We start from the raw sequence: 72,089 nt of genomic DNA on the forward strand, positions 1-72,089 counted from the left end.
GGGTGTTGTAACCAAGTTCCGAGAGATACACCTGAGCTTTGAAGGCAACTTTTGAAACAAGTCCACTTTACGTATATGAGGAGGAAGAGTCATTATGCCAAACATGTCACTCCAATCAAGCTTCTGCTCCTCCGATACAACATTTAAGTGTCCGAAACCTTCAAAGCTGTCTTCCTGTTGCCATAGTTTCTTCTTTTCTTCCATTGGAAGTTTGAACAATTCTATAACTTCTCTCTTGAAATCCTCCAATAACAAAGGTGTCACTCCATGATTTATAACCTAACATTCAGCAATATGCTAGTTAATTTTTGCAAACCATCACTCAACTATCAGTCTTTTTCAAGATGTCACTCAATTGACAGTTGTTATCTCATAAAGTCACTCAACTTTGTTTTGTAACAGACAAAATCACCCAACTATTGTAATTTCACCAAAAAAGGTCACCGAACCAATACAAGCTATAACTGCGATAGATATTGCTGACCTGAAAACTTTTTTAAAAAATTGCTCATAACATAAATTAAATGACCACTCTAGATGGAACTATCCTAATCAAATTTGATCACTATATATAATTTTATATAAAATGAAGAAAATAAAACCTGGAGGAAACCCCATTGTTGGCAAGCAGAGTGAAGTTTTTGCAGCTCAGAATCCATGGAATCCCCTGATATCAACTTCTGAACATCGATAACTGGTACCGTGGATCCAGCAGATACAGGCAGAGATACCTTTCCTGGACGAACATACCTGTCCGGAATATTGGTGAGCTTCTGTTTGGCAAGCTCTTGAACACTTGGAACTAACATAGATTTTCCATTCAGTTTCGGAGGCGTTGATTCCATTCGCTCTTGTTGCAAATTAAATTGAAAATTGTTAATCTCTCAATGAAAACTCATAGACAAAACCAGACGTACATATATATTGAATCCTTTAAACTATAGATTCCATGTAGCTTTGGATTTATCAACTTCTTCCAAAACCATAGTACTTTTTTTCTTTTTATATAATATAGTAGTATATAGTTTTGTCTTTGCATCATCATCAGCTACCACATTTACATCCCCGCCAGCCGGAGGCCCAGAGCAGTACCTCAGCTCTAATCCAAGGTAACAAACAAAAACACCATGCAGGCCGATCGACAAACATAAATCCAGTTTCGAGTTCGGCATAGTTTGCACCAATCTGAATCCAAACTTTTTAGATATATACAATGAAACAAAGAGTGTGCTTGGTTAATTTCCATCCAAAACAAGTGCTCTTTAACTTGGTATCATATGAAGATTAATAATGTACCAGCAGGACATGCATCAAATTAATAGCATTCAAATTAAAATGAAACATTCAATTGCCCCCATCACCTCCATTTCTAATCGATCCTCGTAGTATCTGTATATGATTTTCCAACGATCTCTTGAGATAAAAATCCCTTAAGAGTAATCAGCCACTCCAATCCTACTATATTGTGCAGGGGTTTCAGCGTGGAAAACACTTTTCTTGCAATGTTTCGATATTAGCAATCAGAGAGTATCATGATGAAACTTTTTTTGTATTAAAAGAGATAAGACACTATTACCCCGGACTATAGCCAAAATTGCTTGGACACCCCTTAATTTCATGAGTGTCCACCTTTTGTGATTAGGTGGCCCAAAAAAACTTGTAATGAAGTTGTGTCATTAAAGGTGTCATGTAAGCACAAAGGTTGACAATAATACAAGAAATTGAGTTTAAGGTGTAATAGGATCCCGTGATATTAAAATGTGTCATAGCAACTTTGACTATAGTTTCGGGGGTAATAGCGACTTATCCCTATTAAAAATAATGTGCAAGTACTGTTCACAAGAGTATTTAATATGAAAAAAGTAAGATATAGTTGTCAGGAAAATAACCTCAATTCACAAGTGAGAAAAGTCTGTTTTCCCCTTTTTGGTAGAAAACTGCCTGGTAACCAAGTGCCAGAAATAACTTTCTCGTAGAGAATATGTTCTTGAAAGATATGTTTCGTTACACCAAACATGTATATACTAATTTCTAACCTCTATAATATTTCCAACGTTGACAACAAATGCATCAGGAACATATGGAACAAGAATCCAAGCTCCATCTTTCTTAATTTGAAGGCCTTCAGTTTCACTAACTTTGAAGGAGTATGGTTAGATCAACAGCATCAGTATGAGGGCATAAGCCCATCACAAGTTCTGGTTGAGGACAAAGAGCATTGGCGACCCCAGAAATTAAATATACAGTCATAATAGCTACATTTAACCTCTGTACACGTATAGTTTTCCGGTGGAGAGTGCACCAAACCACCCTTCGTCTAAGGTGGCTCCGCTGTAACAAGGAGGGTAATAATTCATTCTTTTCTTTGTGTCCCATCATCAAATAGTACATTCATATCCGCTGCTTTCATCCCTAATGCCATAGCCATTTTGTACATAATTTTCATGGCAAGTTCCTTTAGTTCTGCTCAGTATTGTACCAGCACATCCATTGATGGTCCAAGAATTTCAAAAATTGTATTGAACTCGGCAGCTTAAGTGGAGTGAGTAGAGCATTAGGTTGAAGGTATTTTTAGACCAAAAGGTAGAAGGAGGATATTTGCGAGCCATTTTTCAAACATTAGAGGGTATTTTTGGTCCTTTTCCGTTTTATAACTATGAGGAAACACTTGATATTATAAATATGTTTGATGATCATCTATGAGGAAACACTTGATATTATAAATATGTCTGATGATCATATATCAATATCTTACGTACCTACTTAATTAACATAATGTATCAATATCTTACGTACCTACTTAATTAACATAATGTAACTCAAATTCGAGTATTTCCTTCATACCAATATCAGTAAAATACTGTTACATCAGATGAATTGAAGAGTACTTTATTTTTCTTCTTTATAGTAATCAAACAGGGGAACACCAAATTACAACAGCAAGAGTACTAACTTATATGCAATCCCTCGCCTCTACCTTCATGAAATCAAGGTACGATTTTCCATCAAGTTTTCGTGAAAAAAAGTCCTGTAAATATTTTTTCACAGGAACTCTTCGGAAAATGGCAGTATTATGTGGTCCAATGAGACTCTGTGCAGGTCCTAATTCGGCTTCAACGTTGATGTTATAGAACGTCGCAACTGAGAGCCGTTCTCCGTTTGAGTTTACAATTGCTCTGTGCTCAATGCTTCTATACACACCATTGCTCACTATCTGCCAAGTCAAATAACGGATTTACGTGCACAGATATAAGTCTCAATTAAGCCCTTTCAAGAAAATTCGGAAGTCTTTTAAACGTGAAGCATGATGACGCTGTGAATAAGACCTACTTTAAGCACAAAGTTACAATTTTCACTACATTGCAACCCTTTGAGATCGAAATAAATTACTCAGGAAAAAGTTATTTACCTCCATCATATCGCCAATATTCACAATGAAAGCATTTGGGAGGGGTTTTATAGGCACCCACGCATCGTCTTTACGGACTTGGAGACCTTCAGTATCGTTCAGCTGGAGAAGGATGGTGAGGGCATCAGCATCAGAATGAGGGCTTAAGCCAATTGTCTTGTCTGGCTCAGGGCAAGGGGGATAATAATTCATTCTCATTGACTGCATACCATCACTGAATAGATCTCTTATTTCATTATCTTCCATCTTTAAAGCCTTCCCCAATTGACATAGGATGATCGTTGCTAGGCTCTTGATTTCTTTGCAATATGCTTCTATGATGTCCCTGCATTTCAAACACACGAACAAAATTAAGAGATGTGGAGGGGAAAGATCAAGGCACAGGGAAGAAATACAAATTTTAACAAAAAACACTGTTAACTAGTTTTGTTAGTCTCAAGAATATTATGGGTAAAGGTTGAAGGTTCATTATCATTCCTCCTCATTTTGTGTTTATAAATTATAAACCATAATAGTTCACCTATTTTCTTGTCTGTTGTACCTCAGGGAGAATAAAGTAAATGGAGCTTATTCCTGGTTAATGGTCCAAAGGACAAATTTGGATTACAAAAGAGAGAAGTGACTTAGTTCATCTATATCCACTAGTTCAGTGATCGTTTAAGCAATTAAACTCCATGTTCTGAGAGATAGTTAGGAGATAGGCACCTGAGCTTCGAGGGCAACTTTTGAAACAAGTCCACATTGCGGATAGGAGGAGGAAGAGTCCATAAGCCAAACATGTCGCTCCAATCAAGCTTTTGCTCCTCTGATACAACAAATATGTGCCCGAAACCTTCAAAGCTGTCTTCCTGTTGCCATAGTTTCTTCTTTTCTTCCATTGGAAGTCTGAACAATTCTACAACTTCTCTTTTGAAGTCCTCCAATAACCAAGGTGTCACTCCATGGTTTATAACCTAACATTCAACAATATGCTAGCAAATTCTACAACCTTTTTACAATCACGAAGCTAGCTCTACCACGAAAAAGTAATTTTTCTAAACTAATACTCATACAACCAATAAATGAGATGTAATATAATCCATTTTAGACTCCATTATTGTGATATATTGTGGTCTAAGTTTCAACATGTCCTTTAACATTAAGCATAATATCACAATAAAGGGGTCTAAAATGGTATAAATGTCAAGGACATCGTCTTAGAGGTTTCATTTGAACTAAATAGATGCAATCCTAAAGTCAAACCTGGAGGAAACCCCATTGTTGACAAGCAGAGTGAAGCTTTTGCAGCTCAGAATCCATGGAATCCCCTGATATCAACTTCTGGATATCGATAACTGGTACGGCGGATCCGGCAGATACAGCCGGAGATTCCTGTCCTTGACGGACGTACCTGGCCGGAATATTGGTAAGGTTCTGTTTGGCAAGCTCCTGAACACTTGGAACTAACACAGATTTTCCAAAGTACATTTTTGCTGGCGTTGATTCCATTTGGTCTCTATTGGTTTTTAACTTTGAAATTGGAGATAACAAAAAGAGTAGGAGAAAAATAAAATGTGTCAATAGTGTTATAAAGGAAATTATTTTATTAATAACTCAAAATATATATTTATAGCTAAATTTCTAACTATACTTTAATTAAATTAAGATAATTAGTCCTTATTAAAAAAAATAAAGGACAACTAATTTCTAAGTCTAGCCACATCTAATAATTTAAAATTACTAAAATTGTCTACTCCTACTTTATTTCTAATAATTTAAAACTACTAAAATTATCTACTCCTACTTTATTTCTGAGACATATCTTCAACACTCCTCCTTGAATCAGAAATTATAAATTATAGTCTCAACTTCAGATAAAAAATTATAGATTGTAGTCTCAGCTTTGGCTGAATTTGACCTCTTAAAAAAATCTGTTAATTTATCTTTGTTTTTGCAAGGCTTGTGTGTATCTTTTGTTAGATTAAATAAGAAATTTTTGTCTCTCATATCAACTTTGGCTGAATTAACCTCTTGAATAAATCTGCTAATTTATCTTTGTTCTTGCAAGACTTGTGTGCATTTTTTGTTGGATGAAATAAAAAACTTTTGCCTCTCCTATCAACTGAAATTGTTTTGATTGCAATGTTCCTTTTTACTGATACAGAAATATAATCACCATTCTCAATTTTAATTTCTTATTTTTTGAAGGCAGAAACTCTTTAAATAGAATCTTGTCATATGTCATGTGGTTTGTATAATCACTATCAATCATCCAAAAATCAGATTTCTTGATTAAAGAATATGTTGCCATAAATAAGTGATCTTGTCATGATCAAGTTGATTGCAAATCTTGCATTGTGCATCTGGTCTCTTCCAATATTTAAATGGAGGATGACCTATTTTGTCACAGTGCTGACAAAGTCGATAATTTTTCATTAAATTATTATCCTTGCTTTGAGTCTTATGATAGGCCACCAAAGCTTCTTCAACCATATCATCTTGTCTTATAAGCCTTCTTTACTCTTGCGTCTGCAACGTATTTAACAATTCTACCAAGGTGATATTGGATAGATCTTTTTCGTTTTCAAGGTAGTTATTGATACTTCGTATCTTTCAGGCACCGTAACAAGATTTTTTCAACAATTTTCGATTTTTTAAATTTTGTGTCAAGCAACCTTACCTTATTAACAATGCTAAGAAGACGGTCTGAGTACTCTTTGACGGTCTCAGATTCCTTCATTTTTTGCAATTCGAATTCTCTGATTAGATTTTACACCTTCATGCCTTGTATTTTTTCATCTTCGGTATATTCTTCATTCAAATAATTCCAAATTTTTAACTACACTCTAATTTAAATTGGAATAACTAATTTTTATTAAAAAATAAAAAGATAACTAATTCCTAAATCTAAGCCCGAATTCTAATAATTTAAAACTACTAAGATTATCTACTCCTACTTTATTTCTCAGAAATATCTTCAACAGTCTCTTGTTGTAATTTGGAAAACTATTAATGTTTGAATCTTGATGAAAACACATAGGCAAAACCATACTTATATATTGAATCCTTTAAACTATAGATCCAATTTAGATTTGGTTTTATCAATTTCTTCCAAAGCGATAGTAGTGATATTATTTATCAAGTTGTAAATTTTATATATTTTTGTATAATATAGTTTATATGATTTTGTCTTTATATTATCATCAGCTACGACATTTAGATCGCCGCCAGAGCAGTCCCACAGCTTTGTTCCAAACTACTAACAAACAAAACTACCATGTAAGACTGAGTTAGTTTGAAACTTAAATTTATCTCAGATTTTTGTTACAACTAGTCCAATATATATCCGGTTAATATCTAATTATTGAAAGTATTTCCAAAAGAAAAGAAATTTTAATCTACAAATACACATATATTAGACTTTAGATTTTATTAAGTTGTGTTCTCTTGATATGTTAAAAATAATAAATAAAAATAAAAATTTAATTGAGAAATTAATCACAAGTAAAATTGAATGAATGAAGTATATTTTATTATTAGGATAACTATGGAAACACTCTTATCCTATTTAGCATAAATTTTAATTAATTATAATTTATAATTTCTTACTAATTAAATATAATTTTTCTCTCCTTTATTTCCGTCCATTAATTTTCTCTTTCTTTGTCTTCTATTTCTCTTTCTTCTTTGTTTTTTTAATTTTTTAATTTTTTTTCCTTTTCTTTTTTGTTTTTTCTTTTCCTTTTTTTCCATTTCTTTTCATTTTTTCTATACAATGATTTTTTTTTTTTTACTTTAAATCGAAAAATGTTACATGAAATTTAAAATAGGGAGAAAACTACTAATTAAACAAACATCAGTGCCAAATCTACAAAACAACACCTAATTTAACAAAAAAAATTATAAAATAATGTGTTTCTTTAGATACACTCAGTATTATATGTTTTAACGTTACCTAATATAGCACACATTCATGAATCTAAAGATACACGTTATTTCTTTTTTATATAGAACATGCATGAACATATGTAAATACACGATCTCAATTAATATATCTGAGCTACACAATATATTGTAATTTTTTGAAACTTATATTACGCCTTACAATTATGGTCAATCTATGGTCTAAAGATTGATATCTTTATGATTTTTCAAAGATAATTCCATCCATTAATTTTTCTATATACCCTACCCACCCGACCAAGTTGAAACAGAAACCCCACCCACTTAATAAAAAAAAACCTAACTCATTTCTCCCTTCATTCAAATCACCCCACTGAAATTAGGGGAAAGAACCCAAAAACTCAGCTAGGGTTCCGGCGAGCTCCAATTGGTCTCGAAAATCTCAGGTAACTTTCAATTACTTTCTTCCCTTTTTTCTTTTAACCATCTTACTCATTTTGTCCTTGATGTTCTGTATATGGAGAAATCATAGGTCCATTTTGTAATCCACGTGACTCACACCAGAATCCTATATTTTACTTCACTACTTTCTCCGTTTCCAAAAGAATGATCCTTTCCTTTTTTGATATTACTTTTATTACTACTTTCCGCGTGACATGTTTAAGACAGCAAGTCTAAAGATATTTTGGTATATTTTACATAATTTTTAATTCAAGTTAAGTCAAAACTTTTTTTGTTTTTTGAAACTGAGGGAGTAAGTGATTTTTGTCTTTGTTGGTCCCCAAATGGTTGTTGTCTCTGTAGGATTTTAAAATGTGATCATATGATTGAGATATTTGTGATGCGTTTCCTATCGCAAGAGTTTATACTAGCTAGCTAGTTTCGTCTTAGTAGTCTAATTTATTAAAGCTTTGGTTAATGGTTGGAAATGATCAATTTGTTAACGATAATTTAGCTTTATCTCCGTCTTTTAGAAAGTTCAAGAATCCCATCTAACTAATTATCAAAGTCCAACAACTGATTTAAGATCAGGATAGTTGATATGTCATACATCAAATATCTTAGTCCTAGAGGTTAGTCTCAATGTTGATTTTCACTGACTCTGTTAACAGTAGTAGATGGTGAGTCCCCCTTTACGTAGATAGCGGGTCTTCCTTTAGATAGTGAACAAGTAGAACTGTAGGAACTAAGCGATAAATTGTTTCTTGATTTTCTAAACTAGACAAGTAAAAATAGATATCTATTTTTAGTATAGTGAACGAGTAGAACTGTAGTTTGTTTCCTAAACGTAAGAAATTCAGCAAGCAAAGGCCAATCTATCATGTTTCTGCAATGCGTATGATCAAGTAACAGAATGGGATGCGAAGGCGTCCAATCTTGATGACATAGACCTTGCGAACAACCGTGAACAATCTAGAGAAAAAAACTTAACAAGGCTCATGCTGAGTATATATGTTAAGCGGATTGCTTTACAACTCTATGCTTATGCAAAAATCCAAAGTTAAATGATTTTTTGAAGGAGACATGAATACTAAGTACTTCCATGTACAACATTATTGGAGATAGAAGGAAAAAACTCCAACTCCGTAGAATTAAGAATTCAAGAGGCTAATGGATTAACGATGACCTGCAGATCAGTAAGGCTACTATTAATCACTTCCAGAATTTCTTAACTCCAAGAACATCAAAGTCAGAAAAGAGACCTTGGACTGCATCCCCTCCCTTGTTACTTAGGAGGATAATGAATGACTCACTTCTAGCCCTTCTTTTCATAAATAGAATCTTTAGCTTTCGAGAGTCAAACATGACATATATTGTTCAAATGTAAGAACGCAATGTCGCCATTCATAGTCACTAATTCAAGTAACTATTCTAAAATTAAAAAAAAAAAGACTTTTTCCCATCTAATTACATGCTCTGTCTGTTTCAACTGATATTTGACATTGTTGGAGTGTTTTTAGTGGATTGAAGGAGGGTAGCAGGGGCGACTCATGGACCCTGCAGCTGTTGATAGGATTATTGAGAAGCTATTGGAAGTTCGATCATCGAAGCCTGGCAAGTTGGTGCAGCTTTCCGAGTCTGAAATCAAGCAACTATGTGTTGCCTCTAGGGATATCTTTGTCAAACAGCCAAATCTCCTTGAACTTGACGCACCCATCAAAATTTGTGGTGACATTCATGGGCAGTACAGTGATCTGTTGAGGCTTTTTGAATATGGTGGTTTTCCTCCGAAGGCTAACTACTTATTTTTAGGTGATTATGTAGATCGTGGGAGGCAGAGCTTAGAAACAATATGCCTCTTGCTTGCCTATAAGATTAAGTATCCTGAGAACTTTTTCCTGCTTAGAGGAAACCATGAGTGTGCTTCTATAAATAGGATATATGGGTTCTATGACGAGTGTAAGCGCCGGTTCAACGTGAAACTATGGAAGTCCTTTACAGACTGTTTTAATTGTCTTCCTGTGGCAGCACTTATCGATGAGAAGATATTATGCATGCATGGGGGTCTCTCCCCTGATCTTTCTAGCTTGGATCAGATTCGAAACTTACCACGTCCAACTGCCATCCCAGACACTGGTTTGCTTTGCGATTTACTTTGGTCGGATCCTGGTAAAGATGTGAATGGGTGGGGGATGAACGATAGAGGAGTTTCATATACCTTTGGCCCTGATAAAGTTTCCGAGTTCTTGACAAAGCATGACTTGGACCTTGTATGTCGTGCCCATCAGGTCGTGGAGGATGGTTATGAATTCTTTGCTGAGAGGCAGCTTGTCACCATTTTTTCAGCACCCAACTACTGTGGAGAGTTTGACAATGCTGGCGCTATGATGAGTGTTGATGAAAACTTGATGTGCTCTTTCCAGATTCTTAAGCCAGCTGAGAAGAAAAATAAGTTTATGATGTGAGAAGATGCTGAGGAGGTCACCTTCTTCCCTGTCGTTGGCATATAACGGGTGCTGAGTTGAATAAAAATCGTCCCTCTTGTTTACTATTATTATTACTCGATGATGCCATGTTCTTAGTGATGTGGGAGGATGTACCTGTTATAATCCATCTCAGCAACATCTGTATTTCAGGAGTTTCACGATAAACCATACTTGGAGGTTTTCAGTATATTTTTGGGAGGAAATCTTTTCGAAACTCGAAGGATGTTCGGATTATAATTAGAGTTTTCATGGTAAAAATGTATGACGTTGCCCAGTTTGGAGGATTGCAAATTGTTTCGACAATGTATGGATGGTGAACTTTACATGTAGCAAGTATTCAAATTTTGTACCATTCAAAAGTTACCATTAGTGCAATTTTTAATGAGATAAGGCACAAGTACCCCTCAAATTATACACGAAGTTCTTGCGACGCACTTAAATTTTGTGGGGCTTTATTACCCTCTTAAAACTCATTTTTTCTGTAATTTTGTGCTCTTTTGTGCTGACACAGCTGCCAAAAGGAGCACACAAGTGCAGAAAAAATGAGTTTAGGGTAGTAGGTCTTTTCGTAAAGTTTAGGTGTGTCGCATCAACTTCAAGTATAATTTAGGGATACTTGTGTCTTATCTCATTATTAATCAAACTAACTTTTAAACTATATATTGTTTTAATATTTTTTTTCACTACACCAATATAGTAGAAGAGTTAAATAAACATTTTAAACCCTGAATCGAGTCAAACACAGCCATGCATAAGGAGATAGAGAATGGGCGTTGTTTTCTTCTTCTTTATTACAGTCGTCATATAGTGAACTCAAATTACGATAGGAGTAACTTCTAAAAGTAAATCACTGGACAAAGATAAGCTAATAAACAACTAAAGTAACAAATGCTACCACGGATTCATCACCTCTTACCTTCATGAAATCCACGTATGATTTTCCATCAAGTTTTCGTGCTAAAAAATCGTGTAAATATTTTTGCACTGGAACTCTTCGGAAAATTGGAGGATTGTTTGGTCCAACGAGGCTGTGTGCAGATCCCAGTTCGGAGCCAAGGCTGGAGGTATAGAATGTTGCAACAGAGAGCCGTTCTTCGTTTGAGTTTACAATTGCTCTGTGCTCAATACTTCTATAAACACCATTGCTCACTATCTGCCTAATCAAGTACAACACATTTACCTACACAGACTTCAAATGATTTTTCACGAATAATAATTACGAGTGTTTAGTAGGTGACAAAGTGAACAAAATCAAGCTTAACCAAAAGACTACAATTTTCACTACGTCGCCACCCTTTCAGAAAACAGCTGTTCAGTAAAAAAATGTTATTTACCTCCATCATATCGCCAATATTCACGATCAAAGCATTGGGGAGGGGCTTTATAGGCAACCAAATATCGTCTTTTCGTATTTGGCTGCCTTCAGTTTCATTTAGTTGGAAAAAGGATGGTGAGGGCATCAGCATCAGAATGTGGACTCATGCCAATGGTTTTGTATGGCTCAGGGCAAGGTGGATAATAATTCATCCTTATTGACTGCACACCATCAACGAATAGATCTCTCATTTCCTTTTCGTCCATCCTTAGATCCTTTCTCCAATTGACATAGAATGATCATCGCTAGGCTATTGATCTCTTTGAAGTATGCTTCGATGATGTTCCTGCATTTCAAAACTATTCAATCATATTCACACAAACATATACATTACGAGACGAGGAGAGTGATTTAAGAACAAGTTACAAAATACAAGTTCTAACAAAAAGCTTAGTTGACAAGTCTGGTAATTGATCTCAAAGAATATTAATTATGGCGGCTCAACGTTCATAATTATTCCTCCTTATTTTGTGTTTATTAATTAATTAACCTTAAGATCTTATTCTGGATAAAAGAATCTGTTGCTGAAATGATCACTGAAATAATAGACACAAGGAGAATAAAATCAGTTCTCTTGAATTTTCTGATACACAAAACAAAAAAGAAAAAAGAATAGAATAAATTTGTTCACTTATTTCCAGTAGTTCAGTGGTTGTTTAAGCAATGAACTCTTGAAAAGAGCTCGTGAATTTTTCGTTTTTCGGTGGGGGTAACTATGTTCAGAGAGACAGTATGAGAGATAGTATAACAAACCTGCACGACCACGGGGCAACACTACGCCGCAGCAACAGAGACAAACAGCCCCTTACATACTTGGACCAATATGTGGTCCCAAATGCCAAGCAAGGGCCAGCTGTGCCAGTACCAGCAGCACCAGTAGCACCAGGCAGTGCTGCCAGGAGCTCTGCAACATAACTTATCTATATAATCAAAAGGGATGCTACCAAGGAGGATCATGGATGAAGTTGTCTTTTAATTTCTTAGCTTTGTAATAGTCTGGAATCTCCCTCCATTCTTATTTTTTTTTTTTTTCCTTTTTAGCTTGTCTATAGCTTTCAGTAATTGTAAGTTGTTCTCTATCTTTCAATACAAGTTAGTTTGTTCCATTTAGTTCTTTCATTGAACCTCCTCTACCAATGGGTGATGGTGCTCACAATACTCATTTACGGACATTGGACGATGCCGTCAAACATCTGCAAGAAGAAGTTGCTTCTCACAGTAAGTCCTTTGATTCCATTAACACCACTCTTCAAGATATTTTGTCTCAACTTTCCACCCTTCAGAACCAGCATCAAACCTCCCCAGCCTCTGAAAAAAGCCCTAATATCAGCTATCAAGCTTTGTCTGGTGGACCTTCCACCATCACTTCTCTTCGATTCACATGTCAGGTCAAAGGCCACACGACTCAAGTTCTTATTGATGACAAGGGCACTCACAATTTTATCACTTCTCGTGTTGCAAAATCTCTTAAACTACCCATTGAATATTCTGCCAAATTCTCTATTTTGGTGGGTAATGGTCACAATCTTCCATGTTTGGGTGTCGTCCGTGATCTTTCCATCACTATACAAGGCCACACTTTCTCTACAGACTTCGTTGTTATTAATTTTCATGGTTCTGACTTGGTTTTAGGGTTGATATGGTTGGCGACTTTGGGTCCAATCATGACAGATTATGCCCAACGTCTCTTTCAATTTGATTTCCAAGGGAAATATGTCTCATGGTCTGGAGATCCTTCTCCTACACCGCAACAATTCCAACCTTCTGTATTATGTTGTTTTAACCAAACAGATTCCATTTCTTGTTTGCTTCGTTTGGAGCTTTTGTCTCAAATGAAATCCCTAGAATCAGACCACCCACCTTCTCTTACCCAGCTGCTCGACGGTTATCTGGATACGTTTGTGTCTCCAACAGCTCTACAACCTTCACGTCCTCAAGATCACCACATTCCGTTATTTCCTGGCTCTACCCCCGTGAATGTCCGCCCATATTGCTATCCTCATTTTCAGAAAGGTGAGATTAAACGCTTGGTCTAAGATATGGTCAAATCTGGTGTCATTCGACCTAGTTTCAGCCCTTATTCATCCCCTATTTTGCTGGTGCATAAGAAAGATGACACTGAGCAGCAACGTTGGCTCAGCAAGTTGATAGGTTTTGATTTTGAAATCTTATATCGTCCTGGCAAGCTGAACTCCGCTTCTGATGCGTTATCTCGAGTTCCCACTATGCTTGCTTTAACTCTGGCAGTCATTGAGATAGCCTTGATCCACAAATTGCGACAACTTAATAGAACAAATACAAATTTACTTGACCTTCAGCAACAGTTGTCTACTAACCTTGCCTCGTTGCCCCACTTCTCTTTTCAAGACAGTCTTCTGCTCTTTCGAAACTGCTTGGTCATTCCCCCCGATCCTGACATCAAGAAGATACTCTTGGAGGAATTTTATTCTTCAAAAATTGGTGGACATGCGGGTATTTCAAGAACTTTTCACCGTCTTTCCTCTAATTTTTATTGGTCAGGGATGCGCAATGATGTCAAAGAATTTGTTCTAACCTGTCAAATATGTCAACAAATGAAGGATACCTGTTCTAAGCCTGCTGGTCTTCTTCTTCCCCTTCCCATTCCATATACTATTTTTTAGGATATTTTGATGGACTTCGTAACTGGTCTTCCACCTTCTTATGGTCACACTGTTATACTAGTCATTGTAGATAGACTCTCAAAGTATGGACATTTCATTGCTCTGCCAACAAAGTTTACAAGTCATAAGATTGCAGAGGTGTTTGTGCAGGAGTATATCCGACTCCATAGCTTTTCTTCCATGATTGTCTCTGATCGTGATCCCATCTTTTTGTCTGAATTCTGGGCTGAAATTAATCGGTTACAAGGGACTCAATTGGCTAAAAGTTCAGCCTATCACCCTTAATCAGACGGTCAAACGGAGGCTCTTAACAAATGCTTGGAGATGTATCTCCGCTGCTTTGCAGCTGATACTCCTTCCAGGTGGTTTCATCTTCTTCCATGTGCGGAGTTTTGGTATAACATCTCTTACCAACACAACTCTAAGGTAACTCCTTTTGAGGTGGTGTATGGTCGTTCTCCCCCGATAATTGATCGATATATTATGGATGGCAACACTCCACCAGCTGTGGCTGATTCACTTAGGCAACGTGATGATACTTTGGCACTGCTGAAGTCTAATTTGCAGTTTGCTCAGGCTCGTATGAAGAGATACACTGACAAAGGCGGCAAGGATGTGGCATTTTAGGTTGACGATTGGGTCTTTGTTCGTTTGCGTCCTTACAGACAACTTTCTCTCCGCCTCCAATGTCGTACCAAAATCAGTCGACGATTCTTTGGGCCATTTCAGGTGCTTCAACGAGTTGGTGAGGTCGCTTATAGGTTGGACCTCCCACCTTCATCGAAAATTCACCCTGTATTTCATGTCTCCGTTCTTCGCAGATGTTTGGGTACTCCGGACCAACAAGTCACTCCTATTGATCTCCTTGATCATTCTTCCTCACTCATGCTCTCCCTTGAATCAATTCTAGACAACCGCACCATTACTAGATGCGCACATCAGGTGCTGCAATTTTTTATCAAGTGGCAGGGGCTACCTCTTGAGGATGCTACTTGGGAGGATTCTCACTCTCTCCGTCAAAGGTTCCATGACTTGAACCTTGAGGACAAGGTTCGTCTTCCTGAAGGCGGCAATGTAACAAATCTGCAAGACCACGGGGCGGGGCAACACTACGCCGCAGCAATAGGGACAAACAGCCCCCTAAATACTTGGACCAATATGTGGTCCCAAATGCCAAGCAAGGGCCAGCTGTGCCAGTACCATTAGCCCCAGGCAGTGTTTCCAGGAGCTCTGCAACATAACTTATCTATATAATCAAAAGGGATGCTACCAAGGAGGACCATGGATGAAGTTGTCTTTTAATTTCTTAGCTTTGTAATAGTCTGGAATCTCCCTCCATTCTTGTTTTTGTTTCCTTTTTACCTTGTCTACAACTTTCAGTAATTGTAAGTTGTTCTCTATCTTTCAATACAAGTTAGTTTGTTCCAGATAGGCACCTGAGCTTTGAAGGCAACTTCTGAAACAAGTCCACTTTGCGGGTATATGGAAGAAGAGTCATTATGGTAAACATGTCATTCCAATCAAGCTTCTGCTCCTCTGATAGAACGCCTGCCTGCCCGAAACCTTCAAAGTTGTCTTCCTGTTGCCATAGTTTCTTCTTTTCTTCCATCGAAAGTCTGAATAATTCTATAACCTCTCTCTTGAAGTCCTCCAATGAAGGTGTCACTCCATGGCTTATAACCTAACATTCAACAATATTCTACAACCTTTTCACAATACAAAGCTGGCTCTACCAGAAAACAAAGAATAACTTTTCAGAAGTGATAGTCTTTTGATCATAACGGCCAATAAATGAGAAGGACCATACGTTTTAGACTCCATTTTATTTTATGATAATTAGATAGTTCAAACTTTTGGGGAGCTGAAAATAAGTAGTGTGCGTTTTAACATGTCTTTTTGGTGTATAACTTGAACTAAATAGATGAAAATTATGCGAAGAATCTTAAGAGTTTGTTTGGCCAAAGTAGCCTCTTAGAAAAAACCTTTTGAAGAAAAGCCTCTTGGACTTCCCAGAAAACCATTTTCCATGCAAAAAAAATTTGTTAGTCCCAAACACACCCGAATAAGTATACAAATCATGAAGAAATTAAACCTGGAAGAAGCCCCATTGTTAGCAAGCAGAGTGAAGCTTTTGCAACTCATGAGAATTCCCTGAAAACAACTTGTGGATATTGATAACTGGAACTGTAGGAATCGCCACTCCAGCGGATGTGGCCAGAGATTCTTCTTGTGGGTGGACATACCTAGCTGGAATATTGGTTAGGTGTTGTTTGGCAAGCTCTTGAACACTTGGAACCAGCACAGATTTCCCAAAGTTCATTTTTATTGAGCTTTTCCTTGCAAACTTGAAAATTACTAGTATTAATTTAGCTTTGGATTTTAACAATTTCTTCCAAAGCCATTTATTCATCACGTAGCAGTAATTTCCTTTTATATATATGATGGACGATACATATATTTGTTTTTTATAATCGTCAGGTACCAGATTTACATCACCACTGGAGCAGTACCGCAACTCTATTTGACCATTGACTCGTCCTCATCTTCACAATAGCATCACCATTGACTTCTTCAGAAATCAAGGTACGATTTTCCATCAAGTTTTCACGCAAAAGTAAATCCTTGAAATATTTTTTCGTGGCAAATTGCAGGATTATATATTATGGTCCAATAAAGTTGTATGCAGAGCCCAATTCTGCGTTAAGGTTGGAATTATAGAATGTTGTAATAATTATAAATTAAACATCATTATATTGTTTAATATCTATCAAGTAATCAAATAAAATTCACGTGATGTGATATTTATCGTTATCAAAATCAATGAACACAGACCTTTGTCCAGATTATAAAATCAATGGAAGGTCTAAGACGAGAAAGCTTATCCTATGATAATTCATTTGCAATCCCAGCAAAAATGTCATTTTCCTCTTTGGTGAAGACAATCATATGTCCAGGTGATACAAGTATGATCATGATCATAACACTTTTGAGTATTTTTGAAGACTAGTCACTAAAGGGCTCTTTTGTCATTTCTCTATTATTTGTAATGTTGTATAAATAGAACCTTTTAGGGTTTATTTTCTTAGTTTATGCTTGATATTAAAGACACTACTCTTGTGAGAGAGTTCTTAAAACTTAAATTAGGGCATAGCATAAGGGTGGATTCTCTTGTGTGTTGCAAAGCTTCAGACTTTGGTGCTTTGAGAGGTGGATTCCCCTCTTGTGTTATTGTAAGAGTTAGGTGTTTGTTGTATGAAGTGTTAAAGGTCCAAGAGTGAATATTCTCTTGGGTTGTTAAGACTACATCAACATGTGTCTAACTATCTATCTTTGTTTCTTGTCCTAATCTTGTAGTTTGTGTTGTTGTTGATCAAGCCGTTTGATTATTGTGGTTGTAACATTGTTATTCTTCATTTTTATTGTCATAATATAATTTAGTTTGCTTCTGGAAATTAGGTGTTAAACACCTCATTACATGGTGTTCTTGAATCCGAGAGGGGTCACCAAAACAGGTCCATGGTTCCTTGAACTAGTGGACTATTTTGGTGTTTGTTTTCTTGTGTTCTTGGGCTGTCTTGTATCATTTGGTATCATAGAAAGGTTTGATTTTGTTCCAACAAAATCAATCTTGGGATTGTTATCTTGAAAATAAAAAAAAAAGTGAAAAGAAAGAAAAAGAAAAAAAAATTATTGTTCACGTTTTTAGGGTCTTTAAAAAAAACTTGATTTTTGTGTGTTTTGTGTGTTTCTAGTGTTAGATCCTTGTTCCCTAACACTATTAGAGTCTATAAATTGAAAATACCAACAAAAAATAAGTGCCAAAATCGAAAATCTCCCCCCCCCCCCAAAAAAAAACTAAACCCGTTTTTGATCCTAGGTCAAATTTTGAGTTTTTCTTGTGTTTTTAGTGTTAGATTTGTGTTCTCTAACACTATAGGAGTATAAGGTTAGAATTTGAACTAAATTGGAGGTTATTTGAGCCATCCGTCATTGTTAAGCTTGAGTTTGAAGAAACCTGAAGGTGGAATCTTATTGTGGGAGGTTGTTTTGAACTCATGTGTGTTTTGTTTTGTAGAATTTTTATTGTATTGTTGTGTGTGGCATTGTGGACTGATTGGGTGTCTTGTTGGACTGTAGCTTGAAGGTTTACTTTTGGTATAATCACAATGAAACTCGAGGCTTCAAATGCTCAAACAATGGATAATAATGCCATCAATCTCATTTTGGCTCGCCTTGAAACTATGTCCCGAGATGTGGCTAGGTTGAATGTGGGTCTTGAGAAATTAGATACGGATGTGGAATCAACAAGCGGGAGATTAGAACGTGTGGAAAGCCAAAGGAGTCGACCTTTCACACCTCAAAACAATTCCCCAGCTAATACTCCCAGGACCATGCACCAAATGCTATATCCACCAATTGCCACAAATCCAACCAATCTCTACTTCCAAAGCCAAGACCAAGATAGAACAAACCATCCTCCACTCCACCAAGTCCAACAAGAAGGTCTTGGAACCCAAATACCACCACCAAACCCAAACCCTCTCATCCAAACTCCACTTGACCAAAGACCTCACTATCCAAATCCAATCCCACCACTACAAGCTCCACTTAATCCAAATAGACCCATCCATATTGAGGGCTATGGTAGGGGGGAACAACATGGTGGTTATGGGCCGTATGATGATGTTTACTTGAGGGAATAAATAATGAGGGGTAAACATGGGGAGTTAGACCGAGAGGTGAGATATGGACATTCAAACCGAGATGTAGGTCTCAATTCCATCAAAGTAAGCCTTCCCATTTTCAAAGGTGAGAGTGATCCTGAAGCCTACCTTGTATGGGAGTCATCTTGTGATAAGATCTTCCAACTTAATGATCTCATCGAAGAAAAAAAAAGTTGCTATGCTATAGCTCACTTCGAAGGGTATGCTAATACATGGTGGGAGTATGTTAAACGGTTTAGGAATGAGATGATTGGGGGAAAACCTCCTCTTTGGTTTCGGTTGAAGAGCCTTATACGACAACAGTACTTGCCCGAGACTTATAGGCATGAGCTTCTTGCCAAATTGTATAATTTGAGGCAAGGGAGCAAGAGTGTCATGGCTTACTACGATGAATTTCATCAATTGATGTTGAAACTTGACCACCGAGATGAGAAAGTAAGCCATGACATTGTGCACTTCAAGGTTGGGTTAAATAAGGACATCTCCAGTCGCATGACGCTTCACAAATTCGACACCGTAGATGGCATCTTTTACGCAGCATTAGAGGTTGAGAGGGAGCTCAAAGAGAACTCATTCATGGCTACCCAACCCGAGGCCACTAAGGGTTTCCAAAAACATCCTTTAAGGTATGAAGGTAAATTGAATTCTACTTCCAATCCCAAGGGGTTTCAATGCTTTAAGTGTCAAGGGTGGGGGCACAATGCTAGTGAGTGCCCAAACAAGCGGAATATGATCCTAAGGGGGGGGTAGATTGTACTATCTTTGAGAAGAGGTAGGCATTGAATCAGTTAAAAATAATGACAAACCACAAGATGGAGAGCAAAAAAAAGCCGAAGTGCAAAATAAAGAGTGTGGAGAAGATGTGTGGTCAGAAGAAGGAGATTGTGAAGTGCCTTTGTAAAAGAGGTGAGCCCGTGAATTTGTAGTCAAATTTCTCTCAAGATGGAGAGGATGATACAAGTATGATCATGATCATGACACTTTTGAGTATTTTTTAAGACTAGTCACTAAAGGGCTATTTTGTCATTTCTCTATTATTTGTAATGTTTTATAAATAGAACCTTGTAGGGTTTATTTTCTTAGTTTATGCTTGATATTGAAGACACTACTCTTATGAGAGAGAGTTCTCAAAACTGAAATTAGGGCATAGCATAAGGGTGGATTCTTTTGTGTGTTGTAAAGCTTGAGACTTTGGTGCTTTGAGAGGTGGATGCCCCTCTTGTGTTATTGTAAGAGTTAGGTGTTTGTTGTATGAAGTGTTAAAGGTCCAAGAGTGAATATGCTCTTGTGTTGTTAAGACTACATCAACACTTGTCTAACTATCTATCTTTGTTTCTTGTCCTAATCCTGTAGTTTGTGTTGTTGTTGTTCAAGCCGTTTGGTTGTGGTTGTAACATTGTTATTCTTCATTTTTATTGTCATAATATAGTTTGGTTTTCTTCTGGAAATTAGGTGTTAAACACCTCATTACATGGTGTTCTTGTTGTGCTCTTAAATCCGAGAGGGGTCACCAAAACAGGTCCATAGTTCCTTGAACTAGTGGACTGTTTTGGTATTTGTTTTCTTGTGTTCTTAGGATGTCTTGTATCACCAAGTAAGAAGTCGTACTCGATTTCTTGTATCCATCTGAGCTTATTCGGTTTCTCAAAGCATCATCATGAGATAGTATATTTTCATCTTACTTTAGGTGCTTAACACTTTGTTTGGATGGTGGTTTGCTATGGTTTCATAAGGTACGGTATTGTATGGTATGATACTGTATTGTATAATATAGTACAATACAATGTTTGGACAATTTTATTGTTTGGTTTGACAGTATAGTACTACTCCCTCCTCACCCCAATAAGTGAATTGTTGGATTTTGACCACCCAAAGATCAAGCTCTTGCTCTTGTACAATTCAGGCACATGTTTACCATTAATCCTAATGCTTCTTATTGTCCCAATTCAAGAACTCTTTCATGGAACAAGAGCACAGATTGTTGCGCATGGGATGGAGTTCATTCTGACGAGATGACTGGACAAGTAATTAATCTTGACCTTTCTTGCAGTGGAATTTAAGGCAAATTTCATTCCAACAGTAGCCTGTTTTAGCTTTCCAGTCTCAAACGGCTTGATTTGGCTGGTAATGATTTTTTTGGGTCGCTCATTTCACCTAAATTTGGTGAGATATCTAGCTTGATGCATCTTGATTTGATGAATTCAAGGTTTACAGGTCTAATCCCAGTAGAAATATCTCACCTTTCTTAATACGAGCCAAATGACCATCTATGCTTTTGAAGACGTCATTGGATGCCAACGCATAAAGACTCAAGACTTGGTCACCTCGAGGACACAAGAACATGCATGGAGGACCCATTTTGAGCATGACATAAGGCAAACTCGTGTGTGGAAGATTGCGTGGGGGCTTACATTTGATGCCAACCCGAGACTACAAGTGTTGAAGAATGACCCCACGGTTGTGGAGCATTGAAGAAGAACCCTTCATTAAGGGTGTTTTGGGGATCACACTTTGTTAGAAAGACACTTCATGGCCACCCCTTTCATTAAGGGTATTATGGTTATTTCTGTTATGTAATAAGCTAGCCTCTATATAGTCTTCTATTAAGTCATTTGCTCTTTAGAGGGATAAATATGTGAAAGACTTCTTCTCTCTTTTAGAGTGTAACACCCTTAGTGTAGGGCTAGGATAAGTCATTAGTGTAGGGCTTGGAAAAGCCAATATTGTTCTTTGCTTGGAAACGGTGGATCTTGAGGTGAGTTGATTTCCTTGGCGGTCACCGTAAGAACTTGGTACTTGTTAACTTATTTTGTAGAGGTTTTAGAGTTTTGATACACTCTTTAGTTGCTACCTAATGGGTTCTCTTTGTGTCAAGTTAGCTATCTTTTACTCTTTTTAAGTTTATGTTTGCTTCTTGTATCATGTTGTTGTCTTGTTGTTGAGGGTAAAGGCTTGTGATTGTGGGTTGTTTGCGGACTATTTTCATATTGTAGATACCGTTTGGTACATTTGGTATCAGAGCATAGCTTGATCTTGTTCTTACAAGATCAAATCTTAGGCTAGCTCACTTGAAAAATCACAAAAAAAAGAGGTGTTGAAAAACTGAAAAATTCAAAAATAGTAATCTGTCCACGTTTTTTGTGTTTAGGCTGATTTGACGTCTAGTTTTCTTGTATTTTTTGTATGTTTTGTTGTTTCTAGTGTTATTCCCTTCTTCACTAACACTTATAGAGTCTAGATCTAAATTTTGAGTCATTTTCGAGTTGTTTTTGAACTTTGAAGGTTGCTGTTTTTTGAGGATTGGTGGCTTGAAAGAGTGTTGTTGAAGTTTGTTGTTGAGATTATAGATTAAAAACGTTTTGTTGATGTTGTTGTTGAGGTTTGGAGCTTGAAAAATGTGTTGTTGATGTGTGGGATCCAACTTGAACCATAGAACTCCAAGATTCAAAAGTTGTGTTCTTGGTGTTCTTCACCATCTGTATATTTTGTTGAAGAGAAAATGATTGTTTGATCTTAGAAATTGAAGAAAGAGAGTGTGTCTTGTTGTTAGTCCTGAAAGACTGATACAAGAATAATCACGGAGATGAACTTATGAGAGTGCGCATCGAATCCGAGACTCGAAGCGTGCAAGTGAAGTGCAAAGGAACACCATATCACACACCAAGAACGGGTCATACTCTACACTCCATAGGCACCTTTAGTCTTCCCTTCATTAAGGGATTTTGGGACATTTCACTTATGTTTGTAATAAGTTTATAAATAGACTAGTTTTAGGTCTTTAGTTCTTTAGTTGTTAAATGATATTGAAAGACTATTCTCTAGAGAGAGAGTGTATTGTAACCGAAACTAGGGCAAGAACAAGTGTGGTACTCACTTGTGTTGCGAAATTGGCTAGAAATGTTGGTGCTTGAGTGGTGGATTCCCTCTTGTGTCTTCATAGGAGTGTGGTGTTACTATTGTAAGTCTTATGGGTCCTTGGATTTGAGATATCCTTGGGTTCTTTGGTCTTGTAATAGTGTATGTCTCACTACCTATCTTTAGTTTCATGTACTAGTTTGTTCTTATTTTCGTGAAAACTGTTGGTTCTTGTTATCTTGTGTTGTTATTCTTCTTGTTATCTTGTGTTGTCCTTGAGTTTGTGGGATGTTCTTGTATCATTTGGTATCAAAGCAAGGTTTGATTTTATTTCAACAAAATCAATCTTGGGATTGTTATATTGAAATAAAAAAAAAGTGAAAAAGAAGAAAAAAAGAAAAAAGTCATTGTTCACGTTTTTTGGGTCTTTCAAAAAACTTAATTTCTGTGTGTTTCTAGTGTTAGATCTTTGTTCTCTAACACTATCAGAGTCTAGAAATTGAAATATCCCAACAAAAAAAAGTGTCAAAATCGAAAATCTCCAAAAAAAAATACTAAATTTGTTTTTGACCCTAGGTCAAATTTTGAGTTTTTGATTTTGTGTTTTTCTTGTGTTTTTAGTGTTAGATTTGTGTTCTCAAACACTATAGGAGTATTGGGTTCGAATTTGAGCTAAATTGGAGGTTATTTGAGTCATCCACCATTGTTGAGCTTGAGTTTGAAGAAACTTGAAGGGTTATTTTCGGTACAACCCCCATGGAACTCGAGACTTCAAATGCACAAACAATGGACAATAATGCCATCAATAGCTCGTATGTCCTGAGACCTTGCTAGGGCGAATGCGGGTCTTGAAAAAAATAGCTCGTATGTGGTAACTATGAGTGAGAGGTTGGATCGAATGGAGAATCGAAGGAACTCTCGTGCTTTGAATCCCGACACTTTACTTCCAATGACCAATCCTCCAAGACCATCACCTAATTCCGCAATCCAAGCTCCAAATAGCCCTTAAAACCAAGACATAACTAGGACCATTTCCCCACAATTCGATCAAGTCTAACAAGGACTTGGACGCCCAATGCCAACACTAAAACCGAACCCTCCTATCCAAGATCCACTTAACCAAAGGCGTCAACTTTCACCAATTCAAATTCCTTCCATCCAAGATCCACAACCAAAGCTCCATTCACTAAACCAACCCTCTTGACCGAAGCTCCACTTTACCAAAACTGATATGTCCAGGTAGAGGAGAATGGTAGAAAGGAACATGAAGGATATGGGGTCTACGACAATGCTTGTATGATGGTAGGAAACTTGAATCGGATGAGATTAAAGGTAAAGCTCAAGATGGAGAGGAAGCCAAGATTCAAAATAAAGATGTCGGCCGAGATTTGTTGTTATTGAGCTTGCGGGTTCTCCATATTTTGTGAACTATTTTGAGTGGCTTCTTTTAAGTGGCCAATTGAACGAGGTAAAGCCATGAATTTATGGGCAAATTCCTCTCAATATGGAGAGGATGGTACAAGAATTATCATGGATATGAACTTATGAGAGTGCGTGTCGAACCCGAGACTCTAAGTGTGCAAGTGAAGTACAAAGGAACACCATATCACACACCAAGAACGGGTCATACACTACACTCCATGGGCACCTTTTGTCTTCCCTTCATTAAGGGCTTTTGGGATATTTCACTTATGTTTGTAATAATTCTATAAATAGACTAGTTTTAGGTCTTTAGTTCTTTAGTTGTTAAATGATATTGAAAGACTATTCTCTAGAGAGAGAGTGAGTTGTAACCGAAACTAGGGCAAGAACAAGTGTGGTACTCACTTGTGTTGCAAATTGGTTAGAAACGTTGGTGCTTGAGTGGTGGATTCCCTCTTATATCTTCGTAGGAGTGTGGTGTTACTATTGTAAGTCTTAGGGGTCCTTGGATTTGAGATATCCTTGGGTTCTTTGGTCTTGTAATAGTGTATGTCTCACTACCTATCTTTAATTTCATGTACTAGTTTGTTCTTGTTTTAGTGAAAATCATTGGTTCTTGTTATCTTGTGTTGTTAGTCTTCTTGTTATCTTATGTTGTCCTTGAGTTTGTGGGCTGTTCTTGTATCAAAGACACAATTCTAAGACATTCAAAGGGGAAAGGAGACAAAAGTGTTTCAAAAGTTGTCTTGCCAAAAGGGAGAAAGTCCACCACCAAGACTTACGAAAAGGGAACGAGTCAAAAGTCTTTCAAAAAGGTGTTTAGCCAAAAAGGTGCAAAAAAGTCAAACAATTTTTTGAACTTGAAAAAAAGGGCTCCAAAGTCTTGTTGTTACCCTCCCATAGCCGAAATTCCACCATTCCCCACTTGGAATTTGATCAATACAATTTGAAGACAATAAAATTTCTCAAACTTTCAACAATTTTAACGTCCAATAGGAAGTTGCCACATCATCACCCTAAAAAACGACCCTTAGGCTCAAAATTTCAGATTTATAAGTTTCATTTCTTGTTTCTTTAGTTTCAATTTTCTTTATCCTAGTACTAATAGACAAACTAGTAATCACTTACTAGGCTGTTAATTAGTTTTTAAACACGTTTCTTTTGTGTCTTCGTTATTTGTGTGCTTTTCTCATTTGTAACTCGTAGTAACTTCTTTGTTTCAAGTTCGTAAGTGAATTTTATTTTGTGTCTTGAGTCAATCAAAACAAGAATCCATTCCGTCCACCAAGTAGGATTGATATCTTATTGACTACCGAAGTATAAGGAACTTTCAATATTCGCCGCTCCAATTGTGAGAATCACAAAGGTGAGTGTATCAAGTTTTGGTAAGGAGCTTTTACTACTAATCTTGTTTATTTTCTTTTGTTTGTTGTTGTCTTTTTTGTTTTGTTTAGGTACCATGGCTGCCCACAATTTTAAGGCCACATGTAATCACATCCATGACGATCTTGAAGATATGCAACGGCACATTGAAATTATACGCCAATTGTTACCCAAACTCTTCCCTCAAAATTCAATTGTCTAAACAACTTACGATGAGAGCTTCCCGAAGGTAGTTGATGCCAAAGCTTATGATGGACTTTCACACCGAGGTAAAGACAAACATACTCATGAACGTCAAGGTAAAATAGCTAACTCTTACACTTTTGTACATGCGAATGATAATTGTGTGGCAAGTAGCCCATTGAGTGTGAGTTGTAGCTTGCCTATATGTGAGTCTATTTTTTCTTTTCCACTTGATGATGATGTACTTGTTCTGAGTGTGGATTTACTAGTTGATCCTATTGATGACCGAATCGACCCTTCTTGTAAGATTGATTTATATCCACCTAGTGTTGAAACCATTGTGTTGAATGAAAGTACATCGTCTTGTGAAATTTATGTTGATCAAATTTTGTGTGTAAATTTCCCACCACTCGAGGATGTGTGTGATGTGATTAATGAATCTCAAGTGTGTGATGATGTTGAAAATGTTGATCAAAGAAATAGGAGTGAACCTGTGAGCTTTCCCTTTGATTCTAATATTTGCTTGGCTCATAGGGATAATCATGTACTTGAAACATCTTTAAAACTTGATAATGAACTTTTAGAGAGTGAACTTACTTGTTCCAAATCTATCCGCAGGATAGATCATGCTCTCTTTAGGTATAATGTCTTGTTTAAAGATGGTATAATCACTCCCAATGAACCCAGTGGTGAGAATGATGGTATAGCTTGTCTTAAAGGTTATGGCCTATATGCTAACCCACTATGGTGTGACAACATTTCTTCTAAAGATGGAAATCTTTTTTTGCAAGATGAGAGTACTCTTAAGGGTAAGGAATGTATAGTCCTTATTGACAACCCGAGGGCAAAGGTGTCATTGATTCCTTAGGGTAATGATTCTAAATGTGCATCCTTGCTTGACACACTTTTGCTTAAATTGCATGAATCCCAACTTGTGGATGCCAAGTTGTCTATTTATTTGAAAAAAAGAGAGTGTATGTGCTTAAATGTTTTGTCTTCACCTGTGCATGTCTTTACACTTGATTCTTTCCTATACTACCTCTTTGCCTATGATGACATCCATGCTAGTTTCGAGTTTGCATTAAGTAGAGGTATAGGTCTTGTTGGTTGGTCCACTTGTTTAAATGACAAAGTTATGTGGGATTGGTGGACTTTGATACCAATAGTGGCACCACGTTTGATAAGGCAACTTGAAAAGGTAATGAAACAATTGTGTTTTATGGTTCCTAAGACAAGGGTAGCCTTACTTTTTGGACTTAGTGATACCAGTACGACCTTTGTAGTTTCTTTATTTGTTGATACTTGTCATGGCCATTTCCTTTGTAATATTCTTTATCTCTTGATACTTTTCATGGTATAATCACTCCCAATGAACCTCACCGAAAGAACTTGGTACTTGTTAACTTGTTTTGTAGAGGTTTTAGAGTTTTGATACACTCTTTAGTTGCTACCTAATGGGTTCTGTTTGTGTCAAGTTAGCTATCTTTTTCTCTTTTTAAGTTTATGTTTGCTTCTCGTATCGTGTTTTTGTCCTGTTGTTGAGGGTAAAGGCTTGTGATTGTGGGTTTTTTACGAACTGTTTTGGTGTTGTACATACCGTTTGGTATCATTTCTAAATTATATGTTCTTCATATATCGACTGTTGATCCGTATGGGCTTAGGCTTGGGCCTTACAACTCTCAACTGCTCCTTAAGAAGTTGACCCAATTAAGAGAGCTTGACCTTGACTCTGTGAGCATCTCTTCCTCCATTCCTCTGAATTTCTCATCTTATTTAACAACGCTACGGCTTCCAGGTGCATAGTTACGTGGGGTATTGCCCAAAAGAGTTTTCCTCCTTTCTAACTTGGAAGACCTTTCTTTTTCATACAATTCCCTAATTGGTCCAATTCCATCCGACGTAAGTGGACTCCAAAACCTAAAATACCTCTTATTGTCATCAAAGTACTTGAATGGGACTACACCTTCCTTGATATTCTCCCTTCCGTCACTAATTTCATTAGAATTGATGTCACGACCCAAACTATGGCCTGGCTGTGACGGACATCCCGAACCCTGAGGGCCCAGAACGTCCCTCTCTATCTGGTAAGCATGCACACATTCATATAAATAAAGAAGATGCGGAAACATAATCTGCTATGGAAACATGGTCAATTCTAAATTCAGCATAAGTATGAAAATTGAAAATCAACTACATCTAATAACATCTGACTCGGTCTGCAAAATCTCTACTATAGGAAAATATGACAACTGTTTGAAAATTGGGACAAGACCCCCAGTAGACCAAAATGATAATAAGGGACATAATATGAAAGACGGGACTTCTGGAGTAGAGAAGGCTTACCAACTAATCACTGCAACTCTATCTGACGAATCTACTGCCTTTTTGGAACCCTAGACTGAGCCTCAGAACCTAGAGGGAGGAGGGGGGGGTCAATACAGATGTACTGGTACGCAAAGAAATCCAAAATAAAGCTTATATGTAAATAAAATAGTTTGGGAAACAACTTTGTCAAAACATTATTCATCAAGTGGCTTTCGAAACACATAGGCGTATTTCTAAAAAACATGTAACCTGCCTGTCAATGAAATTTCTGGTTTGTATATTACTTCTGAGTTAAGTGTCACTCCCCTACAATTCTAATATTCCACGGGTGGTATGGAATCCGCTATTGACTCGGCGGGGAATCCCCCAACCTAAGTGTGCCGCAAGGGTTGGAGTTCCTGAATCTGATATGCCACAGGGCTCTAGGCCAGCATAATAAATAAACCCGAATAGGCAAATCACGATTTTGGGTGATGATTTATTTAATACTCACGCCTTCTTCGGAGAACCACCTAAACTCTCTTTATGCCCAATTTTATCCTGTTCTAAATCATGGATGTTTCTAGTTTCAACATCTGAAAAGTCTGATTTCAAACATACATTAAATCTATTCTGAATTATCATGGCATAATTTGAATTGGTATCATCACACCAAAACTTGCAAGTCCTATTTCTGAGCCATAATGCATCATGCATAATTCTTTCATTAAAACACAGTTCAGACCACCCAAATATGCAAACAATATAAAAGATTTCATGTTCTGAGAACACAAGTCAAAACTATGCTAAGATTTTTCAAACATATCGTGGTCATGTGCTTTTGGAAAAATCATGCACTCTTTCATTATATGAATATTTTCAACATTTATCAATATGCACAACCCTCTCTTTCGAATTCAAAACCATAAATCAATTTGTAGCATTAATCAAGATACTTCATATCATGTTTTTCAAGATACATTCAAAACAATCTATATCATAAGAAAATTGGGAAAATCATACCAAGAGAGGGATTCATGTGAGTCATGCTCTTAATTCATTCATAAATCATAAAAAATATGCATACATATATATAATTTCAAATCAATTTGGGGAAGGTCAAAAGACGAAAATAATACCATCAAGATATCTAAAATATGAATGTATTCATAAATCTGAAAACCCCTTTCTTAAAATAATAATTTCTATGCCCATGAGATTTTAAGAAAAACCCCGCGTACCTCAAAATAGGAAAACAATGGGTATTTCCTGAAGCCTATGATCAGAGAATTTTGAATCTTCAATCGATTTTGAAAAGCCATGGTTGAATCTTAAGTTTCTTGAAGTTCTTGTTTGAAGCTCTAGAAAGGATTCTTGATGATTTTGATTAAAGTAAGGTTAAGTTGCTCAAACATACCCTAAATACTTTGTTTGGATGGTTTTAAATGCTAGGGAAAAGTCAAAATTACCCTGAATGACTCCTAAACTAAACTGGAAATTTGAACTTAAAAACCCGATTTCACGTGCCACGCGACGCGCCACAATTGTGGTGGTCCACTGGAATTCGATAAGTGGGAAATTGAGTGCCTCCGCGATGCTCCACCATCGCAGAACCCCACTGGAATTTGACGATTGTCAATTTGACCCTCTCCGCGATGCGCTAGACACCAAAATGATGATGTTTACGATTGGAACTTTAAATTATTCATAACTTCTTCACCGAGGGTCCATTTTGGACGAATCTTATATCGTTAGAAACCTAATTCAGTCATCTACATAATGAACGGTTGAAATCTAGAAAATTCCACATTAAAATTAATTTAGATCATTCTAAAATCTAATTCTTAGACTTTCCATGGATGGAATTTAGCTAAGAAGATGTCGGGATGTTACAATATCCCCTCCTTGGGATCATTCATACCTGAATGATGATGCAGAAAATAGACAAGCACGATTCCAAACATACTAAAGCATAGAAAGATTAAGTTAAGGGTTGTACCTTCAACTCCATCATCTACTGGGTTAAAAAGGTGTGGGTATCTTGCTCTCATATCATCCTCTGATTCCTAAGTGGCTTCTTCAACTTTCTGATTTCTCCATAACACTTTCATTGAAACTATTTCTTTACTTCTCAAATTTCAGACCTGACGATCTAGGACTGCAATAGGTTCCTCTTCATATGATAAGGAGGCTATCACCATGATCTCTTCTACAGGCAACACCAAAGAATAGTCTCTAATGCATTTCTTCAACATGGATATGTGAAATACCGGATGGACAAAACCCAAACTGGCAGGAAATTCTAACTCATACGCAACACCACTTATTCTCCTCAAAATCTAATATGGTCCTATATAGCGAGGACTCAATTTACCTTTATTCCCGAATCGGATGACTCCCTTCGTATGAGAAACTTTTAGAAATATCCAATTACCGACCTCAAACTCTAAATCTCTTCTCCAAACATCGGCATAAGATTTTTGATGACTCTGAGCCGTCCTAAGTCGTTCTCTGATGACTTTCACATCTTGCATTTCCTGATGAACAAGATCAGGCCCAAACATTTGCATCTCACCTACTTCATACCATCTTATAGGAGATCTACATCTTCTCCCATACAGTGCCTCAAATGGTGCCATCTTAATACTGGAATGGAAACTGTTATTATACGCGAATTCTATCAACGGCAAGTGCTCTACCCAACTACCTTTAAAATCAATCACACAGACCATCAACACGTCCTCAAGGGTCTGAATAGTGCGTTCGGCCTGCCCATCGGTCTGAGGGTGAAAAGCAGTGCTTAGGTTCACTTGGGTACCTAATCCTTTATGGAAAGATCTCCAAAACTGAGAAGAGAACTGTGTACCTTGATAGAATATTATGGACACAGTCGCACCGTGCAAATGAACTATTTTTGCAATGAACAACTTGGCATAATCCTCTCCCGAATAGTTCATCTTGACAGGCAGAAAATGGGCTGACTTAGAAATCTACAATCACCCAAATAGAATCATACTGGTTTTGGGACTTCGGGAGCCCTGTAATGAAGTCCATATTAATCATCTTCCATTTCCACAAGGGCAAAGCTATCTCTTAGGAAGAACCACCTGGCCTCATGTGTTCTACTTTAACTTGTTGACAATTCAAACACTTGGAAACAAAGTTAGCCATATCACGCTTCATATTATTCCACCAATACAAAGATTTCAGATCCTGGTACATCTTAGTAGAGCCTGGGTAAACAACATACCTTGAAGTGTGAGCTTCATCAAGAATTCTATTCCGCAAATCATCCATATCTGGTACACATAATCTACCCTGGTATCTCAAAATACCATCACAACTAATCTCAAAAGACATCACCTTCTGCTGACCCACATCATTCTTAATTTGCATCAAGATGGGATCTTCAACCTACTTCTTTTTAACTTTCGCACAAAGGGAAGACATAGCTATCTCATGAACTACCATTCGCCAATCTTTGGAATCCAAGAGCCGCACTCCTAGATTTGTAAGCCGGTGAATATATTTCACCATCTCTCTCTTCTCTTTCTCAATATGAGAAATATTTGCCATAGACAATATACTGAGGGCGTCGACTACCACATTTGCCTTACTCGGATGATAGTGGAGGCTCATGTCATAGTCTTTCAAAAGCTCCATCCAATGCCTTTGCCTGAGATTTAGTTTTTTTTGCGAGAAAACATACTGCAAACTCTTATGGTCTGTGAAAATATCAATATGCACCCCATAAAGATAATGCCTCCAAATTCTAAGCGCAAACACCACAGCTTCTAATTCCAAATCTTAAGTGGGGTAGTTTCGCTCATGCACCTTTAACTGTCTAGATGCATAAGCCACCACCTTTTCGTGCTACATAAGTACACACCTAAGTCCCACACGGGACGCATCACAGTACAATACAAAACTCTCTGTACCTTCCGGAAAAATCAAAACAGGAGCCGTAGTCAACTTGTCTTTCAACTTCTCAAAACTATTCTCACAAGAGTCGAACCATAAAAACTTCACCTTTTTCTGAGTCAACTTAGTAAGTGGAGCAACTACAGAAGAGAAGCTCTCTACAAAACTCCGGTAATACCCTGCCAAACCCAAGAAACTCCAAATGTCGGTTGGAGTTGTGGGTCTAGACCATTTCTTTACTGCCTCAATCTTTTGGGGATCAACCTTAATCCCTTCACAAGACACAATGTGCCCCAAGAAAGCAATAGCATTCAACCAGAATTCATACTTGGAGAATTTCGCATACAACTTATGATCTTTAAGGGTCTGAAGAATAGTACGGAGGTGATTGGCATGGTCCTCCTTACTTTTAGAGTAAACCAAGATGTCATCAATAAAAACTATGATAAACAGGTCTAGGAACTGATGGAAGACCCTATTTATTAGGTTCATGAAAGTTGCAGGGGCGTTGGTTAACCCAAAGGACATGACTAAGAATTCATAATGACTATATCTAGTTCGGAAGGCTGTTTTAGGAATGTCTGACTCCCTAACTTTCAACTTATAATATCCCGAATGAAGGTCTATTTTTGAAAAATACTTAGCACCCTAAAGCTGATAAAAAAGGTCATCTATTCTAGGAAGATGATATTTATTTTTCACTGTGACCTTATTCAACTGGCAGTAATCTATGCACATACGCAGGAAACCATCTTTCTTTCACACGAAGAGTACAGGTGCACCCCAAGGAGAAACACTAGGTCTGATAAAACCCTTATCTAGGAGATCTGCTAGCTGCTCTTTTAACTCTTTTAACTCTGCAGGAGCCATTCTATATGGCAAAATAGAAATAGGATGGGTATCTGGCAACACATCAATGACAAAATTTATCTCCCTATCAGGTGGAATTCCTGGGAGATTACTACTGGGACAGACTGAAGGGGGAGACTTTTGGCGTTAGAATCTTTATCCCGAATAAGCTGGTACAAGCAACCATTGGAAATAATTTTACGGGCTTTGAGATAAGATATGAAGTGCCCTCTAGGTGCTAAGGAATGCCCCTCCCACTCTATTGCTGACTCATTCGAAAAAGAAAAGGTAACCTTTCGGGTCCTACAGTCTAGTGTGGCATAACACTGATGGAGCCAGTCCATCCTTAAGATAGCATCAAAAACAACCATATCAAGTTCTATGAGGTCTGCTACAGTATCCCTACTAAGAATAGGCACAACACAATTTTTGTACACCCTTCTAGCCACAATCGAATCTCCCACCGGAATGGAAACAGAGAAAGGTTCAACAATCACATCGGGTTCAAACCCAAAACGAACAGCCACATACGGGGTCACATAAGATAAGGTAGACTCGGGATCAAAAAGTACATATACCTCACGAGAAAAGATTTGTAACATACCAGTGACTATGTCTGGGGAGGATTTCGCCTCCTGGAGATTAGTCAGAGCATACAATCGGTTGCGACCGCTTTCGGTAGCTGAATTGGTGCCCTTTTGAGGCGGTGGTGGTGCAAAAGAGTTTGCCTGAGACTTAGCTCCACCAACATTCCTCCTAGCAGAGGGACATTCTCTCTGGAAGTGGCCCGTCTAAACGCATGGATAACACATCGACGAGCCCAAGTAAAACCTTCTCGGATGATGCGTACCACAAGTCTCACATCACGGATAAGAACGGTACTACTGAGCCACACTATCTTGCGACTGAGTATCCTGAGCTCTGGGTCCCTAGCTAGCCTAAAAACTCTGTGATCATCTATCAACTGGAGGTCTGGGTGCTGGGGCACTAGCTGCAGACTATGTCTTGCCCTAAAACTTCTTTCTTTGCCATTTGTTAACCCAATTATCACCCTGCTGCTGAATAGGGTTCTGATCCGCTGATCTGGCTCTCTTCACCTGCCTATCCTTCTCTCTGGACTCAGCTATATTCTTCTTCTTCTCCTCAACCTGCTGCATGTGGACTATCATCCTAGAAAATTCCAATTCCCTGTTTAACATCGTCCCTTGACATTCAAGAACCAGATCATCTGAAAGGTCGGAAGCAAACTTTCTCATTCGGGCACTCATACTGCTCGTTATCTCAGGAGCATAACGGGCCAGCAGATTAAACTTTAAAGTATACTCCTGAATACTCATCTTACCCTACTTAAGGTTCATGAACTCCTCCGCTTTGGAATCTCTCAACTCTAGAGGAAAGAACCGGTCAAGAAAAGCTTCCGCCAACTCGTCCCACACTGTGGGCTCAGCACTGTCACCCTTCGCCTCTTTCCACTCATTATACCATTGGTTCTCTACATCCTTTAGCTGGTATGCCACTAGCTCAACATCTTCCACCTGATCTACATACATCACTCTAAAAAGCTTCTCCATTTTGTCTATGAACTCTTGTGGATCCTCTTCTACCTTAGTGCCAGTAAACTTAGGCGGGTTCATTCTCATGAACTAAACCACCCTAGTAGCTTCAGATATAATAGGTGCAGAACCAACATCTTCTGATCATTGGGCTTGATTAGCCACCAACTGTGTCAGCATATGAATAGATTCAAAATATCCCTCTGAGTAGTCGGGGGACGGTTAACATTAGTCCGAAGAGCCCTAGGTGGACTGGTTGGGACTGGAGGGACTCCCAAAGTAGGGACAGGTTCAGGAGTGTGAGCTCTGTTATGTTTCCTTATCCCATGAGTGGGACAGACTTCGTCCTCTTGAGCATTAACGTTGGTCCGACGGGGAGGCATAACTGGTTTTTCTAAAAAGCAAGAGATCATTGATTAGGGGACAGATTAGACTCTGAAGCACGAACTAAATCACAAAGAAGAGAAATATTCCTAAACACCTAGTAGCCTCCTACTTATAAGTATGGCGCACTACACACTCATAAACAAGACTCTACCTGATGCGATTTTGCAGACACCCTGAGACCATAAACCGTGCTTTGATACCAAGTTTTACACGACCCAAACTAGGGCCTAGTCGTGACGAACATCCTGAATCCTGAGGGCCCAGAACGTCCCTCTCTATCTGGTAAGCATGCACATATTCATATAAATAAAGAAGATGTGGAAATATAATATTCTATGGAAACATGGTCAATTTTGAATTCAGCATAAGTATGAAAATTGAAAATCAACTAAATCTAATAACATCTGACTCAGTCTGCAAAATCTCAACTATAGGAAAATCTGACAACTGTCTGAAAACTGGGACAAGGCCCCCAGTAGACCAAAATGATAATAAGGGACATAATCTGAAAGACGGACCTTCTAGAATAGAGAAGACTGACCAACTAATCACCGCAACTCTGTCTGATGAATCTACTACTTTCTAAACCCCTAGACTGAGCCTCAGAACCTGGAGAGAGGAGGGGGGTCAATACAGATGTACTGGTACGCAAAGAAATCCAAAATAAAGCTTATATGTAAATAAAATAGTTTGAAAAACAACTTTGTCAAAACATTATTCATCAAGTGTCTTTCGAAACACATGGGTGCATTTCTGAAAAACATGTAACCTGCCTGTCAATGCAAATTCTGATCTGTATATTACTTCTGATTTAGGTGGAACTCACCTATAATTCTGATATTCCACGGGCAGTATGAAACCCGCCATTGACTCGACGGGAAAGCCACCAACCCAAGTGTGCCATAAGGGTTAGAGTTCCTGAATCTGATATGCCACAGAGCTCTAGGCCAGCATAATAAATAAACCCAGATCAACAAATCACGGTTTTGGGCGATGAGTTGTTTAATACTCACACCTTCTTTGGGGAACCACCTAAAATCTCTTTATGCCCAATTTTATCCTGTTCTAAATCATGCATGTTTCTAGTTTCAACATCTGAAAAGTCTGATTTCAAACATGCATTAAATCTGTTCTGAATTATCATGGCATAATCTGAATTGGTGTCATCACACCAAAACTTACAAGTCCTATTTCTAACCCGTAATGCATCATGCATAATTCTTTCATTAAAACACAGTTCAGACCACCCAAACATGCACACAATATAAAAGATTTCATGTTCTGAGAACACAAGTCAAAACTATGCTGAGATTGTTCAAACATATGATGGTCATGTGCTTTTGGCAAAATCATGCACTCTTTCATTATATGAATATTTTCAATATTTATCAATATGCACAACCCTCTCTTTCGAATTCAAGACCATAAATCAATTTGTAGCATTAATCAAGATACTTCATATCATGTTTTTCAAGATACATTCAAAACAATCTATATCATAAGAAAATTGGTAAAATCATACCAAGAGAGGGATTCATGTGCGTCATGCTCTCAATTTATTCATAAATCATAAAACATATGCATACGTATAAATAATTTCTAATTAATTTGGGGAAGGTCAAAAGATGAAAACAATATTGTTAAGATTTCTAAAATATGAATGTATTCATAAATCTGAAAACCCCTTTCTTAAAATAATGATTTCTATGCCCATGAGATTTTTAGAAAAACCCCGCGTACCTCAAAATAGGAAAACAATGGGTGTTTCTTGAAGCTTATGATTTGGGAATTTCGAATCTTCAATCGATTTTGAAAACTCACGGTTGAATCTTGAGTTTCTTGAAGTTCTTGTTTGAAGCTCTAGAGAGGATTCTTGATGATTTTGATGAAAGTAGGGTTAAGTTGCTCAAACATACCCTAAATATTTTGTTTGGATGGTTTTAAAGGCTAGGTAAAAGTCAAAATTACCCTTAATGACTCCTAAAAGGAACTGGAAATTTGAACTTAAAAACCCGATTTCGGGTGCCACCGCGACGCGCCACAATCGTGGTGGTCCACTGGAATTCGACGAGTGGGGAATTGGGTGCCTCCACGATGCGCCACCATCGCGGAGCCCCACTAGAATTTGACGATTGTCAATTTGACCCTCTCCGCAATGCGTTAGACACCAAAATGATGATGTTTATGACTGAAACTTTAAATTATTCGTAACTTCTTCACCGAGGGTCCGTTTTCGACGAATCATATATCGTTGGAAAGCTAATTCAGTCATCTACGTAATGAAAGGTTGAAATCTAGGAAATTCTACATGAAAATTAATTTAGATCATTCTAAAAGCTAATGCTTAGACTTTCCATGGATGAAATTTAGCTAAGAAGACGTCGGGGTGTTACACTTAAGCAATAACTCTTTCAGTGGAAAAATTCAGGAGTTCAAGTCTAATTCATTAGATTTAAGCAATAATTGTCTTAGTGGGATGATTAATACAATTTTTAATATTGAAAACCAACTCAACATCATTAAATTGTACGGGAATAAGCTGAAGTAAAAAGTTCCGCCATCGTTGATAAATGCAGATATTTGAAATTTCTTGATTTAGGCAACAATGAGTTGAATGACACATTTCCAAGTTGGTTGGGAGGCCTTCCTAATTTGAAGATTTTAAGCTTGAGATCAAATAAGTTGCACGGCCTTATAAGTGATTCAAGGACAGACTTGTTTGCTCAAATTCGAGTAATAGATCTATCATCCAATGGATTTAAAGGAAATTTACTAGTGAGCCTTTTCGAGAATTTTCAAGCTATGAAATTCATTGGTGAGAATAGTAGAACACAAGAGTATGTTGCAGATACAGGTACTATTGTTTAAGCAAATACTGTAATAATGACAACAAAGGGACTGGATCTGAAACTTCCTCAAGTTTTGACTACATACATAATTATCAATCTCTCAAGGGTTAGATTTGAAGGTCATATTGCAAGCATTATTGGAGATCTCGTTGGAATCCATACGATGAACCTATCTCATAATGGCTTGGAAGGTCTTATACCAGCATCATTGCACCAATTATCCGCACTTGAATCATTGGATCTCTCATCATACAAAATAGGCGGTGAAATTCCACAACAACTTGCATCTCTTACATTTCTTGCAGCCTTAAATCTCTCTCATAATCATCTCATTGGATGAATCCCCAAAGGAAAATAATTTGATACGTTTGAGAATAACTCATACCAAGGGAATGATGGGTTACGTGGATTGCCACTCTGAAAAGATTATGGTGGCGATGATGGGGTACCGCATGCGATAACTCCAGTTGAGCTAGATGAAGAAGAAGGAGATTTGATCAGTTGGCAAGAGGTTCTCATGGGTTTCGATTGTGGTTTGGTTATTGGACTATCCATAATATAAATAATGGTGTCAACTCACTATCCAGTCGGTTTTTCGTGGATAGTTGTAAAATTTGAACATAAAATTGATTCGATAATGAAAAGGCACAAGAAAAGATATTAGTGTGTAACTTCCAGGTATTCAACTTAATCTCTATCCTTCATAACATTACGTTTCATTCATAAAGCTCTTAACGTTGATCTTTCATTTTTGGACATTGCAGGATTCAAGTCTATTATGCCGCCGGTGATGAAAATATAAGCCCTTTTATCTTTCATAGATTGTGGTTTTTTTCAAAGCGTTTGTTCCTTTATGAATAAATACATATTTTTTTTCTAAATTTGAAACTCAGGTGGAATTATTTTTATTTATTTAAAGTTGTTCTTGTACAGAAAGTTGCCCAACTTCTATTATTCCTTGCTATATAATCTGTAGTAGTAATAATTTCAGCCTAATTATTACTTGAGTAGTATGTCGTTGTGTTTAGAATAGATTTTCATTTCTACCCAAGTTTGCACTAACAAATTAAAGCGACATCCTACTTCTAAAAAAGAGTAGCACCGATCCCGCCTATTAGCATGAGCCATTTCCTTTACAAATTGAGCCAAAGTGCAGATTTCCGGCATGAATAACTCAGTCTGAATTTTTTCCTTACTATACTAGTATCGTCATCAACGTGTAGACTAACACCAAAGATAGCAATAAAAGAATTTGACCCTCGAAGCAAATTTTTCGCTCTAAAAAGTCCCTTTTCCAATAATTTTCTTTTTTCATCTTTTGCCTTAATATTTCAGAAGATAACCATAACACATGCAACCATCAGTCAATCAAGTTATTTTCTGTCACAAAAGAAAGTCTAGTTTCTGCGTGATGAAATGTATGAATCCACCAAATACAGGTCCCAAAACAACAGATGCAGTAAAATATAAATAGAAATAAGGACAATACAATACTGTAAAGAACACACAATGTTTACGTGGAAACCTCCTTACTCAAGGGAGGAAAAACGATGACCCGTCTCACAGTATTTCTAAAATCTCCACTAATTTTTAGGCAATCAAGTAATTACAAACTCCTATAATCACCAACTCTCATTATGACTCTATTACAAGAACTCTTACAATTGTTGACAATGTATGTGAAAAGAGATTAAATTTCATAGATGGTCATCCAGCTTTGTGTTCATTACCCAAAAGTTATTATTCTTTATTTTGTTACATAAAAGTTATTTAACTTTGTCTCATCTTTCACAAAAGTCACTTTGACAAAATTTGATTAAAATGTGTGATAAATAAATAAATAAAAAAAATCTCTTGTGTTTGAAGGAAGGTTCAAAGTGGTCTCTCAATTATACTTTTAAGTAGTTTTGATACTTTAAACTTGTAAAATGGGAGTAAATTTGACCTTCATAAAATACTTAACAAATTCTGATTGTTAAATTTTACAAAATTGTGAATAAAAGAATTTAATATTGAATCATATTTAGAGATGTATTCTTTGCAATTTTTATTTATTTTTAGTTTATTGGAGGATTTGGTGTTGCTTTCTAGGTTAATTGATTTATTTTGTAGAATAATTTCATGGATCCCTTCACAAGTTTCATTTCATAACGTTGATCACTCATATTACATATGATACCACACTTTCTTTGATTATTTTAATTTCTTTGGGACAGTTCCTTCAATGTATTTATCACTAATACAAAATGTATACTTGAAATTAATTTTTCTTTATGAAATAATTGAAATATTAAGGAGTAAGATACTGATATAAATTTGAAATTTTCATCATATCCCTATTTTTACCTAATTTCAACAAATCTTTCAGCTCCCTCCCTAGCCCCTCAAAAAAATATATCATCCCTAACTTTTTAACTTTTTTATTTCATAAGTAATATTATTTTATTTTTTTAATTTCTTTTAGTAACTCTATTTACTAAAAATATTACAATTTCCTCCGCACAATCAATATATTGATAATAATATTCATAGAAACTATAATAAAGTAATTTAACAATTATATCTATTTATTTAATAATCTACTAAAAATATGTAACAAAAGTAAAAGGATGTCTATAAATTACTCAAAAAAATAGTGTGATAGTAAAATAAAAATAAAATTATTGTACATTTATGATAAATAAATTTTAAGATTTTTTGGTTTTTTTTTTTTGTTAAATTTGATCAGTAGACTTTGTCAAATATATATGTAAATAAAAAAGATCCTTTTTAGCAATAGTGGATCAAAACCGCATAAAAGTATATTTGATAGATCATTTTGAACCTATCCTCAAACATACGAGATCTATTTTATTTCATCCCACATTTCATGTAGTTTTTTAACCAAATTTTGCTAAAGTGATTTTTATGAAAAATAAGATAAAGTTAATAATTTTTGTGTAACAAAACAAAAATTAACGACTTTTTTTTTTAACAAACACAAAGTTGGATGACTACCCATCAAAATTTACTCCGTAAAAAGAGAAGTTAAGAATAAAAGAATAGTTGTGTGTGTTTGTTAGTTGGAGGGTTGGTGAGGGAACCAAAACAAAGACCTATCTGTCATAACGTTGTCTTATAAAATTGACTGACAGAAAAATGCATTGACTCGAGAATGTCTTTACAATGAATATGCATATCTAATTGACTTGATAATGTGAACTGCTGATAGTTGACACATCAAATGATTAATTCTAAATTGCCATTTCTGCTATATATATATACCTCATCAAAATTACTATTGAATAGAGACCCAAAGCAAACATTTCTTGATTTCTTCTCTACCAAATTAATTAGTTTTGATCATTTTAGTACAGCAATGGCTTGTGTAACAATTGTACTATTTTTTATGCTATATCCCCTTCTCTGTCAACTTGCTTTCTCCTCATCCTTACCTCATTTGTGCCCCAAACATCAAGCTCTTGCTGTTCTACAATTCAAGCAAATGTTTACCATTAATCCTAATGCTTCTGGTGATTGTTACAATCCGAAAACCCTTTCTTGGAACAAGAGTACAGAATGTTGCTCATGGGATGGAGTTCATTGTGACCAGACGACGGGACAAGCAATTGAGCTTGACCTCACTTGCAGCGGACTTCAAGGAAAATTTCATCCGAACAGTAGCCTGTTTCAGCTCTCCAGTCTCAAAAGGCTAGATTTGTCTCATAATGATTTTTCCGGGTCGCTCATTTCACCTAAATTTGGTGAGTTATCTAACTTGATGCATCTTGATTTCATTTATTCAGGTTTTACAGGTCTAATCCCTGCAGAAATCTCTCACCTTTCTAAATTACAAGCTCTTCATATATGGAGTGTTAATCCGTATGGGCTTACACTTGGGCCTTACAATTTTCAACTGCTCCTTAAGAACTTGACCCAACTAAGAGAGCTTGAACTTGTCTCAGTGAACATCTCTTCCTCCATTCCTCTGAATTTCTCTTCTTATTTAACTACACTATGGCTTCCACGCACATAGTTACGTGGGGCATTGACCGAAAGAGTTTTCCACCTTTCCAACTTGGAAGACCTTTATTTACCAGCCAATTTCCTAATTGGTCCAATTCCATCCAACATAAGTGGATTTCAAAACCTAAAATCCCTCTACTTGTCATCAAACTACTTGAATGGGACTATACCTTCCTTGATATTCTCCCTCCCATCACTAAAATGGTTACACTTGAGCAATAACTTTCAGTGGAAAAATTCAGGAGTTCAAGCCCAATAATAGATTGCTTTTCATTTCTGTAAAACAAAATCAGTTGCAAGGTCCTATTCCAAAGTCACTCCTAGACCAGCAGGGCCTAAATTATTTCATCCTTTCTCAAAATAATCTGCGTGGACAGATTGCTTCAACCATCTGCAATCTGAAAACACTGGGAGTGCTAGATTTGGGAAGTAATAATTTGAACGGAACAATCCCACATTGTTTAGGTGAGATGAGTGAACTTGCGATTTTGGATTTAAACAACAATCTTCTCAGTGGAACAATTAATACAACTTTTAATACTGAAAACCAACTCAGAATCATTAACTTGTACGAGAATAAACTAAAGGGGAAAGTTCCACCGTCGTTGATTAATTGCAGACATTTGGAATTCCTTGATTTAGGTAACAATGAGTTGAATGACACATTTCCAAGTTGGTTAGGAGGTCTTCCTTATTTGCAGATTTTAAGTTTGAGATCAAATAAGTTGCACGGCCCTATAAGTGATTCAAGGACAAACAACTCATTTGCTCAAATTCGAGTAATAGATCTCTCATTCAATGGATTTAGTGGAAATTTACCTGTGAGCCTTTTTGAGAATTTTCAATCCATGAAAATCATTGGTGAGAATAGTGGAACCCGAGCATATATAGCAGATTATTCTGGTAATTACGTGAATACTTTGATAGTTACAACAAAGGGACTGGATCAGAAACTTCCTCGAGTTTTGACTACATTCATGATTATCGATCTCTCAAGGAACAGATTTGAAGGTTATCTTCCAAGCATTATTGGAGATCTCGTTGGACTCCGTATGCTAAACCTATCTCATAATGGCTTGGAAGGTGTTATACCAGCATCATTGCACCAATTATCTGTACTTGAATCGTTGGATCTCTCATCCAACAAAATAGGCGGTGAAATTCCACAACAACTTGCATCTCTCACATTTCTTGCAGTCTTAAATCTCTCTGACAATCATCTCGTTGGATGCATCCCCAAAGGAAAACAATTTGATACGTTTGAGGACAGCGTGTACCAAGGGAATGATGGGTTACGTGGATTGCCACTATCAAAAGATTGTGGTGGCGATGATGGGGTACCGCAAGTGACAACTCCAGTTGAGCTAAATGATGATGATGAAGAAGAAGAAGGAGATTTGATCAGTTGGCAAGCGGTTCTCATGGGCTTTGGTTGTGGTCTGGTTATTGGACTGTCCATAATATACATAATATTGTCAACTCACTATCCAGTCTGGTTTTCGAGGATGATTGTAAAATTTGAAAAGAGAATTGTTACAACAATGGAAAGACACAATAAAAGATATTAGTGTGTAACTTGCAGGTAATCAACTTAATCTCTAACCTTCATAAGATTACGTTTCATCCTTAAAGCTCTCAACGTTAATCCTTCATTTTTGGAAATTGCAGGATTCAAGTCTAATATGCCGCCGGTGATGCAAATATAAGCCTTCATCTTTCATAGATTGTGATTTTATCCAAAGTGTTTGTTACTCTATGAATAAAGACATCATTTTTTTTTCCTAAATTTGAGACTCAGCCGGAATTGTTTTCATTTATTTAATGTTGATCTTGCCAGACAGTAGCCCAACTCCTATTATTCCTTGCTATATAATCTATAGTGGTAATAATTTCAGCCTAATTATTAATTGATTACTATGGTGTTGTGTTCAGAATAGATTTTCATCGCTACCCAAGTTTGAATAACAAAGCGACATCCTACTTCTAGAAAAGAGTAGCGTCCTGCCTATTAGCATAGATTTCCGCATGAATAACTCAGTCTGAACTTTTTCCTCACTATACTAGTCTCGTCATCAACTTGTAGACTAAAACCAAAGATAGCAATAAAAAAAATTTGACCTTCAAAGCAAATTTTTCGCTCCAAAAAGTCCCTTTTCCAATAACTTTCTCTTTTCATAATATTTCTGAAGAAAACCATAACTCATGCAACCATCAGTCAATCAAGTTATCTTCTGTCACGCGTAAGTCTTCCTTCGTAACTAAATATTTAATGAATGGGGCATACACTCGAGAAATTAAAGAGGTACATACTCTTAATTCTTACCAATCAAACTTTTTTGAATTTTAGTAGTCTTGTGTGCATGCTAACACCAATGATATTGTACTATGTTGAATAAGATCGTCAGGTGAGTCACATATTTGGGACTTTATCCATACTCCCAACATCGAGGCGCTCCATCGAAGCTCATACCTGATTTATCTCCAAAACAACTCTCTGCTTCATCACTTCAAGATCCAAAATTGTGGAAATCTGAACATGGAAAAGTAATTATCAAAATTGTTACACAAAAGTTATTTTACTTTGCCTCATCTTTCACAAAAGTTATAACATTGCTGCTTAGAGTGATCTCATATCCATTGGCCACTCTTTTGATCCATTAGATACAGGTCCTGTACAACATCCATGTAGGAAAATTAATTTTCTGAAAGACCTCACTCTAGAGAGACAACTAAACAAGTGGAGGGATCTTTGTGTTATTAATTTTCTGCTTGTTGCTACTTCTTTTACATTTTTCTTCGAGCCAAGAATCTATCGGAAACAACCTTTCTACCTTCAAGATATGGGTAAAGTCTGCATACACACACTGGGTTTCTTGTTCTTGTTGTTAGTTTCTGATGTTTCATGAAGTGTTTGTTAGCCGTTGAATAAAGTCATGACTTTTCTTCCTTTGCGACTCAAAACAAATTTTATTTTCATTTGTTTATAGTATGTAGGCTTAGTTAACTATAGCATATTAGACTAATAAACAGAAAGGGGCACAATTTTAATCCGAAAAAAAAAACTATCTTTAAGCTGTAAATTCTTGAATTATTAACCAATTTCTCTACTATGCTTTAAAAACTAAAAACAATTACCTTTAAGCTGCAAATTACTGAATTTTAGCCAAATGGGGTTTCTCTACTATGCTTTTGAAACTTAAAAAAAATAAAAAATAAAAAATACCCTTTTTGGTACACTGATATCAGTGATGAATTGGCTCAATTAGGGTTCCACCATTTCATTTGGGTTATGGGAAAATTGGAATGCTGGTAATTTGGTTATGATAGTAATTTAAATGCTGAAATGGTTCCCAATCTTTTTTTAAGTGAAGTTTGTTCCCTAAATAATTGAGATAAGGCACAAGTACCGTTCAAACTATACCGAAATTACTGATATACCTAATCTTTACGGGGTTCTATTACCCCCTAAACTCATTTTCTTTTTATATTTTGGTGCCTTTTTTTGCTGACGTAAATGTTAAGTAGCAGAATATTTTTTTTTACCTTTTAATTTTGGGCATAAATTGGGGTACATATGCCTTATCTCATTTTGTTTGAAGAATGAAACAACGATAAAAGACGACTGTATTTCTACAGGTAGTATCTAGAGAGTATTGTAAGTAGTAGAGTGATCTTGTTGTCACGATCCATTTGTTTGAAAAATGAAACAACGATAAAAGACCGACTGTATTTCCACAAGTCGTTTCTAGAGGGTATTGTAAGTGGTAGAGTAACATTGTTGTCACGATCCATTTGTTTGAGCGATAAAAGATCGACTGTATTTCCACAAGAAGTGTCTAGAGAGTATTGTAAGTGGTAAAGTGACCTTGTTGTCACGATCCATTTGTTTGAAGAACGAAACAACGATAAAAGACCGACTGTATTTCCACAAGTAGTGTCTAGAGGGTATTGTAAGTGGTAGAGTGACCACAACCCATTGCGATTCAACCCTTTGTTGTTCGATTGGTAAAACTCACTTTTTCTATATTTTGTGCTTCTTTTTACTGACGTAGCTCTCAAGTAATAGGATACGTTGTTCTAATTGGTCCCTAAAAAGTCCTTTGTTGTTTTGATTGGTCCCTAAAAAAAGGTAGGGTCTACAGAAAATAAGTTGTGTGGAGTCTTATACTTATTTTTATGGGGTAGAGAACAGTTGACTGTCGACGGCCTTCTTTCTTTATTCGAATTTAGGACTAACAATGCAAGCGAGCTTACTCATACAAAGTTTTAAAATAGTTTTTTATTTTAAAAAATAAAAAATATATTTTTAATAATAAATTGTAGTTGTTAGTACTTTTATGTAATTTTTCAATCATATGGAATTTTATTCAAGAAGAGTAAAAAGATATATATTGATACCCATTTTTTCTCTACATTAAAATAATCGACAATTGTAATCCTCTAGTATTAATTTGGAACAAGTTACACACTAATATCTTTTCATTCTCGTATCAATTATGTGTTCAAATTTTACAATCATCCTCGAAAACCAGACTGGATATTGAGTTGACAACATTATGTATATTATGGATAGTCCAATAACCAGACCACAACCAAAACCCATGAGAACCGCTTGCCAACTGATCAACTCTCCTTCTTCTTCTTCTTCATCTAGCTGCAGTTGTCGCTTGCGGTACCCCATCATCGCCACCACAATCTTTTGATAGTGGCAATCCACGTAACCCATCATTCCCTTGGTATGAACTGTCAAACGTATCAAATTGTTTTCCTTTGGGAATGCATCCAACAAGATGATTGTGAGAGAGATTTAAGACTGCAAGAAATGTGAGGGATACAAGTTGTTGTGGAATTTCACCGCCTATTTTGTTGGATGAGAGATCCAACGATTCAAGTATGGATAAATGTTGCAATGATGTGGGTATAACACCTTCCAAGTCATTATGAGATAGGTTCAGCGTACGGAGTCCAACGAGATCTCCAATAATTCTTGGGAGATAACCTTCAAATCTATTCCTTGAGAGATTGATAATTATTTCTGTGGTCAAAACTCGAGGAAGTTCCTGATCCAGTCCCTTTGTTGTAACTATCAAAGTATTTGCGTAATTACCAGAATAATCATTTGCTATATACTCTCGGGTTCCACTTTCTCACCAATGATTTTCATAGCTTGAAAATTCTCGAAAAGGCTCGCTGGTAAATTTTCACTAAATCCATTGGATGAGAGATCTATTACTCGAATTTGAGCAAACAAGTTGTCTGTCCTTGAATCACTTATAGGGCCGTGCAACTTATTTGATCTCAAACTTAAAATCTGCAAATCAGGTATGCCTCCCAACCAACTTGGAAATGTGTCATTCAACTCATTGTGGCCTAAATCAAGGAATTTCAAATATCTGCAATTGATCAACGACGTCGGAACTTTACCCTTCAACCTATTCCCGTACAAGTTAATGATGATGATTTTGTTTTCAGTATTAAAAGTTGTATTAATTGTTCCACTGAGACTATTGTTGTTTAAACCCAAAACCTCAAGACCACTCATCTCACCCAAACAATGTGGGATTGTTCCGTTCAAATGATTGCTTCCCAAATCTAGCACTCTCAGTGTTTTCAGATTGCAGACGGTTGAAGCAATCTGTCCGCTGAAATTATTTTGGGAAAGAATAAGAGTTTGTAGGTACTGCTGATCTAGGAGTAACTTTGGGATAGGACCTTCCAGCTGATTTTGTTTTAGAATAATGTAAAACAATGTTTTGGACTTGAACTCCTGAATTTTGCCACTGAAAGTGTTATTCCTCACATTTAAATAAGTTAGTAATGGGAGGGAGAATATCCAGGAAGGTATAGTCCCATTCAAGTAGTTTGACGTCAAGTAGAGGTATCGTATATTTTGGAGCCCACTTATGTTGGATGGAATTGGACCAGTTAGGGAATAGTTAGGGTATTGTATGGTAAAGAAAGGTCCTCCAAGTTGGAAAGGTGGAAAACTCTTTCTGGCAATATCCCACGTAATTGTGTACGTGTAAGCCATAGAGTTGTTAAATAAGAAGAGAAATTCAGAGGAATGGTGGAAGAGATGTTCACAGAGTCAAGGTCAAGCTGTCTTAATTGGGTCAAGTTCTTAAGTAGCAGTTCAAAATTGTAAGGCCCGAGTCTAAGCCCATACAGATCAACAGTCTATATATGAAGAACTTGTAATTTAGAAAGGTGAGATATTTCTGTTGGGATTATACCTGTAAAACTTGAACGCGGCAAGTTAAGATGCGTCAAGTTAGATAACTCGCCGAATTTAGGTGAAATGAGTGACCCAGAAAAATCATTATAAGATAAATCAAGTCGTTTGAGATTGGAGAGCTTAAACAGGCTACTGTTGGTATGAAATTTGCCTTGAAGTCCGCTGCAATAGAGGTCAAGCTCAATTACTTGTCTCGTCATCTCGTCACACTGAACTCCATTCCATGAGCAACAATCTGTGCTCTTGTTCCGTGAAAGAGTTCTTGACCTGCGACAATAATCAGAAGCATTAGGATTAACGGTAAACATTTGCTTGAATGGTAGAAGAGCATGAACTTGATCTTCAGGGCACAAATGAGGTAACGCTGAGGAGAAAACAAGTTGACAGAGAAAGGTATATAGTATAAAAAATACAAGTTTTACACAACCCATTGTTGCACTAAAATGATGAAAACTAATTAAGTTGGTAGAGAAGAAATCAAGAAATGTTTGCTTTGCGTTCCTATTCAATAGTAATTTTGATGAGGTATATATAGCGCAAATTAAGCAAAGAAATTTTTTTAATGTATATTTACTGTTGGAATGCCAATGCATAAGAAGATTCAAATGAAAGCTACAACACAAAGTCCCACCCAACACATGCATTTCGTCTGATACCTTTAGATAAAGATAATGCCACAAGAAAATATCTTTAGATAAACAACCCTCCACACACACCACACAAACTTAATTGGTTAGGATAAGAGTTTTAATTGACAACAACATTACAAGTGTGCCAGCTCTGAAGAATATAACTTTATATCATAGGAATAGGACGTTACTTTGCTAATGCATTAAGGTTGGGATGGATATCTACTATGAATACAGCACCTTACATAGTGCGCGCCAGCTTTAGCCAATTTCCCACGAGAATGTACCTACTGACGGAAGACAGTGCAGGAGCCCAGCATGGCATCATGTTCTTCATATACCACTGATTCATTAAGTCCAACTAGGTGAGTGTGAGTCTGTTGTTCTTGTCTTTTTGGAGTATAAGTTTTATGCTACTTTTCATTGAAGGTAAAAAGAAAAAAAGGGAGAAGTCGAAAGGAAGAAACTCATTGTTATAGTCCTCAAAGTTTAGTGATGGAAGTGAGGATATCCAGGATGGTGTAGTTCGTCCAATACAAGTAGTTTGATGACGATATCAGAAACTGTAGGTTTTGTTAGGAAATTGATTGAATGATCTGAGGATTCAAATTCCGTCCCCATTTCTGTTTATCGTCAGTCGAATATGCTGAATTTATTAGACTGAATTTATTTCTACATATTAACAAATGAAAACAAAATTTGGTTGGGTCACAAAGGAAGAAAACTCGTGACGTTATTCATAGGCTAACAAACACTTCATGAAATTTCAGATACTAACAAGAAGAAATCCAGATAAGGCAGTAGCAACAATCAGAAAAACAAAAACAAGATAATACAATAACAGGTAGTAGTAAAAATCTAAGTTGAAACATCAGAAACTATGAAAATAAAAAGCTTATATTTGCATTTCATCTACTCAGTAAACTTGGAACCGGCAGTTTCCAAAAAAAAAATAAAAAATAAAAGAATTAAAGTTAGACACTTAGTGGAATGGTTTACGCTTAGCAATAAGTCGACAAAAAGATTTAAGAAAATTAATGCCTTCTTCTCTCGAGCATATGTTAATTGGTAGTGTGACAAGTGATGATGAAATGAAAATGCTAATGCTAAGTCAAATCAAAACAATTTGCATAGAGATCAAGTAGAATACCTGGAGGTGACACTATGTTTTATATATATGATGACGATACATATATTTGTTTTTGTATAATCGTCAGGTACCAGATTTACATCAGCGCTGGAGCAGTACCGCAACTCTATTTGACCGTTGACTCGTCCGCATCTTCACAGTAGCATCACTATTGACTCCTTCAGAAATCAAGGTACGATTTTCCATCAAGTTTTCGTGCAAAAGTAAATCCTTGAGATATTTTTCCGCGGGGATTAAATGGTCCAATAAAGTTGTGTGCAGAGCCAAATTCTGAGTTGAGGTTGGAATTATAGAATGTTGTAATATATGGCCTCTCTGTTTTATGCTCAATGCTCATATAAATCAATCATATGTCTAGGCAAAAAGTCGTACACACTTTGTTTGGAACTTTGGATGGTCGTTTGCTATGGTTTCATAAGTTACAATACAATGTTTGGACAATTCTATTGTTTGGTTTAACAATATAGTACTACTCTCTCGGTACCACAATAAATGAATTGTTGAATTTTAGATTTGGCACACATGTTAAGAAAAAAAAATAAAAAAAATTTATCATGTTTTTTTTTTATTTTTACCTTTTTCAAATTTCAAGACCTTAATAATGATCATACTAACTCTCACTCAATACTCATTTAATTCATTCATTTATTTCTAATACAAAATTCAGTTAAAGACTAGAATTACTACTACTAAACATATTATTTCAATTATTTCAACCGAGTCTTCCATGACCGTATCTTCAATTGTTTCAATCGAATCTTCACTCATGATAGTATCGTAAACTATTTCAATCAAATCTTCAAGATTGAAATTCGTACTCTAAAATCTCTTAACTCTCTATACATACATATGGTCCTAAACTTGAAACCAAATTATAACTCTGACCTTAAACTTTGATAGTGCACAAATAGTCCCTTTAACCATTCAAAACTTGAATAAATATGACCTCCGATTTTGCAACCTCCATGCGTGAGTTTCACTTGCGCCTACGTGGAGAGGTAATCCAATCACACGATGCCACATCATTAAATGGACTGACTTGGAGGGACTTTTGATCGCAGGTCATATTTGTGCAGTTTTGAATAGTTAAAGGTCACATTTGTCTTTCATCTGAAACGACGTTGTTTTGCTTTTTGTGTTAAAACAGCGTTGTTGTTGTTGTTGTTATTATTATTATTATTATTAATATTATTATAATAATAATAATAATAATAATAATAATTTTTTATTTATTTCTGTCATTTTACTTTTTGTGTTAAAACATCGTCGTTTTTATTATTATTTTATTTATTTCTATAGCAGCAGCACCTAGATTTTTTTTTTATTAAAAAAAAATAAAAGAACAGCCACTAGCAGGGATCGAACCAGCGCAGTAGGCTGAAGGAAGCTACCAGGAAGAGCAAATAACACCACAGGGCTATCTAAGTGTCTTGTTTCATGTTGTTCAACATTAATATACGTACATAAATATAGATTTTCTGTCTTATATATACAACGTAATTTTTTACCAAGGGGGCTCGGGTGAACCCCATGGCAACCACGTAGGTCTGCCCCTGAGTTAATTTAATATGTTTTGATAACGTTAATTTAATAACATTTTAATAACGTTAATTTAATATACTACTACTACTACTATCCTTAATAACGTTTTATTAAAACTATAATTTTTTTTTATTATTAGTATAGTTTCATCTTTAATTTAATATTTAAATAAATTATATATAGATATATTATATAACTTAAATTCGCCCTCTGCTTTATAATATATATATAGATACCCGCGCAATTTTTTCATATGAGGCTGACCCACCAATTAATAAATCTTCAATATTGCTCTTTTTTCGCAATGACAAAAGAAATTAGATGTCATTTTTATCTTTGAGCCAAAAATAATGAAAAAATAACAGTGAAAAGTCATTTAAACATATAAAAAGGAATTAGTAAGGGCATTATAGTCATTTTATTAGTTTTTTACTGTTGAAACGCTTTGATTTTAAGCTGGACGCTCTCAGTTTTGCGTGTTGAACACGCGTTTTGCCACGTAGGATCGGAGGTCATATTTGTGCAGTTTTGAATAGTTAAAGGTCATATTTGTGCACTGACAAAGTTTAAGGTTAGAGTTATAATTTGGTGTCAAGTTTAGGGTCATATTTATGTATTATGCCTTCAATTTTTTTCTTCAAAATTGATAGGAAGGCGAATGAGAAAATCATAAGATATAAATTACTCCTTCAATGGAAAGTTAAATCACATTAATGTACTAAGAAATTTCCAAGAAAATCAAGTTCTTGAAACTCAACCTTAAAATTTTAATTAATGGAGGGTAAATTTGAAAAAAAATTCCAACATCTATCTTGAATTGTGAACAATTCAATTATTTTGAACAGTAAAAAATACTCCAACAATTCATTTATTGTGGAACAGAGGGAGTATCGTAACTGATAAGTTTACTAAAATGCTTTTAATTTTATAAATATTAAATTTATCAATATTATTAATAAAATAATTCTCTTCCTGCTAATCTGTCTCAAATTATGCCATGTAAATATATTAAGTTGTTAAATTCATGTAAATTTTTACAAAATTAATATAAGAGTAGATTTAAATAAATGTAATCAAATTCATTTTCTATAATAATAAATTTTATTTTCTTTTGGTATTTTGAAACGTGACCATCAACGACAAGTACAAAGTTTGAGTGCATCTTTTGTGTATGCTATGGATGTGCTCGGTATGAAATAGAAAAACATTCTAGAAAAAACAAATTGTTTCTTACTTATTTATGCAAATAGAAAAATATTTGTATATATTTAACACAAAACATGAAAACGACTAGAATAAGGGCAGGGGGATAAGAAAAAATTATGAATTTTTTATTAAAAAAATATGTGGGGTTGGGGTAGCGGAGTGGGGGGATTGAGGGTATGGATAGCGGCAGGATAAGAAAAAAAGTTTTGAATTTATTTTAAAATAAATTAAAAAATATTTTTTCTTTGGGTGGGTGCATGGGGTGGGGTGGTGTGAGGGAGGATGGTAGGAGGTGGTGATGGGGTAAGAATTTTTTTTTAGAATTTTTTTAAAAATAAGAAAATGGCTCGAGAGAGGGGTTGGTAAGTGGTGGGAGTGGGGCAGGGGTGGGTGAGGGTGGGTAAGAAAAAGTTTAAAAAGATTTTAAAAAATAAATTTAAAAAAAATTAGGGAGGGGGTTTAGTAAGGGGTGGGGTCGGGGTCAAGGTAGGGGGTGGGATAAGATAAAAGTTTAAACTTTTCTAAAAAGAAATTTTAAAAATAATTTTATTTCGGGTTGGTGGGGCTGGGGTAGGTGTGGGGGTGGGGGGTGAGAAAGGAGAGGGTTGGCTCGTGGGGTGGTGGAGGGGTAGGAGGTGGAATTAAATTATATAGGATAAAGGATAAAATAAAATTATATGATATTAAATAAGGGTATAATTGAAAAAAAAAATTCATGAGATACCATCAAATCAGTAATTACATAAAGTGAAGGTTTTCATGATTATCAAATCATGAAATTGAACCATATCATACCATATATTTTAATAAATAATCAAAACAAAGATGATTTTTTTAATAATAATATCATACCATGCAAGCCATCATCCAAACAGTGAGTAATAGGTAGCAACTTCAATTGAGATGTCTAAAAGAAAATACGTGACAACTTTAAGGAGTTGTTTGTGTATTTTGATTTTTATTTATCTATACATCCTATTTCTAGTTTGAAAATTAAAAACAGTTAAGAAATACAAAGTCAAACATAGACATATATTGTTCAAAACAAAGAATGCAATTTCATCATAAACAAAGACAGTCATTTAAATACTCCCTTCGTTTTAAAAGAGAATAACCTACTTTTCTTTTTAGTCCATTTATAAAAGAATGATTTCTTTTCTTTTTTGACAATACTTTAATTTCAACTTTCCACATGGTATGTTTAGGAACATAAGATTAAAGGGCATTTTGGTACATTTAATACAATTTTAATTTAAGACCATAAGATTTAAAAGTTTTATTTATTTTCTTAAACTTTGTGTCAAATTAAAGTAGATAATTCTTTTTTAAACAGAGGAAGTAGCTATTGTTAAAGAGATAAGAGCCGTTCGCGACATTGTTTCAATATTGGAACGTTGTAAACTGTAAAGTGACTGACATTACACGGCTAGTTAGATTTTGTACGACTTTTATAATTTACAATTGTTCGAATATGTATATTATTCAAATTTAGTTTTAACTTTAATTTAACCATTATCTATCGGCAAAATGGCTCAATGGATTCTTGTATTAAATCTGTTTTGTAATGTGGACACTTCTACTTACATGTTTGTCATCTGGACCCTTGAACTCATTAAAAAGTAATATTTTAAACTATTTAACCGTTGACTGAACTTATGTGGCATTAAAAAATGGATGAGTAGGACGAATCGCGTATAGGCACGCGCCTGGGTTGAGAGTGAGGAACATTCTTGATCAATTTTCCATTAAAATAATTTTAAAAATTAAAAAAAAAAAGGTCCCCCACCCCCCACGCTCTTCTCTTGTCCCCTCTCCCCAACCCTCGCACCAGCCCCTTTCCCTGTCCCTCTATCCTCTCCCCCATCTCCCCATGAATTCTCCATTTTTGCTTGTCGTTAAATGCCATGTCCAATAGGTCCAACACATGAACCAAGGACACGTTACAACTGTCGTAAAGGGTAGCTTCGTGGTGTTGTCCTTTTTGAAGTACTATGTGTGAGGCCAACGCTTAATCCAAACTTTTCGAAGAACAAGTTAGCCTTGCCGATTGGGCATTAGCTTGTCAAAGAAAGGGAATTTAGAAGACATTATTGATCCACATTTGAAAGGAAAGATCAATCCTAAATGCTTGAAAAAGTTCGCAGAAACAACTGAGAAATGCTTAGCTGATAACGGCATAAACTCTCCATCCATGGGTGACGTGCTATAGAATCTCGGACGACATTCGAGAAACCTTACCACCGCCGCTGCAGCCGCCGCCGCCGATGACAACGATCCAATTTTCATTCAAATTCAATTTTTTCAATTATATCAACTCCAAAATCTCCCACAAAACACCAAAATTCGCCAAAAAAGAAACAAAATCCATCAAATCTAATCAAATACCAACTCCAATTTTCATCAAAAATTCAAAAATTTTCAACTATATAAACTCAAAAAACCTCTCATAAAACACCAAATTTCACACAAATAAACTGAAAAATATAAAAAAAAATTCAGCATATTCGATCAGATTTCAACATGAACAACCTTAATTTCACCAAAAAAACTCCACCAAACCGTAATTTTTTTCTCTATAATTCAAAATTGAAACTCAAAAAGGGATTATAGAGAAAATTGTAGTTGGTAGAATTTGAAAAAGTTTTTGTATGACCATGTCAGCACTTGATGAATTTTTTTAGCTCGATGGAAGGGTTTGAAAAGAGATATAAGAGACAAGAGATATAAGAGATGGAAGAGAGAAAGGACGGGGGAGGAGAGGGGGAGGTTTTTTTCAGAAAAAAAATTAATAAATTTATATATTTAATTAAAAAATGTTATGGAATCTGTAGGAAAATATTTAGTTATTTCAAAATAATTTACATTTGAAGTGTGTTGAAAAAACCAAGTCTTTAAATGTATTTTAGAAGTCATCAAGAGATGGACTTGAGAAGGTTTACTCTAGAAGTCATCAAGAGATATACTTGAGAAGGCTTACTCTAAAAGTCATCAAGAGATATACTTGAAAAAACTTACTTTGGAAACCATCAAGAAGTGGAAGCCATCAAGAGGTGTACTTGAGAAGCTAAGTCTTACCTATAAATATTCTAAACTTACTGCAAACCTTATGAATTGCTTAAGAATTCAAAATTTTCCTCTTTACTATTTCTTTTTTTATATATATAATCTTGCTTAATGGTTCAGCTATTATTTTAACTTGCTGATATTTGTATCAATGATTTTGTTGATTCCTGTATCCTCTGGTTAATTAGGGAAGACTTCTTTAACTCAGAATATCCTCTAATTAACCAGGGAAGTGCCTGTTTAATCCTGGAGAAATATTTCACACTGCTGAAATAGTTTCTTAGGACAGTACCTAGCACGACTCAAGTATAATTAATATATTAACTTATTAAAAGTAGTTAGATTACTGTTATAGTTGTCATATTGATTATAGTATTATCACTGAAGTAGTAATAATACTATACACTGTTATGTAATTGTGCTGTTAATATTATCAATATAATATTTTGTTAATAGTTAAATAATATTATTATTATTATTTTTTCGTTGTTCCCCAACAATCTAAGAAACTATGGCATATAATTTTGATCTTAAGATCGTTGATAATGCTGATGTTGGTGTTGCTCTGGCGGCTTCCTTTTCAGTTAGTTTGTTAGAAGATTATGGTACTGCAGATACTACGGAATACAGGTATAAAAATAAACCTGGTTACATGCCTAATGCTAATAATAAAATCTTTATAAAAAATACATCTCAATGCAAGAGAATATGTGAAAGAAATGACAATTTCGCTAAGTCAAAAATAAATTTGACTGTAACAGATGATATAATAATTGCAGTCATTTCAGAAATGAATATTGAGACCAACGTGAGAAATTGAGTGGTAGACTCTGGTGCTACCAGGAACATTTATATAAATAAAAATGATTTTATATCATACACCCAAGTTGAGAAAGAAGAAGAAATTGTTTATCTTGGGACCTTGAGAACTATTCAAGTCCTTGAAAAAGGCAAAGTTCTTCTTAAACTCACATCTGGTAAAACTTTGGCATTGAGAAATGTGCTGCATGTTCTTAATTTCAGAATTAATTTGATTTCTATGATATTATTAGGAAAAGCTGGAATAACGATTATATTTGAAAATAATGAGGTCATATTAACTAAATATGATATTCTTATTGAAAATGGACGTTGTAATCATGGACTTTATGCACTTAATATTATCAATGATAATGCATCAGCTTCTGCTTATATGATTGAGTTTATTTCTTTATGGCATGCTAGATTAGGACATGTTAATATTAAATATATAAAGAATGTGCAACCCCTTGGTTTAATATCTGGTTTAGATTCAAGTAATTTTGATAAATATGAAATATGTGCTGAAGCTAAAATTATCAAAAAGTCATGTTTTTCAGTTAATAGAGAAACTGAATTATTATCTTTGATTCACACTGATTTGGGTGATTTAAAACAAACTATGACAAGAGGTGGTAAAAGATATTATGTGACCTTTATTGATGATTTCTCTAGATTTACTAAGTTGTATTTGCTTAGAAATAAAGATGATGCATTTGATGCTTTTGTGTCTTATAAATCTGATGTTGAAAATCAGCTTAGTAGAAAAATCAAGAGAATTAGATCTAATAGAGGTGGAGAATATGTATCTTTAAATGCGTTTTGTGATAAATAAGGTATTATTCATGAAGTAACTCTACCTTATTCTCCTGAGTCTAATGGTGTAGCTGAAAGAAAAAATAGGACACTGAAAGAAATGATGAATTCTATGTCATTTACAGAATAGAATTCCTCATAAAAGAACTGTAAAACTCCTTGTGAATTGTGGAAAGGCTATAAGCCTAATTTGAAATATTTAAAAGTGTGAGGTTGTCTTGCTAAAGTTCTTCTTCCTAAACCTAAAAAGAGGAAAATAGGTTCTAAAACTGTTGATTGTATGCTTATTGCATATACTGAACATAGTGCTGCATACAGATTTCTTGTCTTGAAAAGTGATGTACTTGATATTAATACTATAATTGAAACAAAGAATGCTGAATTCTTTGAACATATTTTTCCACTATGTGACAAAATCTCTCACGCACCTGTTGAAAGAGAAAATGAATCTACCTCTAATATTGAGGAATTGAGAAGGAGTAGAAATCCTAGAAAAGAATATTTTTCTTATGGAAATGATTTTCAAAGTTTTCTTATTGATAATGAACCATCAAATTATTTTGAAGTTGTATCTTCTTATGATGCTAAATTTTTGAAAGAGGCAACAAAAATTGAACTTGATTCAATTATGAAAAATAATACATGGGTTTTAACTGACTTACCTCCTGGTGCAAAATCGATTGGTTGTGAATGATTTTTCAAAAGAAAACTTAATTCGGATGGATCTTTAGATAAATATAAAGCTCGATTAGTAGCTAAAGGATTTTCTCAAAAGCAAAATATTGATTATTTTGATACATTTACACCAGTAATAAGAATTGCTTCTATTCGAATATTAATTTCTTTAGCATCAATTCATAAGTTGTTTATCCATCAAATGGATGTAAAATCAGCTTTTTTAAATGGTGATTTAGAAGAAGAAATTTATATGGTTCAACCTGAAGGATGTGTAATTTCTGTACAAGAAAATAAAGTTTGTAAATTAATTAAATCTCTTTATGGCCCTAAACAAGCTCCTAAACAGTGGCATGAGAAATTTGATCAAGTCTTAATAAAAGACGGTTTTTCTTCTGTTGAGGTGGATAAATGTGTTTATACAAAAGTGGTAGACAATGATTATGTGATAATTTATTTATATGTTGATGACATGCTTATATTTGGTACATGTTTAAATATTGTGGAACGTACCAAATTATTTTTGTCTACTAACTTTGATATGAAAGATCTGAGTGAAGTGAATATGATATTGAAAATTAAAGTTATGAGAAGTGAAGATGGTATAATGTTGTCACAAGAACATTATGTTGAAAGACTTCTTAATAAATTTGAATGTTGGGAGATAACTCTTGTAGCCACTCCTTAAGATGCTAATTCTAAATTAAAAAAGAATAATGGTGACCCAGTTGCTCAGTTTAAGTATGCACAGATTATTGGAAATCTAATGCATTTAATGAATTTTACTAGGCCTGATATAGCCTATGTTGTGTGTGTATTTAGTAGATATACTCATAATCCTAATAATGAGCATTAGTCTGCATTAATGCGATTGATAAAATATTTTAAAAGAACCATGAATTATGGTATCTTGTATAGTGAATTTACTTGTATTTTAGAAAGTTATTGTGATGCAAATTAGATCTCTGATTCAAACGAGAAAAAATTCATTAATGGTTATGTTTTCACGCTTGGTGGAGGTGCAGTATCATGGAAATCAGCTAAGCAGACTATCATTCCTAGATCAACTATGGAATCAGAGTTTGTGGTTCTGAAGTTAGCTGGTACTGAGGTTGAATGGCCAAGAAATTTTTTAACAAATATTCCTTTTAAAAGGATGATCTGTTGCCTCATAGCCCCTTAAAAAGGGATGATCTATTGCCTCATAGCCCTTTGAAAAAGGGTGATTTGTTGTCTAATATCCCTTTGAGAAAGGATGATTTGTTGTCTAAAATTCCTTTAAAATAGAGTGATATGATGCCTCCTGTGTATATACACTGTGATTGTCAAGCTGCAATTGCTATTGCGAAGAATAAATCTTACAGTTGTAAGAGTAGACATATGAAATTGAGGCATGATATTGTTAAGCAGTTGCTGAGGGATAGAATAATTTCCATTGATTGTGTAAAGTCAGAATTGAATTTGGTTGATTTACTAACTAAGCCCGTAGGAAGAAATTAATTCTTCAAACATCAAAAGAGATTGGGTTAAGGCCAATATGATTGTTAATAGAGATGGTAACACAACCTATGTGATTGGAGATCCCATGAAGTAGGTTCATATGGATAATAATAAGTCGATATTGACTCTGCACACTTACTGAGAGTGCTTGAACTGCTACTAAAATAGAGGGATGAGTTATTGACTCTTAATGAATTCATAGTCCTTATGGATGGTGTATTTAAAGCAGTGTACACTTGATGAATTCACCTATATGAGAAGTGGAATGAGGCCGTTCCTATGAGACTTTTGGCCTTAGTCTCTAGAGCTCTCATGAATAGCAGGCGCGCGCATGGCCTATTCACGTAAAACCACGTTGAACAATAAAATTACGGTAAAAATGTGATTGATAAAGTCTCTGGCTTACAAAAAGAGTTATTCGATTCATAGAAATATTATATTTCACCGATAATTCTATAAGTTAAAGTTTATCGGTCTAAGTTTGGTTCATAGTCCAGAAGACACCAAACCTACTGCATTTTGTCCATGCAAATCCAGCAAGTTAAAATTCTTTTTCTATAAATTATTTTGAAATAATGTGGGGATTGTAGGAAAATTATGTATTTATTTCAAAATAATTTACATTTGAAGTGTATTGAAAAAGCCATATCTTTAAATGTATTTTAGAAGCCATCATGAGATGGACTTGAGAAGGCTTTACTCTAGAAGCCATCAAGAGATATACTTGAGAAAACTTAGGCTCCGTTTGTTTTTTTTAAGATTCAGACGTCTGAATCTGAATGCACATCTGAATGATTAAGATGTTATCTCTAGATCTGAAAACTGAATGATTAAGACTGTTTGTTTTTCAACATCTGGATGTGTAAAAAGATTTATTTGTATACATAATAAAATAAAAAATTAATTATATATTAAAAAAGTATGTAATTTAATACAATAAAATTATTAGTATTTGATTGAGAAAAAATATTTATATTTTTTAGTGATAGTTGAGATGGCTTATAATGGTGGTTGTGGTGACAATGATTGATGTTAGTGATTAATATTGTCGGTGGTGATAATTGTGATGGATGGTATTGTAGTAACTGTTATGATGGTGGTGGTTGTTGGAATGTGACGTTGCTTGATGTTAGTAGTTTAAGGTGTTGATTGTGCTGGCTGAAACATGAATGAATGATGATTGACGATATGTTGGTGCTAGTTGGAGATTTTATTTAATTTGTTGTGATTTGGAGATGGTTGTTAGTAGAGATAAATTATAGCGATGGTACTTGTTGAAGTAGTAGTAGAGGTGGAATTACTAGTGACAATGGTGGTGGCGGCCAAAGAATGTGTAGAGGTTATGATGTATTAGTGGTAGTTAGTGGTGGTGCTAGTTGTGATAGATGAGTTGGTTGGTAGTAGGGATTGGCCGCTAATGGTTGCTGATTGCCGTGGTGTTGACGGTAATGGTGATGGTGAATATAATTAGAATAAAAGAGGTAGTAGGTGTGGTAGCGGTTGACAATTATGGTCGGTAGTGGTATTTTTTGTTGATGGTGGTAGTGATGGTAGAGGTGGTTGGTGGTGGTAGGTATTGGTTCACAATGGTGACGGTGGCAGAGGTGGTTAGTGGTGGTAGCTGCTGATTATGAATAGAGTGATGAATATTATCCAACACCAGAATATCCCTTCAGACCTATTAAGACTTGGTTCTTGATCTGAATGATTAAGACTTATTCAAACCTATTAAGAGTTAAAACCTTAATAAAAAACAAATGCACTTAATGGTTTGAAGTCTGAACCATTCAGATTCAGACCTCCATTAAGTACAAACAAATGAGGCCTTACTCTAGTAGCCATCAAGAGTTATACTCGACAAAGCTTACTTTGGAAGCCATCAAGAGGTGTACTTGAGAAGCTAAGTCTTACCTATAAATATTCTAAACTTACTGCAAACCTTATGAATTGCTTAAGAATTCAAAATTTTCCTCTTTAGTATTTCTTTTTTTATATATAATCCTGCTTAATGGTTCAACTATTATTTTAAATTGTTGATATTCGTATCAATGATTTTGTTGATTCCTGTACCCTCTGGTTAATTAGGGAAGACTTGTAAACACCTAATTTCGTCCCTCCCCGATATCGTTTTTACCCATTTTTACTTTATCCTACCGTGTATCCTCACCCATGTAATTATACCCCGCAAAAATACAAAAAATAACAACTTAAAACAAACTCCCTAACAAATTTTATCCTATCCTAACCCCCTTTACACCTCATCCTAACAATCTACCCAATCAAAATAAACCACCTCACTACCCCTACCCAACCTCACCCCCTAAGCAACCCCCCCTCACGTTTTTTTTTGTTTTTTGTTCCTTTTAACCAAAAGAGAACAAAATAAAAGAAAGAGGAAACTCACCATTAACGCACTCTCTCACTAAAGATACACACACTCATCCTCACTATACGCACAAATGGCAACATACACACAAGAACCATAAATCGCACACTACACACAGAAATGGAGGGATTGAGAGAAAAAGAGTCAGGAGAGAGAGAACATAGGATTTCACGAGTGGGTTACTATTCCAATGATAAACTCAATAGAAACGCATCGAAATCATCTTCACTTTGCTGTCTCCGATCGGAAATGTACCGGAATCATCTTCAGTTCAGCATCTTCAATCTGTTCGGGCCTTAAAAATCCTCAAATCCTACCCTTTCTTGTGATTTTTGCACGGGAACTCGCCGGAATCCGCCCCCGTTCGTTAGTTTCTTCCCATTCGTAGTTTGCCGGAGCTCAGGGCTGCTGGGTTTCATTGTCCCATTGTGTTGTTGGGTTGGGTCGTCTCTTGTCGTGCTTTATCATTGACATCGGGTCTTGGGATTTCTGAAGTCGAATTGGGTCGATGGCCGTGATCTGAATTTCGTATTAAGAATTTCCTTCCCACTGTTTTGGAGTAGTCCGATTATTATTTTGTTGATACTAAGTTCGTCATTGTGGAGGTTCCCGTCAGAGGATTTTGGTTGCAGATTTTCTTTATTATTGACGAAAATAAGTTCCTTCGAGGTTTGATTCTAACCTTCCCCTATTTTATTTCATTATTTGTTATATTTGATGCATCGAATCGTATATTCGTGTGATTGGTTGATTTTTCTTGTTGTTGGTGAAGGATTGTTTGGTTGTTTCTTTGGTTATGAATTACGTACATAGTGAAAGAAATCTCGTTTGAGAATCAATATCGTTGATTTGGGACCCGAGATCAAAAATTGATAAAAATAAATTTGAATTAGTTTTGATTTGTGGTTGTTGGTTTATTTCGAGGCAAATATTAATGTTAAGCGTGATAAAATGATGCTATTTTGAAATGGATAGGTTAATGTGGGTTTGGGTAGGCAAATTTAGGATTATGTCTTTCTTGTTGAATGTTTGAATGTGGAACTTGAATTGAATGGCTTGGTTTTAGTTTTTTTTTTGCATTAAAAAAAGTATTTATTTGGCCGGAAAATGCCCCGAAGTATCTATATATATTTATTCACCGGAGAATGCCCCGATGTATCATGTTGGAGGAGGATGATTGTGAGGAAGTCCCGAGGTATCGGGTAGCATGAGAACGTAGTATAAAATTAGTGTAGGATAGAATAGGATTTACATTTTCGCATTCTTTTTCTATTTTGGATTGTATAATTGGACTGAGCACTAAATTTTGGATTATTTTATTTAGTTTTGCTTGATTGATTGTTGTGTGTGCTTTGTGTGGTTTATACATTCGTAGTGTCAAATTAGCTGATATGCTCCATCAAGAGACCGTGGTCGAACCACAAAATCGAGGGGTGCCTAACACCTTCCCCTCGATCAACAAAATTCCTTAGCCGGAATCTCTGTTCGTGGATCAGTTTTAGAGTCAAAACCATTTTGAAAAGGATTTTTCAAAGGTGACTTGGTACACCGAATTATGTCAAGTGGCAACTCTGAGTTTTGAATATAAAAGGTCTTTTTTGAAATTTTTTTTTATATGTTGTCACTTTAATAATAAAACCCTTTCAAAACTTAAATTCTTTCTTTTGGGAGTTAAAAAAGGGGTGTGACAGCTCTGGCGACTCTGATGGGGACGGTTGAGAATTCAAGATTATTTTAGAGTGTTATCAGGTTAATTTGGCACTATAGGTGTATAAATATTTTTTTCGTGTTATTTTTTGTTATTGTTTTGTCATTGTGGAGTGTTTACATTCTCTTTGTTTATAGTTTTTCTTAAGTGTTACCGCTTTATACCTGACATCATATGCATAACCCAAGTCATTCTTTCTGCAACAAGTCCGTAGTACATGCTGTGTACAAGACCTCTAGTTGAGTCACCTTTATCTTAGGGGGGAGCCGTTGGCTGGTATGGAGTAGGTGGAAAGCAAAGCAGCCACTATCGACCATATGCTCCCTCGAACAGCCTTGTTAGTAAACTTCGATGTAGGTCAGCCTTTAGGTCATGCTTATATGCATCATATTGAGACCTAGCAGGACCCATTTGGTCCTTCGTAAGAGACTTACCTCTAAAGCATTCTACGTGCTAAATGTTGCTTCTCTGAGGGTAACGTGGTCATTTGACAGACTGATTTGGACAAAAAAATATGTGTTGGATATAAACTGTGCAGGCAATATAAAAAAAAAATTGATTGAAAAATTGAAAAAGAAGGGAAAAGATAAGTGAATCAGAAAAAGAGAGCTTCGTAGCTTTTAGAGTTCTTTATGGCTTTTGTTCTTTGCAATCCAAAAAAAAATAGAAAAAAAAAGATTTTTTTTTACCTTTCGCACTCATTGTCTCAAAAACATCAAAAAGATTTTCCTTCTGCTCCTTTACCATTGATTAATGATTCGAATATTTCAAAAAGATTTTTTATTTGGAGCTTTTCATAAAGAAAAATGCAAAAATAGATGGTAAAAGTTTTTGTACATTTCATAAAATGAAAATACCAAAAGATTTTGATTTCATAGTTGGTGTCATTTTTATGTAAAGTGTCTATTAAAAATCCAAAAAGATTTTTTTTTTTTGTCTGCAGTCTAGGCTCTTCGGCCAAGTCTTAGTTTGTTTTAGTCCTTAATTGTCTAATTATGATGAACTACGCATACCTGATTCTCGTCCCTCAGGGCGGGATACATAGGCAACCCTAGGTGGGTCCGGTAATCTTTATTTTTGTCCTTTGTCTTAATCTTAGCCTAGGTCTTTCTCCTCATAATCTAGTGTAATTAGTTTGTCTTAGCCAAGTACGTTGATTTTATTCAATGGTACTGTTCGGCAATTTGGAGTCATAAAGTGGTCTATCCCTTCAACATATGACTGCGACAAAGTCCCAAGGGTTGGGAATCTTTTGTTCTTATAGAATTTTCAAGTTGATGTCCTATGTGTTACTATAGGATGGATCCATCGACAAAGTCTAGAGTCATGATGGTTGTCAAGGTGCCAAGAAAGTTAATCAAATGGTGGGACATGTTTAACTATGTTGAACAGCAGGAGTTAATAAAGAAGTTAGGCGCTCTCACTTCCCTCCTAGAACTCACGCCCCGCCCAGATCTGATCGAGGCTATATTAACTTTTTGGGACCTAGGTTGTTTGATGTTTAGGTTTGGAAATTGTGAAAGGACGCCTACTCTGGCAGAGATATCTAGATTCTGTGAGTTGCCTTATAGTAAGAAAACGATGATTCGGGCATGGACTCATTCCCCCATACCGTTTCTTCATGGTTATGGTTTAAAGGCCAATAAGCACCTGACATGTCTTAAACAATCTGGGGTCTCTTTTGATTATTTGTATGCTCGGTTTGGGCCCTCGGATGGTTTTGATTGCTTTTGGGATGAATTTTATACAACTAAGGAGAATTGGGAGAAACGTCGTCTAGAAGTCTTCACGCTAGTCTTATTGGGCAATTTGGTCTTCCCATTAGAAGAGAGGCGAATTAATACTCATTTGCAGATGGTGGTGATGGCCTTATTTCATGAACATCTAGGGGAAACATTCACTCTCGTACCTATGATCTTGGCTGAAATATATAAAGCTTTAATCGAGGTAAAATGAGGGGTGAGATTCTTTGAAGAAAGCAACCTGATATTGCAATTACGGATAATGGACCACTTGCATGCGCCTTCTTTGATTAGGAAGAATATGATTGATCATTGCGTGTTTGAGCGTGTGAAAGCCATGAATCATAGAATGCGTTTTGATAAGTTCTTGCTGCCAATAGGGATCGATGCTTGGATTGAATTTCTTGAGTCAAGAACTAAGGACAACATTTTGTGGACCTATCTCTGGTTTCGTCCAAAAATAATCCTATGTGGTTGTCGGATGCAACTTCTCTTAGTTCTGTTAGGGATCAATTGCACCAGGCCATACTCTCCTCTTAGGGTAATGCGCCAATTGGGTAGACTGCAAGATGTTCCACCGGTAATGGATCTTTTGAAGGATATTGAGCATTTTAAGGATCAAGCCTTAGGCGAGAGTCAGTACGAAGAATTCTGGAATCACGCAATAAAGCTACGTGAAGATACTCTCCAAGAAAGTTTAGATAATCCGGGGTACACTCAGGGATATGGGGTCTGGCTTCCATCTATCCCTCAGGGTGTCAGCAGGCCATTACCGGTGCAACTTAGAGGAAGAATACAAGAAGAATGCATTGTTGATGACAGCCAGGATGAAAGTGCAGGGGTCAAAATGGAGACACTGAGAGTTCAGTTAGCAGATTTGTTCAAGACTGTAGAAAGGTGTCAGAATAATCTTTCCAGGTGCACTCCCCATGAGGCGGAAATGCATGCCAGAAGCTTCTTCCCCAATATCAAGGTGTGTTTACAGGATATGCTACAAAGTTTGGGTGGGATAAAGAGAACTTCACAAACTTGTCCATCTCAGCCAAGGTCATCACGCAGAGCACCCTTTTGAAGCAGCATTTCCTATCTTTTGTTTAGTTTGAGTCCTTTACTTTTATGCTATTGTTAAGTCGATGTCAAGTTTGTTTTAACATTAAGAGTCTTTACTAGGAGTATTGTGTATGTTATCTTATGGGTCTAAATGTTGCTTAGTCTATGTTGATCTGTTTTTAAGTTGTCTTATATTCAAAGTTTGTTTAGTTGTCTCTTTTATGAAATGTAGTGAAGTTGCGGAGTCGGTTCCTTTTATGTGTTCTTTGTTTGTTTTTTTTTGTTAAAAAAATCAATCAATCAATCAAAAAATTTCAACTTTGTGGTGCATGCATGCATCTCCCAAACTACGCAAGATCTGATTTATGTACAACATGATACGTAGGCAACCTACTTTTGGGTTCAATCTAATCATTTTGTTTCATTGTTTTTCATTATTTTTCCTCTTTTAAAGAAACGAAAAATCCATAAAGAATGATAAAACGAAGGTAGATAGCGAGAGAAGAAAAGAAAGAAAGGATGATGAGACAAGAAAGGGAAAGAACAGAGACTAATACAAAAAAGAGAGAAATGAGGGCGAAAAAAAAGAGGTGTGGTTGGAGGAAAGAAGCGAATGAGTGTAGGTGAAAATTAGGATGATGTTAAAATGACCTCGCTACCCTCAAAGGCTGGTAGAAATGAACATGAATCTAGGATAATTTTACCAATGTGGTTCCCAGGCTTGTTGTGTGACCTAATCCTAACGGGTGTTGTCTTTTATGAGCATGTTCTTACAGATAATAGTGGTTGGTTTGCAGCACTCTGGCTAGTCACTCGTACTTCACTAGATCAAAAGTAAAGCTTGTCATGGCTGGTAGGGACATTGAAAATTCGCTCATTGACCTGAATCAAGATCCCTGTGAGGAAAGTTCAGAACGCAATGATGAGGTTCTAAGACTCAGGCAACAATTAATAGATATGCACCGAGCATGGGCTAGTGGCATGCCTCTTCCTCCGCTCCCTGAAGATCTTGGGAATATCTGTAACTGCCCACCGCTTTTTCAGGCTCAATTCTCTGCTCCCATGGAGTCACCGGAACACGCTCTAGGATTCACTCCACAACAATATTTTCCTGGGACTTCTAGTATGCCCTTGGTAGTTCCCCAACCGAGGCCCGTTGCTCAGTTGTCCCCACCGGCAGTGTGTGTTTTTGTGGCTCTGCCACCACCTGAAGCTCCCACCTATGTTGTGCGTCTGACAACGGTGCTTTCTTGGTCTGCTAGCGAGCCAGTATTGAAGGTTTCAGATAATCAGTATTATGCCCTGGAGCCTACTTTGAGGATTAATGAACCGTATGGGTACACTCAGCCACCTGTATTTCCGTTTGATACGGAGAAGCCCATTGCGACAGAAGAACAAGAAGTCGTAGTGCGGAAATTGAAAAGTTTGGAATAGGCCACGAGGAATTTGCAGGGAATCAGAGGTTATAAGAGTGTTTTCTATAAAGATCTTTGTATGTTCCCAGACGTTAACCTTCCCCTCGGCTTTAAAATGCCTAAATTTGAGAAGTATGCTGGGTACAGTGATCCCGTACCACACTTGAGATGTTATTGCAACCAGCTGAGGGCTGCAGAGGGAAAGGAAGAGTTACTTATGGCTTTATTTGGTGAGAGTCTTTCCGATCTGGCTTCAGAATGGTTTGTCAATCAAGATATCGACAAGTGGAACAACTGGGATGACTTAGCTTCTGAGTTTGTGCAATATTTTCAGTATAACGTCGACTTGATTCCTGATGAAAAATCCTTGGTCAACATGAAGAAGAAAAGCACTGAAGGCTTTAGGGAATACGCGATAAGGTGGCGTGAACAGGCCACCAGGGTAAAGCCTCCAATGAAGAAAAGTAAGCTGGTAGAGGTCTTCATTCAGCCACAGGATGATACCTATTTTCAATATTTACTTTTGGTAATGGGAAAGTCTTTTATTAAAGTCCTCAAAATGGGAGAGATGATAGAGGACGAAATTAAGACCGGCCGAATAGTGAGTTTTTCCGCATTGAAATCCATGACACAAGCGATTCAAGGTGGATCTAACGCGTTCAGAGGTAAAAAGATGAAACAGGACATGGCAACCGATGTTGCTGGACCCCATTCCTATCCCAAAACACCACCTCACCCCTATCCCTAATACCAAGCGCAAGCCTATGTCCAAGATCCATATATTTCTCCCTACTATTACTACCCTCCGCAAAACCTACCATATGTCATTCCACCCCCTCTTTACCTAATATATAGCATACATCCATATGCTCAAACCCCTTCTTACCCGCAATAGCGTGTGCAAGCTCCACAAAATCATCCATCAGCTCCACTAAATAACCAAAACCCCTCCAGAACCGATTTCTAACCCAGGCTCGAGTACAAGAAAAAGAAGGCGGTCAAAAGTTAGTTCATGCCTCTCGGGGAGACATATGCTAGTTTGTTTGATAGGTTGAGAAAGATAAAGGTCTTAAGCCTGATTCAAGGAAGGATTTCAAATCCACCTCCCAGGAATCTCGATTATTCTTTAAGGTGTGTATATTATTTTGACATGACAGGCCATAATATCGAGAAATGCTGGTATTTAAAGAGAGTCGTCCAAGATTTAATCGATGCAAATCAGATTTTGGTCCAGGACCCGGAGGTTCCAAACATTAACCATAATCCATTGTCAACCCATGCTAAAACTAATATGTTAGAATTGATATATGATGGGAAAGAGTCATCAAGGTTTTATAAGCCTATTGTCATAATACAGACCAATGAGGATAAATCAATGAATGTGGTGGAGTCTTTGAAAGCAATGTCATTAAGACAGGAAGTAATGAGAGAAGATAAAGCCCAAGAAAGCACAAAGAAACCCGTGATCATGGTGCAAGGTGCCAGAAGATATGTTGATTTAAGTCAGGATAAACCTAAGTTGACGGTGGTAGAAGCTCCAGGTAATCCTATCTTGATGGTTAAAGGAGCGCTTGCAGTCTCTATTATCATCAAAACGGTGACCCAACTTCTGATAGTTGATACAAAAAAGGTCCCGTGGAACTATAAGCAGACTGTAATGACTTATCAGGGGAAGAAAGTCATGGAAGAGATAGATGAGGTGGGGGGTCTGACTTGGTCAGGAAGATGCTTTGTACCTGAAGGTCTAAGGAAGCCCAAGCCAATTATGAGTAGGCCTTCATCTATCAAAAAACTTATCACTGAAGAAGAAGCCAAAGAATTTTTGATAAAGATGAAATTGCTGGAGTATTCAATAATAGATCAGTTGAAGAAGACCCCTGCTCAAATTTCCCTCTTAGCATTGTTGTTGTATTCCAAGGAACATTGTGATATTATATTGAAGGTATTAAATAAAGCATATGTTCCTAGGGAGGTTACAATAAATCAGTTTGAGAAAATGGTCGGAAAAATCTTTGAATCGGATCAGCTTCTCTGATGATGAATTGCCAGTTAAAGGTACGGGGAATAATCGGGGGCTTTATATTACCGTGAAGTGTGAAGATTTATACGTCACTCATGTCATGATTGACGGAGGTTCTGACACAAATATTTGCCCTATTTCCACCTTGCAAAAGTTGAAAATTGGTTTTTAGAGCATTAGACCCAACAATGTATGTGTCAGGGCTTTCGATGGAGCGAAGTCCAACTCCATTGGCGAAATAGAACTAATGTTTATTATAGGGCCTATTGAATTCTCCCTAGAGTTTCAAGTATTGATTATCGACTCCTCTTATAATCTGTTGTTGGGAAGACCATGGATCCACAAGGCCAAGGCAGTTGCATCTACGTTGCACCAAATGATCAAGTTTGAGCATGACAGGCAAGAAGTGGTTATTCACAGTGAAGGGGATTTGTCCGCCTACGAAGACTCTTCCTTGTCTCTAATTGAAGCAAACAATGTAGAGGAGACATTTGTCTATCAAACTTTTGATACAGTGCCAGTAAATTATATCTTTGAAAGACAGGTTATTCTGGGACCACAATGGTCTTCCGCTTCTATCATGATGGTAAGTGAGCTTTTGAAATATGGATTTGTGTCAGGGAAGGGATTGGGAGTGTCTATGCATGGTATCGTTTGTCCCATATGTCTGAGAGAGAACATGGGTACTTTTGGTCTGGGATTTGAACCTACGGTTGAAGATTTGAAGAAGGCCAAGGGAAGGAAAAAGGAAACATGGTCACTCCCTCGCCCAATGTCGCTACTCAGTGAATCATTTGTCAAGAGCGATGTCACGAAACCTGTAGAATTTGAAGCTGAATTGGTTGATGACTTCTAGAACCTACTGATTGATGTTGACATGGTTGAAGCAGGAGAGGGTACCAGTAAGGAAGATGTGCAGTTCATAGGTCCTGAGGTCCAGCTTAACAATTAGGAAGTTACTCCTCTCCCCATCAGGAGGGAGTTTTGGTAGTTTATTTTATTTTTCTTTCTATTTATCTGAGTTATTCCAGGGTTGTAATTCAGAATTTATCTTGTTTACATTCTGTTGTCATTTGTGTTTAAACCCTCCTATCTTTCCCTTTTAATGAAATGCAATGTCCCTTTATTTTGTGTCTAATATATTTTGTTTTTGTCATTTTCTTTATACAGTTCTCTTTATGCTAATTCTAATGACATGACATGCATGCGGAATTTTCAGCCTGATCTTAAAATCCAAACCAATCAAGATATAATGAAGCAAGAGAGGGAATACGATAAAGAAGAGGCACTAGAGAAAATAAGCAAAGAGTTGGAACAGTTTGAAGACAAGCCGAATCCTAATTTGAATAAAACTAAGCCAATTAATCTCGGGAATCAAGAAGATGTTAGGGAAACTAAAATTAGTGTACATGATTTTCCGAAGCTAAAAGATGGAATGATTCAAGCATTAATTGATTATAAGGATGTTTTTGCATGGTCTTATGATGATATGCCTAGTTTAAGTACTGAATTAGTGGCTTATAAATTTCCAACTGATCCTGCATTCCCCCTTGTGAAACAGAAGTTGAGGAAGTTTAAAACTGACGTAAGTATTAAAATCAAAGAGGAAATCATGAAACAACTTGAAGCCAAAGTCATTCGAGTGGCTCGTTATCCTACGTGGTTATCCAATTTGTTCCTGTCCCAAAGAAAGATGGTAAAATTTGAGTATGTGTTGATTACCGTGATTTTAACAAAGCAAGTCCGAAGGATGATTTTCCACTACCCAACATCCATATTTAGTTGGACAACTGCGCTAAACATAAGGTTTTCTCTTTTGTGGATTGCTATGTCAGATACCACCAGATCATTATGGATGATGAAGACGCAGAGAAGACGTCTTTTATCACACCATGGGGCACCTATTATTAACGAGTGATGCCGTTCGATTTGAAAAATACTGGAGCAACATACAGCCATGACCACTATGTTTTATGATATGATGCATAAAGAGATTGAGGTCTATGTAGATGATGTGATTATTAAATCAAAGAGTCAGACTGACCATGTTATAGATTTAATAAAGTTCTTTGAAAGGCTTCGCAGGTATAATCTCAAACTCAACCCGACAAAATGTGTATTTGGAGTTTCGTCTGGAATGTTGTTGGGGTTTGTAGTCAGCCATCGGGGAAGTGAATTGGATCCTTCAAAAATAAAAGTCATCCAGGATTTGCCTCCGCCTAAGAATAGGACAGAGGTGATGAGTTTACTGGGTAGATTGAACTACATCAGCAGGTTTATTGCTCAACTCACAACCACGTGTGATCCCATTTTCGAGTTGCTGAAAAAGAGTGTTGCGATAGAGTGGACTGAAGAATATCAGAAAGTATTCGACAAAATCAAAAGATATCTATCAAATCCTCCCGTGCTGGTACCACCGGAGCCTGGTAGGCCTTTGATCTTATATTTATCGGTCATTGACAATTCTTTTGGTTGTGTCCTGGG

The 72,089-nt window shown here is 36.1% G+C and overlaps 3 protein-coding genes and 4 pseudogenes across 3 annotated transcripts in view; 3 read left to right on the plus strand and 4 right to left on the minus strand.

Moving 5' to 3' along the window:
• The window catches only part of LOC124895988 (codeine O-demethylase-like), a 1,064-nt gene extending 161 nt beyond the window's left edge, over positions 1-903 (minus strand). The window contains exons 1-2 of the mRNA XM_047406789.1: positions 603-903; positions 1-279 (exon numbers count right to left, since the gene is read on the minus strand). The exon at positions 1-279 is cut by the window's left edge and continues 161 nt beyond it. Coding sequence (XP_047262745.1) covers positions 1-279; positions 603-845 — 522 coding nt within the window. The 5' untranslated portion in view covers positions 846-903. The remainder of the gene's footprint in view (positions 280-602) is intronic.
• LOC107859170 overlaps positions 1-4,972 on the minus strand; it is a 12,002-nt gene extending 7,030 nt beyond the window's left edge. Inside the window, exons 1-4 of the mRNA XM_016704089.2 lie at positions 4,652-4,972; positions 4,115-4,362; positions 3,410-3,734; positions 3,091-3,214 (exon numbers count right to left, since the gene is read on the minus strand). Coding sequence (XP_016559575.2) covers positions 3,091-3,214; positions 3,410-3,734; positions 4,115-4,362; positions 4,652-4,897 — 943 coding nt within the window. The 5' untranslated portion in view covers positions 4,898-4,972. The remainder of the gene's footprint in view (positions 1-3,090; positions 3,215-3,409; positions 3,735-4,114; positions 4,363-4,651) is intronic.
• Positions 4,973-7,429: 2,457 nt separating this feature from the next.
• Positions 7,430-10,570, plus strand: LOC107859171 (serine/threonine-protein phosphatase PP1 isozyme 3). The gene is made up of 2 exons (XM_016704090.2): positions 7,430-7,737; positions 9,253-10,570. The coding sequence occupies exon 2, from the start codon at positions 9,283-9,285 to the stop codon at positions 10,195-10,197; it is 915 nt and encodes a 304-aa protein (XP_016559576.1). The 5' UTR covers positions 7,430-7,737; positions 9,253-9,282; the 3' UTR covers positions 10,198-10,570.
• A 378-nt stretch (positions 10,571-10,948) lies between these two features.
• Positions 10,949-16,804, minus strand: LOC107858078 (annotated as a pseudogene).
• A 2,647-nt stretch (positions 16,805-19,451) lies between these two features.
• On the plus strand, positions 19,452-38,621 carry LOC124896257 (annotated as a pseudogene).
• A 2,349-nt stretch (positions 38,622-40,970) lies between these two features.
• LOC107859169 lies at positions 40,971-43,451 on the plus strand (annotated as a pseudogene).
• A 2,585-nt stretch (positions 43,452-46,036) lies between these two features.
• On the minus strand, positions 46,037-48,494 carry LOC107859172 (annotated as a pseudogene).
• Between the last annotated feature and the right edge of the window lie 23,595 nt (positions 48,495-72,089).

This window comes from Capsicum annuum, chromosome 2 (genome assembly GCF_002878395.1).
Source record: "Capsicum annuum cultivar UCD-10X-F1 chromosome 2, UCD10Xv1.1, whole genome shotgun sequence".
Classification (NCBI taxonomy): domain Eukaryota; kingdom Viridiplantae; phylum Streptophyta; class Magnoliopsida; order Solanales; family Solanaceae; genus Capsicum; species Capsicum annuum.

What these genes read in the sequence shown, in the direction of transcription:
- LOC107859171 (XM_016704090.2), top strand. Translation starts at nt 9,283, where the DNA reads ATGGACCCTGCAGCTGTTGATAGGATTATTGAGAAGCTATTGGAAGTT.